This window comes from Octopus bimaculoides, chromosome 11 (genome assembly GCF_046866305.1).
Source record: "Octopus bimaculoides isolate indiv1 chromosome 11, ASM4686630v1, whole genome shotgun sequence".
In the NCBI taxonomy this organism is placed as follows: domain Eukaryota; kingdom Metazoa; phylum Mollusca; class Cephalopoda; order Octopoda; family Octopodidae; genus Octopus; species Octopus bimaculoides.
In genome coordinates this window covers 48,838,203-48,910,291 of record NC_142938.1, presented here as the reverse complement: position 1 = coordinate 48,910,291, position 72,089 = coordinate 48,838,203, and the positions used below count along the sequence as shown (strand labels likewise).

Here is a 72,089-nt window from a genome sequence, read left to right as displayed (position 1 = left end):
GACGGGCGGACTGATGTCCTAATCATGATGAGTGTCACTCTTCTGATAGGCTTGTTTGTTGCATTGCACTATTGCACTTGCATTAGTGCATAGTTATTGTACTGTTTATTGCCTGTTGGTGGTTCACTTGCTTTCTGTCGCATCTAGAGGTGATTTAGTTTCCATTGTTTATTGAAATAAGGCAGCAAACTGGCAGAACTGTTGGCGTGCCAGACAAAATGATTAGTGGCATTTCGTCCAACTTTGCATTCTGAGTTATAATTCCTTTTGGTGTTGATAAAATAAGTGTTAGGCGAGCAGGGGGGGGGGGGGGGGGGTCAGTGTAATTGGCTTATTCCCTCCCTCAAAATTTCAGGCCTTGTGCCCATTGCAGAAAGGACTATTTATTGACTTAAGTAAATGACTCTTGTATTACCGTAACTGTCTTTGGGGTGTTTGTGTTATGCATACTGGCTGTTTGAATTTGTAAGTGGAGTTGGATTGTAAACTTGAGTATAGAAATCAAAATTTGAGGAAGTATAGATCAATATTGATGGTGTGTGGTGGAGGTTTCTCCATATAAGGTGATATGATGAGACATGATCCGTTCACTGAATTAGACTGTGGATAAAATATCTTTTCTGATCACCCAAAGAGTCATGCAATTTTGGATATTGGTTATGATGTGTTAGTATTGTGTGCTGCATTTCAATAAATGAGGTGTATCTCAGGATATTTAAGGTTTAACCCTTTCAATAATATATCTCTGACCAAAATACACCCCGCATGAGTTTCAGTTCTAAAATAAGCATGAATTTGGACTAGTTTCATTAAAGAACTTTTCCTGCGAAAGACTATATAGGTAGGCCCTGTCTCCTCAGAAAATTTGTTAGTAAAAAGATTTTTAAAGTTTTTACTCCATTCTGGTAAAATCATCCTCTCTGTCGCTGCTTTCAGTTTCTTCAGAATCACTGCTTTCGGTTTCGGATACAGAAATACCCGATTCATTTTCATTCACTACATGCTTTTGTACCTCATTCATTCTTTTTCTCAATATCTCCATATCTTCTGTTGAAAAGCCTTCAAATTCAGAATCACTGCTTGATAGCATGAAACTCCCAAACAGTGTCGATACAATAACTCAACTATTTACAAAGTGAAGTCACGTATTTTCACGAATGTACTAACGGGATTTGTGTGCAAATTTACATTTAAATAACAATCGGTACTCGGCCAGGTTAGTATCAAAAGGGTTAAGGACATTGAAGGGAACTGGATTTCTGAACATGGTGGTCATGTATTTGAATGAGGTGCAGTGATCCACAAAATGATAAAAATTCAAGCCTAAAATTTCATTTTATGTTCCAAACCCCAGTTGAATAATGGTAAAATTACTTAACTAAATTCTTTTCAAAATGAATTGAATCAGAAAGGCAATAAATCTCACCAAAATTTTATTTATTTATTTTTACCCGTAAGTCATTTTAAGTTAATATGGACTTAATTAAATTATGCCTTATATGATGAATATGTAGTGACGGGCGGACTGATGTCCAAAATTTGAATGATAGTCACTTTTCTGATAGGCTTGTGTGATTGATAATTTAAATTTTACTTGAGCGTTTGGAAAAAGCTATAGGTGTACACTTTCTGTAGGCAATGTTTTAGAAATTATGCCTGCCTTCTCATTACATGCATGAATTAGATTGCTTGTTATTTTGAATACAATGACTTGCTGCAGATTTTAATATAATTAAAACAAAAGTTGTGTAAAATAAACTTTTTTTTATTTATCAGTATTAGGCTATTGACAATTTTGTGTTTCCTATTGAAATTTTATATAAATAGTAAGATAATCACTTGAATATAAGACTTGCTGGTTTGAGGTGTTTCGTAACAGTCAAGTTACATTATATAAATACTTTGTTAGACTCTTTTGCTAGCATACCTTTGTCATTATTAAACTGATCTTTGGAACATAAAAACATAAAGAAAAATTCAAATTAGATGAACGTAAACAAACAAACAAAGTTTGCTTTAGAAGCGTTGAGATGTCTTAGAAAGTTAAAGAAGTTATTTTAAATTCTCAAATGCAGGATAATGCTAATAATATGGCCTGAGCAGGATAAGCTACCCCTATTTTGCAGAAAAAAGTGTTGGCGGACAGCTGATGAAAAGCTTTTACTCTTTAACATTCAGGTTTCAAATCTACAGATTTTTTTGTATTGTGCTAAATTGATCCGGCATTATTTTGTATCTTTGAGATTTCAATGGTGTTGTAATATTTTTAGACTGACATTGTAGGGCGGGTGTAAGACGCTGTTTTGAATGTAAACTAAGGAGAATATTTGGGCATGGATTAAATGTTGAAGGTTGAATAAAATAGTTTAAAAACAATAAGTATCATAGAACCAGAGATGGTTTCAAGCAGGTCGGTATCAAAAGGGTTAATTAAATGAAATGTGTTGGCAGGCTTGTGTTTGGTTAGGTGTTTTCCACAGCAGGATGATATGATGAAAATTTGATCCGTTCACTGAATTGTTCTGTTGTCAAAATCTTTTCTGATCTCCAGATGGAAATCATTGAAATAATTTCACCACCTTGAACTGTTAGTTCTGACTGAAGTTTGACTTGAATTTTTGAATTTTTACAGGATTTTTTTTTTTTTATATATTGTAACCTAAGATGCATAATCTAAACACGAATGTAATGTAGGTAAGCCATTTGTGGTGTTAGAATGTTGTATAGTTACTCTGGGTTTCTGTAGTTCGTTTTACTATTATCTATTGTCCAACTAGATAATGCCTCTAGCCCATTCTGCTGCATTTATACATTAAAAATTTTCCTTCTCCAAACTGCATCTTTATTGATGTATTTGTGTTGTCAATTGTAAACACATGAAATATCACTAATATGGCTTTTTCGATACACATACATACTTCTTTTCTGTATGTTTGTGTGTGGAATGTAGATAACAAAAGCAATGTCGCATTTTAAACTTGAGAAAAGCCTTGCATATATGCAGCTAGGGTTCATTCTTACCTGCTTCATTTGTGGAGGTCAATTTCCAAGAAGAAAACTAGATCGACATCGAGAAAGCCATATTAGTGATAATATTTTGTGTATTTACAGTTGACAACATGTGTTGTCACACACACAAACTAAAAGACGAATCTTGAAGTCTGAGACTTTAAACAATTGAATGCCACTTAAGTTAATATGGACTTAATTAAATTATGCCTTATATGGTTTTTGCAGTTTTGAGTGAGAATAGCTTATATGATGAATATGTAGTGACGGGCGGACTGATGTCCAAAATTTGAATGATAGTCACTTTCCTGATAGGCTTCTGTGAATGATAATTTAAATTTTACTTGAGCATGGAGAAAAGCTATAGGTGTACACTTTCTGTAGGGAGTGTTTTAGAAATTATGCCTGCCTTCACATTTTTTCAAAACTTAGCTTATAAAATGAATTATTGGAGCAATAAACTCTTCATATTGATGAGATGCTTCTACGAAATTTGAAGCTGATGTTTGTTTTTGTATGGGTAAGAAAGCAAAATACTATTGGAAAAAATGGTAATATTCAGAGAACCAAGAATTCGTGTGTAATATAGAGTAAATGTTTTAATTTGATACAAAGATTTTTTTGTCTACATTTGGGGCTAAATATGGGTGGGTGTAATTAGATTATATTGATTAATGCTAGATGTGGTGTTTTCCTCTGCAAAGTGATATAACTCGATCCTTTCACTGAATTGCAGTGTTGTTAAAGGATTTTCTGATCCCCAGATGAAGATCACTTAAAACTTGATAGTTCAACTACTGTTGGTATTAAATTTGTGACCACTGTTTGGTTTAGTTTCACATTTTATTATTTGTAATAAGAGTTAACTTACTTGATAGTGCATTGGATATAATGCCTTGCATCTTTCATCTTCAGTGCAGGGAAAATCGAGGTTTGACATATGATGGTGCTAATGCTGTGGTTAGCAAAAATTGTACCGTAGATTGTATGTTATTTTATGGCTTGAAGGATTGCTAAACGATTATTTCTAGCATCTTCGTGGTTGTGATATTTGAAGTCTTCTTGGTTGGCCTTTCGCTCTTTATTTTAGATTGGTGCTTAGTTTATGATGTGGGTTATAAATTTTTTTGCTGTTTGTTGCTTTATGGATAAGCTTTTTTTTTTTTTTAATGGTAATTTTTTTAGGGTTTGTCAGTTGCTCATAAGTGGGTTGTGTTAGTATTAGTTGGAATGTAATGACAAGTTTTGATGGTTTTTGGTTGTGAAGTTTCTTGATCAGGCTTATGTGATGATTTAAGTGACGGGCGGACTGAAATCCTAAACATGAATGATTGTCACTTCACTGATATGCTTGTTTATTTCACCTGACTTCCTTTGAGATCATTCTTTGTGTGTTTTTACAATCAGCAATGATTTTAGTATGTAGTAAAGTTTTTATTTTATCATTCCATAAGACAGTTTAATTGCACAGGTTTTTGGCTTATAAAATGCAAGATACGGGCATAGCTGTATCGTCAAGAGTCTGCTTTGCAAACATATGGTTTTGAGTTTAGTCCCATTACACAGCATTTTTGGGGCAGGTGTCATCTGTAGCCTCAGGTAAACCAAAACTCAGATTTGATGGTTATATTCAAAGAGTATACTGAATATTAAGAGGTTAGAAAAGTGTTATAGAAGGGGCAGAAGCAGTTTGTTGTGGAGGTGGGAATAACTGGGCTTCAGTTGGTAAGAAAGATAAAAGATGGTAGGGACAGCTTGGGAAGGGTAGAGAGAGTAATGGCTGCTAGGGTGTTGGTGAAGAAAGGTAGGTGATGGTCAATGAGTTGTAGGGAGTGAATGAGGGGTGTCATTAGAAGTGAACAATCTATGTTGGGTTCATTTCAGTATGCCAGAGGATGAGCTCTAGCTTGTATAACCTGATTTTGCCACATACATGGAGGGTATACATTCTGGTTCTTGAGACTGATGGCATATCTTTAATGGGAAATTATGGCCTCTTTATATTCTTCTGTGGGGGGGGGGGGTCTGTTATTTGTCTGCAATTTGCTTGGAAACAGGTGGAGGTTGACTATAAGGGGAGCATCCAGCTTTAAAAAAATCTGCCTCAGCAAAATTATTCTGCCCCTTGTAAGCATAAAAAAGATGTGACAATGATGAAGGGCAAAATATGTGCTCTTGCACAAGTTATAGTTAGTGTGAGGTTTGTTTGATGGGTGTCCTATCTCAGTTGCAAAGTTATAAATGATTACTGAAATTTTAAGCTAAGTGATATTAAGCCTTTAGCATTAAATCTGGCCATATCCAGCCAAAGTCTTCAAACTGGTCAGACCTATACCCTACAGTCATTTTATAAATAAACTATCACATCATTGAAATCTCAAAGCTATGAAATACTGCATGATTAAATCAAAGTGACGTGAATATTTAAGCATTGCATTTGACAGTAATCAGAACGCTGAAGGGTTGAGCATTAACATTGGTTTATGACAGTTTTTGATGTATTTTTTTACAGGAATTTGTGGCTTGCTGGTATTTTACATAAGGTTTGCTTGGGTGGTTAACTTCTGATGACTGCTCTTTCAATGATCTTTTCTTCAATTTTCAGTTGAGCATGTGTCGTGTAAATACAGTTAAAGGCTTCTGTATAAGGAACTGCTTGTGTGGTGGTTCAGAATGATTTTCATAATAAACTAATTAATAGTCAACTTCATGTCTTATTACAATTCAAAAGTGCTTGAATTACAAAATGTGTTCAAAGCAGATGACGTTTGTATTTATATTATGAAAATCACAGATAATCACAATTGGTGATCACTTATTCTGATGGATTCTAACTTTTCAATAATTGTCTTTTATATTGGTTGATTATTATAGTTTATAATTTACTCTTGCGTACCTGATAGACATTAACACCTGGTGGATAACCTACTTGGCAGAGGGAAGTCTGTACATGATTTTATTGCTTTCAGCCTTTCAAAAGTTGTGTTGGTATTAATTACGATATGGACCTAAGATGTTCATTCTGTCTTCACTAGGCATTTGTGCTAAAAATGTTGTACATGTGAAGTTAATTTCATCTATATATATATATATATATATATATATCAAACTGAGAATGTCCGTATGTGCGTATCACTAAAACTTAAGGACTACCCAGCCAATTTCATTCAAATTTTATACATGCCTTACTTGGTCCATGCAATGTTATGGGCCAAAAAAATTTTCAACTTGCTTAATGCAAGCCTGGAGCAATCTCTTATTCCTTACACTATTTCAGTATTATGTATCAATAGTGAAACTATTAATACTTTTACTATGATATATTTATGTATGCGTGTATACACTCTCTGAGTGGTTGGCGTTAGGAAGGGCATCCAGCTGTAGAAACTCTGCCAAATCAGACTGGAGCCTGGTGTTGCCATCCGGTTTCACCAGTCCTCAGTCAAATCGTCCAACCCATGCTAGCATGGAAAGCGGACGTTAAACGATGATGATGATGATGATGTAACCACATTTCTGAAGATGGGCTTTGCTCGAAACGTTAAACCATCTTTCTTTCCTTTCCTGAGCATTTGCTAATACATTGCATGTACCACGTCCTCGCGTTGTAGTTTTTTCATGTTTGCTTTTCTTTTTTTAGATTTACTATGTATAAATATATATGTATATGCATACTGGCTGTTTGAATTTGTAAGTGGAGTTGGATTGTAAACTTGAGTATAGAAATCAAAATTTGAGGAAGTATAGGTCAATATTGATGGTGTGTGGTGGAGGCTTCTACATATAAGGTGATATGATGAGACATGATCCGTTCACTGAATTAGATTGTGGATAAAATATCTTTACTGATCACTTGTTTTCTCTCTCCTCTCCCCCATAACTTAGCGATTCGGCAGAAGATATTGGTAGAATGAGCACCAGGCTTGCAAAGAGTAAGTCCAGTTGTTGATTTCTTCAACTAAAAGGCAATACTCCAGCATGGCCACACTCAGGCAGCTGAAACAAGTAAGATATATATATATACACATATACGTACATACACACGTGTATAGATGTGCATATGTATGTACGTATGTATAGAGCAAGGTTTGTGGTGTGTTTGTACCCCCACCATTGCTTGACAATCGATGTTGCTGTGTTTATGTTCCCATAAATTAGCGGTTTAGCAAAAGGCACTGATAGAATAAGTACTAATATATCCTGTGGTCGATTTGTTTGGCCAACGGCTGTGCTCTGACATGGCCACAATCACATGGCTGAAACAAGTAAAACAATGAAAGAATCTATGCCATTTTAATCCCAAGCAAGGCCAGGTATCTCTGCTAGTAGTTATTAAAAGATAGTTACACTAAAAATGAAATTGAGTGGTTTGAAGCATCCTTGATGTTGATGCTATCATTTTGTGGTGTCTAACAGCTTCTGTTTTTTTTTAAGATCAAAACAAAAATATACTTTGGTCTGTGAGATATTTTATAGCTTTTGGGGCTGTTAGATGAAGCTTATATGATGAACTATAAGTGGCGGACTGAAAATCATAATTTGATGATCACTTACTCTGATGGCTTCTACCATTTCAATTATTGGTTTTCATAGGCACAGGAGTGGCTGTGTGGTAAGTAGCTTGCTTACCAACCACATGGTTCCAAGTTCATTCCCACTGCGTGGCACCTTGGGCAAGTGTCTAGCCTTGTGAGTGGATTTGGTAGACGGAAACTGAAAGAAGCCCGTCATATGTATGTGTTTGTCCCCCCACCATCGCTTGACAACCGATGGTGGTGTGTTTACGTCCCCGTAACTTAGCGGTTCGGCAAAAGAGACTCATAGAATAAGTACGAGGCATCCAAAGAAGAAGTCCTGAGGTCGATTTGCTCAACTAAAGGCGGTGCTCCAGCATGGCCACAGTCAAATGACTGAAACAAATAAGAGTATATGGTTTGCTTATTAAGCTTACTCTAGAGAATCTAATTTACCATCTGGATATTAGGCATTTTTTTTTCCTCTTTGACCTCTATCTCAGAGTAAGTCAAGGCTCTTTTGATGGGATATCAACTAAAGAGTGTTAACAATTGTTTTATTCACTTAGTTTTAGTAAAGTTTTTGAGGTATGGCAAATTTAATTTGGATTGTTACAATTATTTGCATCATTATTTATGTCCATTTTCCATGCTGGCATAGATTGTGTGATCTGACCAGCTGAAGGCTCCATGTCTGTTTTGGCATGGTTTCTACAACTGGATGCTCTTTGTAATGCCAGCCATTGTAGAGTGTACTGGGTGCTTTTTACGCAGCACCAGCACTTAGAGGCCAACAAGGTTAGGGATGCTCGGCTGGAGAGGGTTGCAAGAGCAACCAGGCTTTTACTTAGCATGAGGTTTACCAATTGTGATATGCTGGAAATTATGAGGCCAGGCTTATTATGATAAAATTATATCATAGTTATGTTTTACAGCTTGTGAAGCTTATATGATGAATGATAAGTGGCGGACTGAAAAATCAGTTTGATGATCACTTATTCTGTTCTAGCTTTTCAGTAATTATCTTTCATATAATTTGGTTTCTATAGTTTATTACCACTTATAAACTAAATATTGACTGTTGTAAACCTGAAAGACCATAACATTTTGTTGATAAACACTTGGCATAGGGAAGGTTACACATGGGTTTCTCCAATTACTTTTAGCCTTTCAAAAATTGTGTTTATCAGTATATGAATACAGGGATAGTGGCTGAGATACTGAAAATGTCCAATGAAGTTAGGTTCAATCGTTACACATCGTTTTGTTCAATGCAAAAAGTGAAGCAGACATCTTAAAGTGGTGGTGTTGGCATTTTGGTTGTAAATTCTTTGACAAGGTACTTTACTTTTACTTGTTTCAGTCATTTGAATGCGGTCATGCTGGAGCACTGCCTTTAGTCGAGTAAATCAACCACAGGAAGCCTAGTACTTCTAGCATTCTCTTTAGCCGAACTGCTAAGTTACGGGTGCGTAAACACACCACCATCTGTTATCAAGCAATGTTAGGGGGACAAACATACACACACATCTATATATATATATATATATATATATATATATATATATATATATATATATATATATACACGACGGGCTTCTTTCAGTTTCTGTCTACCAAATCCACTCACAAGGCTTTGGTCAGCCCGAAGCTATAGTAGAAGGTACTTGCCCAAGGTGCCACGCAGTGGGAATGAACCCGGAACCATGTGGTTGGTAAGCAAGCTACTTAGCACACACCCACTCTTGTGCCTACAGGAAAATTGTAAGGCATGGTATATTACAGCTGTGTTTCACAACTTGTGGGGTTGCTAGATGATGAGTGGCAGGCTGAAAATTATATTCTTATAAGGAGTCATGGTTTGTTAAAGCTGATGTTTCTCAATCCAAACTGCTTGGTTTGCGTAATATTTTTTAGCTTTTGGGGCTGTTAGATGAAGCTTATATTCAGTGGCGGACTGAAAATCATAATTTGATGATCACTTATTCTGATGGCTTCTACCATTTCAATAATTGGTCTTCATATGGTTTATTAAACTTTCTCTTGAATTTAATTTACCCTTTAGATATTAAGCATTTTTTCCTCTTCAAGTTCCATTTCAGAGTAAGTTATGGAGTTAATATGTAAAGTTAATTGTTTTGTTCACTTCGTTTTAGTAAAGTTTTAAGATATGGCAAACATTTTGAATTTTTATATTCATTTGCATGGGGTTTACAAATTGTGATATGCTGGAAAATTATTAGGCCAAAATTGTCCTTATATTTTCCAACTTGTGAACTTTATGCTGAAAGGTAAGTGGCGGGCTGAAAAATCAAAATTTGACAATCACTTAGACTGATGGCTTTGATAATTATCTTCTACATACTTTTTGTTTGTTTGAAATCATTATGGTCAATTTCTACAGCATACTCAGCTTTAACATTCAGATTATTGTGTCAAATCTAATGCTTATTTATTTGAATTAATCATGTAATGCCTCATAGCTTTGAGATTTTGATGATGTGATTGTCGCAGGTAAGTGTGAATGACTGGTTTGAATGTAAAACATGTATGGTGTTAAGGTACGATGTATTAAATTGCATGGCAACCAAATGTAGAGTGCAGGTGTTCTGGAAAATCATGTGTGCATGAAATATGAGGCACAGGTTATTTTCCAAATGAGTATGCAGAGTTAGCTATTAAAGTTGCATCCTGTAAGTAAATATTAATTGTAAAATAACTAATATAAGGTTTCACAAGGTGAGCATTTTGAAGTCCTCTCATGATTAGATATTAATGATCATTTGTCTTACTCAAGTTATTGTTATTAGAGGTTGCTAAATGAAGCTTATATGATGAACTATAAGTGGCGGACTGAGAATCATAATTTGATGATCACTTGTTCTGAAAGCTTCTACCATTTTAATAATTGTCTTGTTACAGTCTCTAAAATGTCATTAATTTCTATATCAAGCCAAAGACAGGCAGCATATTGTTGGGTGTACTCTTGTCCTGTTGGGTTTCAATTTACTCGTCTGCTTTCATCTGTAATCTTTTGCTATATTCAGTGCTGCCTTTGTATCTTCCCAAATCCATACATTTACCATCTTCCCTCCGGGTCACTCATTGAAGGCCTATCAAATACTGCTTTAAATTTTCCTTTTCCTGGCAGGCATGTAACTCTATCATCATACTCTCTATTCTTTCATCTCTCTGGTTCTTTCTCTTCTATATAGAGTCAAGTGGATCAGGGCAACTTTTTTTTCTTCTTCAGTGTTGGTTGCTTAAATTTGTTAATCGAATCTTTTGCCAGCAAATATTGAATTATTTGTCCTTATCTTTTCAGGAAAACGATGAAGTTTTGGTAGCTGGTTTTGGTCGAAAGGGTCATGCCGTTGGTGATATTCCTGGTGTCCGTTTTAAGATTGTGAAAGTAGCTAATGTATCATTATTGGCTCTTTTTAAAGGAAAGAAGGAGAGACCCAGATCATAGACAATTTTATTTCATAAATGAATAAACAAAAATTACTTTAAAAAAAAAACTTGTCTTATTTAATATTGAGTTCTGCTTCTTTGTTTTGCCATAAACCTTTTTGTAGCGTGTGCAAGATTAATTTAACAAAGCTTCCGTCTGATCAGGCAACCAACTAAAATCAGTTTGAGAATGGATGGATGGTGTGTTGGTTACAGAAAATATTGCAGGGAACTAGCTTGGTGGTTCCAGATGTATTGTGCATAAAGCTGACCAAGACTACCAGTGCTCTCCCTCTGCACCCTCCTAGATTGATGTCAAATCAATACCGGCACATAGTGGATACTTAAAGGTGGGAGACTGCAGACCAATGTATATGCATGTGTAGTTCTTTATTAGAAATGTGATGGTACCATCTGATGTTCTCAGGGCTCTGTTATTCTCTTTGAGAGGGGCCATGTTTCTGCTTCCTGGAGCTTTGTTGTAAGGAAGATGAAGCAAAGGGGGCTTCCATCTACTACTGACTATACTTTTGTCCTTTGTAAGATCTCTGTCAGAAAGATGCACAGATAATGTAAAAGCAGTCAGTATAATTTGGATTAGGTAACCTTTCTCTGCTTGTGCACTGCAACATAATTACCTTGGTACTTAATAATAAACATGGTTGTGAGGTTTCATTCTCATCTGGAAATTGGAGGTGGAGAGGATAATAACCAACATAGGTTTAGTTACTTTGATAGTCACACAGTGAGTTTTGTAAAGTGGGTGATGAAAAAGGGTGCATTTGAGATCTATATGGACAGAATCTGGTTTCAAAAGTATAACCAGCTGAAAGTAAGTGCAAATAGTGAAGTATCAGCCAGATATAGTGTAGAATAGCACAAGAGAGCCCAACAAAAAGACTGAGTTGTAGTGGACATAACTTGAAGAGTGTAAGGTAAATTTACCAGTGTTCTAGAGTCTAATGTTGGGAAAGATCAAGGTGTTTCAAATAACAGCATACTTACTCTCATCACCACTTGGAAATCTTATTGCAAAACACTGATTGTACAAAATGATCAATTCAGTTCTCAGAAAGAGCAACTTATTTGATACCAAGCTGCACTTCATCCTATGATACAAATTTTTGGCTTTAGAATAATCCAAGTTAAAATCTTCCAAAATTACAGGTTAATTTATGTTCTAAATAGTTTGATGATTACAGTCAAATGAGTAAATCTTTCATTATTTTAAAAATTAATTGAAACAGTATATTTTTACAGAAATATGGTAATGAAATTAATAGGTGGTCAGAAAAGAGATCCATTGGATATAGTCACTGAGTTGTTGAAAACTGGCAAAGTAAGGCTCAAGCTAGTCTGAAACCGAAGAAGTCTTATCTAATCACTGGCATAGAAGTGTAATTGTCAACTAGACAGGTGCTTTAGAAACAAGCAATCAGAGACATCAAATTGATGGACTAAGTTTGAAGCACAGGTGATCAGGTAGAGAATCAGCCGAGATGAAATACAATTTAAATCTATGCCAGTTAAGTCTTTATGTTCTTAGAGACTACTGCTAGAGAAATTTACAGTCAATAATTAATCCTCTTGATCTGGAGGCCTTTGCGAAGTTCCTTTTAAAGACTATTATACTATGTACTAGTATAATAGTCTTTAAAAGGAACTCATAGATGAATAACTTGAGAGCAATACAAGCTTTGTACAAGGATACTTTCAGTAAAGGAGTTCACTGAATGTGCAGTTTAGTGTTGAACAAGACTCAGTTCTCACCTCTATTGTTATTCAAGCTGTAACTGAGTTAAGACCTGATTCTTATAGCCGAGTATTAAGAGTTGGAGAGGAAATTTCAGATGTAGAAACAAGTTAGAATAAAGAGGTCTCAGAGTAAACTTGACGAAGACTCCAGTTTTAGTAACAGAACTTGGAAATACGTTGAAGTCCAATATGAAGAAAAGGAATAGGTGGCAACTACATACATTCACAGGAGATGTAGTGGGATTAAGACCATAATCAGTGATGGAGACATATCTACTGTGTGATTGAACAAGTGTTTCTGCCGATAATTAGTGTAAGCATCAACAGTTGGATACAGCCATCTTTAGCCAAAAATATTTGACACAAACTTTTTTGTGATTCTGAAATAATAAAATAGCACAATTTTAAGAAGATTGGATCTTAGCTTCAATATGGGTCTAATCTACTTCCCCAGATCAGATGGTTTTATTGTCTATAGACGGTAGTCAATCTTCCAATGAAACTAAGGATATCTGGTTTCCATTGGTTTTTGTTTCAAACTGCTGATTCTGTTGGTCACTTGCTTGACAGATGTATAATCATTTTTCAATGGTAGTGAGATTTGATTTTAAAATAGATGTTCCAGCTCTGAGTATTCTGAGATCAAATCCCAACTTGCTGCCCTGGACTGGTACTTTTTTTTTTTTTTTTATATTCAAGAGTGGAGAGTCAAAGCAAATTCTGTAGAACTTTGTCCAACACCTATGACACTGCAAATTTGCCATTTATAAGATATTTGGTATTCATTATTTGAAGAAAGAACTGAAAGTTTGACAATAAGTAAATTGTAATAATTAACCCTTTAGCATTTAAACTGGCCATATTAATCTACTTGTTTTATGCTCAAACCATCTGGCCTCTTAAACCTACAAGTACAATGCCATTATAAAGATAATCACATCAAAAATCTTGAAGCCACAAGATGGTTAATTCAAAATAATGTGAATAAATGAGCATTACATTTGATACAATAATCTGAATGCCAAAGGGTTAAACAGCAATACTACAAAAAGAGTAAGAAATTCTTCTGAATTACTGCAGCAGAAACACTTAAAACATTTTCATAAGAACTTTAATGAAAAACTTCCCTTATTTTTCTTTTAATGGTTAAAATGAAACTAACATATAAATAGCCAGCAAGAAGACAAAAGTTACACACAAGGCTGGTAGGGACTAGTTCAGAGGGTCTGATAAAACCAAAAATGATTTTACTTGGCAGTAAAATTACAGCAGATAGTAGTGACAAAACTGCTGAAATAAAAAAAAAAACAATCAAAAAGAAGAAAAAAAAAATCTTTTACTTTAAAACAGATTTACAAAGAGAAACATAGAATCTTGGTTTATACAAACCAACCAAGCAAAGAGATAAAAATGTGCATCATAATACTAAGAGAAAAACTGAAAATAAGGTTTTAGGAAAATAACAATGATAATTTATTTTCACCAGAGACAGGGCCAATTTCTGTTGTTTATTTTTAAAATTTTTATTTAAAGTTATAATCAATTCATTCAATCCCAGTATAAAACTGGTACTTGCTTTATCGACCCCGCTCCCCAGAGAGATGAAAGGTTAAGTCAACAGAAGAGATTCTAACTCTTGGTAGAGAGACGACTAAAAACATTAAGATATTTAGTCCAGCAAACTACCGTATCTGCCAACTCACCACCACAATAATAATAAAGAAATTATTTAATTTTTTTGAAAATCAGACTTTGGATAAGATATTTTTTGTTTGTTTAAATCAACAATTTTACCCAATTGCTGGAGAATAAACAAAGAGCAATGACTATGTACAGATTCAGCAGTGATATTTCTTTTCTTTCTTGGGGTTTTTCTGAGTGTTTATGCATTTTGTTTGAAATTTGGTTTTCTGAGGGGATTTTACTTTATTTTCTGGGGTTTTTCTTTTTTGTTAGTGGTTTTCAAAATTTTATTGGATTCAGTAAAATTTAAACGAAAACAGGAAAAAAATGCTAAAGAAAAAGAGAGAGAGAAAGCATGTATGTATGTGAATGTTGATAATTTTAAAACTGATCTAAAGGAAATTCATTAGATAAAATTAATCATGATCCATAATTAAGAAAACTTTTGATAAGGAGGAAAGAATTTAAAAAAGGAAAAGTTCGGCTAAATCACGTGCATAAGACTGTAATTTGCTTTCATTTTTAATGATGCAAAACAATGCTAATCCCTGTACAAACATCTAGCTTTGAATGACAAAGCTAGCCGTGAGTGGTTCTAAGATTTGAAAAATAAATGAATTTCACATTATATACTCATTCACCCACATGAACATACTTACATATACATTACATGTATATACAAATACAAATGCATGTACACATATGTACACACACACATATCATAAAAGGACAACTTTCAAGCATGTCAAATTGAAAACATGACCGTTTGAAATTAATCTCCTAAATTACAGATTGCTTTCCAATATTTCCTTATTAGTTCATATTTAGTTTGGAACATTAGGTTTCCTAAATCCATTAACACTGTAAGACTCTCAGCTTCAGAACGAAGAGATAGTAGTACTGACACGGTGTTGCTGACTTTATCAGTTACTACATCATTCCTATGATCCTTTTCTACAAACTAAAAATGAAAAATGGCAGCAACATGCCACTATTATCACTATTCGTTTAGATGAGGACATGAAGTAACTGAAGCATTAAGAAACTTAACGCCCTTATAGCAACTAATAGAGAAATAACAAAACATCTTTAGGAAAAAAAAAAAAAGATCAAACTCAAAGACAGGCATGTCTACAATATAACATACACATACACACATACACACACACAAAGGTAATATATACACACACTCACACATAACTATATTAAAATATTTTATTTTTAATGTTAAAAATAAAACTTTTTTTTGCAAGGAGAATTTAAATGACTCCATAAATGAATGAAATAGATTTCCGAAAAGTTTGCAAGATACTGCATATTCGCACCACTTCCCTTGCAATTTATGTTGCAGCATGTATTTGTGTGTGTATTTACATATTTGTATATCTGTGTGAGTGTGTGTGTGTGTATATATATATATATATATATATATATATATTATATATATCAACATATTTGTGTATATGTGTATTTGAGTGTACACCTAATATTTGAATATAAAGTACTTAAATATTAAATAGACATCAACCAATCCAGACCTTTCCAACTAAAATTTTAGATGTTAAATGTTTCCTGAATATGATTGTATGTATGTTAAGATCATCCAAACCTAGATTATAGATTTAACCAAAAAGTGTACAATGATAATCTTCCAATGAGTGGGTAGGAGAGAAGCAGTAGACATCATTAAGATTTTAAAATATAAGAAATGCCATGGAGCAAAGAATCGGAGATGTATTGTTAGATGTGTGTTAGCCATGCTAGGAGCTGTGAGAATTGTAATTTCACTTCTATATGATAATTTTATTTTAATAAAGTGTGAGGGATTAATGACGGGGTAAATCATGGGCTAAATCCCCACCCGAGTGCATGTTCCTGTATTCATCACACACACATATTCATGAGTGAGTGCGAATGGTATACTTGCATGTATGTGCATACATATTTATATATGTATATGTGTATATATCGTATCTATATATCTGTGGATATATATATATAAAAATATGGGTATGTGTGTAGACATATGAATATATACATATACACACACATATATACATGCATAAATATGTATATGAATTTATAAAATGTATACGTGTGCATGTGTATGAGTGTGTATGTATATATAAAAATGTTAAACTTTATAAATTTATATATACAGACACACACAAATGAATTTATAAAGTTTAACGTATATATATGCATACACACACACACACACACACACACACATATAATGAATCTATAAAGTTTATATATATATATATATATATATATATATATATATACACATACACACATATATATATATAATGAATCTATAAAGTTTATATATATATATATATATATATATATATATATATATATATATATATATATATATGTATATATATACATATTTATATATACACACACACACACACAAATTAGAGGATGATTGACTTAGCAGTTGATTACAAACAATGTCAAGCACAGTTTTCCGTGGAAGTAAATTCTATTTCATGAACATCTCTTCTTGCAACTTCGACAGACAACTACCATTCAGCATCTCCAACACCTTTTTGAAATACAGAGTCTTTTCCATTGAGATTCATAATTCCGTCTTTTAACTGGAACTTCCATTTATTCTTGTTTCGATGAATCTGAAAGAAGAGTATTGTTTGTGTTTTTCAATTAACAATACTTGGTTTTTTTGTTTGTTTGTTTGTTTAACCTTTTTAATATCATCAACCTGCTGTGATTGTCCCAGTTCTATGATGAAAATTCCATTTTTTTAATATAATAATTTAAATTAAAACCTACCATCAAAATTTAATGTTAATTTACATTCCAAACACCAGCTTGATAATAGAGTTATTATAATAAATTCTTTATTTTCAAAATCAATTGAAACAAAGACATTCATTATATCCATCCCTACATGCCTCTAACCTCCATCTATGTCACTGCATCTTTTGTATCACCTGCACTTCACATCATCTCCCTGTTTGTCATTTATTTAGTTTTATTATACTGTTGCTCTCAACCCCATTGTTTTTTAATGTATTACCACCTATCACCTCCTCCTCCTAGTACATTCACCATTTTCCAAGCCTCCATCCATATTCACCATTCACTACATTTGCTTTTATTCTCATCTGCCACAAACCTATCTCACTCTCACAAACCTTTCCACCCAGTCATCATCAATTCTCTGTCTCTATTCTCTCTTTATCCACCTTCTTGTACCTTGAAGGTATGCCGACACCTCATCTCCACTACCCTTTCTCCCTTTTCTGCTGGGGTAGCCATGTATCTCATCTACAACAAAACACCTGTTCCTATCCCTCTATCACACTTTAGCTTCAAAGCACTTGGCACTAAGTCACCTCCCTCAATACTGCACCCCAATTCAGTCAAAGAAGCAATATTTTATACATTGTTTTTATTTTTCCCCTTCTTTCAGATATATCTTATGACTGGAAAATTTGTTATGTACACTGTACCTTATTAAGACACAGCACCATTTTAATACTCATAAATACAGCCCAATCAAGGTCTAAGCTGAACCCTCTTGCTACTAAACTAAATTGCCTGAGAATGCCTTTGGTTCTATAATACAAACTTTCTGTTGTAAAATGATCTAAATTAAAATTTGCCATTAAAATTTCATGTCAGTTTATGTTCCAAACATCAGCTTGATGAGGACAAAGTTATTTTACTATATACTTCATTACTTTCAAAATGAACTGGAAAAAAAAAAGAGCGTAATTCAACAGATATATGGTAACAAAAGAATTAAATAATGTACATTAATATACATATCTTTCTGTAAATCTCACTGCACAATCAAAGGAATAGCATCTAGCCTTAAAGAAGTTGTTACATATTTACGCCTGAATTCGAAAATCTGCATCACCACCATAGATAAATATTTTAGCTCTGGAGAGTAGGATGCAAAGCACAGGTAAAATAATACTAACATACATGATGTGGTAAACTAAGACATTTGTATTAGTATTATATTCACTAATAAAAAAAAACATTGTTTATATTTTTGTAAAAAGAAGAAAAAAAAAGGTGGGGGGGGGGGAAACAATCTTGAAATTTTAATTAAATATGTAATGTTCTGAGGAGCAAGTTTGATGTTGACAGTAGAAAAAGTGAAGGTAAAAACAAATGTGAATACATTCATTTATGGAATAATCACTCGAGGTTACAATTTCTTTCTATATAAGAAAACTAAGGTGTGATTTTAAAGTTCTACTTATTACACGTAAATATGTACACATTCTCAAATTGTAAAAATCTGACAGTAATTAAAGAAAATGTGTTAAATAATAGCAATTATGAAGTGTCAATTAGGTGGCCAAACTTGTGTACAGTGACAATATTGAAGATAGGCCACCAGTAAAATCTCAGAAATATAACTGAATAAAGATAAAAACTCTACTCTGAAACAATGAACGGATGTCCTATGTTTAGAATCATCTCAATTACATTATACACAAGTGAGACATGGGCTTCTACAAAGAGGAAAGAATATTGACTGGCTATAATGCAAAAGGGCATGGAAAGATCCAGTTTAGGAATATCATTGTGAGAGCAAACCTAAAATGAAGTAATTTGAGTGAACAATGTGATCGCAGAGTACTGAAAACACAAGTTCCACTGGGTTGGACATGTTGCAAGGCTCACAAACAAAAGGTGAACCCTTACAGTTGCCAAGTGGTATCTAAGAGATCAGAAAAGACTGCGCATCAGGTCTCCACAACAATCATCATCATCATCATCAGCCTCTTTTAATGTCTGCTTTCTATGCTGACAAGCAGGAGAGCTGCACCAAGTTCCAGTCTAATCTGGCATGGTTTCTATGGCTGGATGTCCTTCCTAGCACCATCATACAGTGTGTGCTGGCTGCTTTTAATGTGGCACCAGCATCAGTGATTCTACATGGTGCTGGCATGAGTGCCCTTTATATGGCACCAGCACAGAGGGAAGACAATTCACTTAATTTGGAACAGGATGGAAAAGAAGGGCACAATCAAAAAAGGACGAGTGCATTGTGACCAGCGGTGTATAACATCCAATAGTTTGATAAATACAGGTGATATTAATATTTAAATAAAAACAAGACAGAATACAATGAAGAATATAGAGAATCAAATCGGAGTTGGTCTTACCTTTTCATACTGGCATACTACGACATTATCTGTGTCAAACAAATCAGTAACATCTCCATCACTAACATCATCTTCGGAATTCAAAGGTTCCTAAATTGGGATTAAAAAAAAAACTCAAATCATCATCATCATTATTGAACTCCTCCTCTCCGCCCCTCTCTCTCTGATACACATTTCACCAGGAAACAAGATGATATCACCATTGTCTAAGCAATGCCAATGCAAAAAAAAAAAAAGTCAAACATACACATGTAGTGGACTTCCATATAATAGATTCTGTCAAGAAAATTTCAAGAAGGCATTAGTCAACCTGGGGTGTCAGCGATGCATTAAGATCAAACCCAAAATTATGTCACTACAAAGCAAACTTCTTAACCATGCATATGGCTACATCATCTTTTACCACACTCTCGGAGTGGTTGGCGTTAGGAAGGGCATCCAGCTGTAGAAACTCTGCCACATCAGATTGGAGCCTGGTGTAGCCATCTGGTTCACCAGTCCTCAGTCAAATCGTCCAACCCATGCTAGCATGGAAAGCAGACGTTAAACGATGATGATGATGACCTTTCTATGCTTGTATAGGTTAAATAAAATTTGTTAAAGCAGATTTATATGATCAGATACCTTCCCTAAGACAAACCCTCATTTGTTTCCAAGATAAAGATATTTCCCTGTGGTTGGACCCATTTTTATTAAAAATTAGAAATGAATGATACCACTTGTATGACAGTGATGCTTGTTTGCAACCCTTGCATGATGTCACGACAAAGAGACACAAATATCCACCCATGCATGCACACATACATACATATATATATATATGAATACATGACAGGCTTCTTCTGATTTCCATTTACTAAATCCACTCACAAGGCTTTCGTTGACTTAGAGGGGGGCTATAGAAGATACCTGCCCAAGGTGCCATGCAGCAAAACTGAATCCAAAACTACCTGGTTGGGAAACAAACATCTTAACCACATAGCCATGCCCCCCCACCCCCCCACCCATTACCACCACGTCCCACATTTCATTATTTCGCTTAGGCACAGCAATACTAATGACCTGGTGTTTGGATTCAATATACATATGCTTCAGAACAAAGCATCAGTTGAGTAGAGCAGTAATAAGAAATTACATAAATAACAAAGGAATAAGAAATTATGTCATGTACCTTCATTAGCTTACAGCTGTTTCTGCTATAAGATGCAATGCACTCACAGTTGAGTTATTGTGTATTGCCCTGTAGTTTCATCAGTGCTTCAAATGAAGTTCAAGAAGTAATTTCTTATTTCCTTGTCATTTATTTAATATATATGGCCTAGTGGTTAGGGTGTTGCACTCACAATCTCGAGATTGTGGTTTCAATTTCTAGACCAGTTGGTGCATTGTATTTCTTGAGCAAAACACTACATCTCCCATTGTTTTACGATCACTTAGCCTGAACAGGTGCATCACACGTCAGGTGTCAAACAATTTGATGAATTCAGGAGACTCAAAAAAAGAAAACACTTTGCTTGTGGTAGAAGACATTGAGCTTAACCTTTCTGAGCTGTCTTAAATATGTAAAGTTGTCAGGTAACAGAATTAATGCAGTCCCAATATTCATATAATAAAATGCAAATACTGTTCTTCATTTTTTTCATTGTCACCACTTATCACTATTCCATGCTTGCATGGTTCAGACAGATTTTATTAAGGCAGATGTTCTTCAACCAGGTACCCTTCCTGTTGCCAACCCTCACCTGTTTCCAAGCAAGATAATATTTCCCCATGGCCAGACATGTTTTTGCAGAACATTGAAAACGAATGACACTGCTTGTATGACATTCGTTTTGGACTATCATACAATGTTAAGACAATGACACACACACACACACACAACGGGATTCTTTCAGTTTCTGTTTACCAAATCTACTTATAAGTCTTTTATTTGCCCAATGTGCTGCCCATTGAGTCTGAACTTGAAGTCATGTAATTGGGAAGCAAACTTCTTAAATCACACAACCTTGCCTGTAAAATAATAATGATAATAATGAGTCATTATCATAATGACTCATTAATTGACAGCATTCTTCCTCACCCTTCCTACCGGAGCATTCATAAGTCCATGCTGCTAACATTAACCAAGAACTTTTAAGGTAACTATGTATCAATTACCTCTTCAACACCTCCAGTTTCGACTTCTTCTTCATTTGCAGCCTCATCCTCCTCATCTTCATTCTCATCGTTTTCGTAATCATCTTCATCTTCAGAACTTGTGTCAGCTGCCCCATCAAACTGAATTATGCTAGTTGGCTGTCAAAAGAAATTTAACAATATATTTTTCAGATACAAATATACATTTATCTTTTATCATTTATTTTAATTCCATTTTATTTAATTCCATCAAAACTGACACTAACTTCAATGACATTCTTTTAAAAATATATAGCTTTAAATAGATAGCTGTTGAGTGGCTAACAAGAGTCCTACTGAGTGATGCAAGACACATTAAGCCTTTTTGACAGATCAATGTTGACAATAATACCTAGGTTGCATTCACCAGCAGATTTTTCAAGATTGGTAAGTAGGTAAATTGCAGACTATTCCTCCCAAAATGTATGGAGGTACACTTGTCTGCTGCCAACTTGAGTTACCAGTCAGGAATCTCGTGCTGCATTATGTTCAGGTCAGATTGCAAGATAGATCTATAATGTATAGGATCCTTCCTTTTTATCTCAAGGTACAGTTTAATGTCACCTCCATATCTAAACACAGTAACATGTACAAGTTAGCATCTATTTCATTAATGTATGCAACAAACAAGAGGACTGAGAACAGATTCCTGCAGGACACCAGACATCATTGCATATGTATCTTCAAGGATTTTTTGTTTATTGTCCCTCTTATATCACATATACACAAATAAATAACCACACACACACAAAACTTTATCCCATGGAATGATGTATATGAAATAGAACAAACAAATGGAAGATATTTGGAAGAATTCAGCCATCAAAGATCAACATCAACCTAAAAGAGAAAACTTGTGGTACTCACCGTTGAAGCATTTACTGTGGGGTGCAGGACTTGGGTGGATGGAGCAGAAACAGTAGCAGTGGTGTGTACTTGATTATGAACGAGTGTGTTTGCATTGGGAACTGTGATGGTTGCCGTGGCAACTTGTGGTGATGACTGAACAGCTTGTTGTGGAATGTTAGTTACTGTGATAAAATGATTATTAGCTGCCACAGAGAAAAAAAAGAGAAAATTAGAAAGAAATTAGCAACAAAAAGAATTAAAAAAAAAAACTTTTTTATCAAGACATTCTGATGCATTTTATCAATTTAATATCAACCTTCCCATGCTTGTATGGGTGAGACTGAACTCATTGAGGCAGTTTTTCTATGTGCAGATGCCCTTCTTGTTGGCAGCTTTCACCTGATGCCAAGTAAGGCAATATTTTCCCTTGATGTTTTTCACATTAAACTGAAAATTAACAATATCACTTATATGACAGTGATGCTCATTTACAACCATAATGTGATGAAAAGACAAGAGTACACACATACACACACACACATATATATATATCACAAGACAGTTACCTATAGTGTCATGCAGTGGGATGGAACAACAGACCACATGGTTGGCAAGCAAGCTTCCCAACCATGAAGTCATTCGACTAATTGACAAAGATCCACACTTGAAAAAGACTTCAACCCCAAACTCACAATGATGTGTCCCCTCTGTGCATCTTCTCCCACTACTACTGCAGCCCCTGCTCTCCTCAAACAATTATATAACTAATCCTTCTTCTCAGACATAACTGTATTCTCATCCCCTTTTTATGTCACACACACCCAGATCCAAAATCCTGAACACTTTTCCATCAGTGGTTCTCAACTGGGGTCGGTCCATGCACATAGTAAAGTAGGCATCCACAATAGTATTTTAAGGCTCTATGAAAAATTTTGCTTTAGATTTATTTATTACAAGAAACAACTAGATTTCTATCTCTAACGTTTTACATAGTACAACATAGACAAGTTAATGTGTAAAAAACAAAATAGAAACTTTGAAAGATGTATCTATAAAACTAATTTTTAAATGCTAAATGGTTATGGGGTCCTCTTCCTCACCAGAACTGTATCACCTAAATGACTGAAATAAATACATAATCAATCAATCAATCATTTCTTTTAACGTCAACTTTTCCATGCTAATATAGGTCAAGCCATATATACGGCATTTGACAATTATACAAATACTTCTATATACATATCTAAGCACAAATCCTATAAATTATTGATGAGAAATGCATGTTCCAGCTTTTGTTCATATGCACATTAATATTTGTGAGTGTGTTGAGTGTATGCAGACATGCATATGTGTGTGCATACAAATGAGTATGCATCCATGCAACAGTGTTTAGGAGTGAATGTGTGTTTTTGTGTCTGTGTGTGTGTATGTATGCTGACAAAAATATCAAAGTTCTTACCAGATGGTTGCAGAGAAATACCTGCAGCTAATTGTTGCTGGAACAATCCAGTTGTGAGAGCCATAGCAGCTGTCTGAGCAGGGGTACTCTACAATATATAATAATAATAATAATAATAACAATAATAACAATAATAATAATAACAATCATCCTCATTTAGTGTCTGTTTCTATGCTAGCATGGGTTAGATGGTTTGATTGGAGCTGGTAAGCTAGAGACCTGTACCAGGCTCCAGTCTGGTTTTGGGTTGATTTCTACAGCTGGATGCCCTTCCTGATGCCAACCACTGTAATGAGTGTAGTGGATGCCTTTTACAGGTCACTGGCACTGTCCACAACTATGGTTTCACTTGGCCTGGCAAACCTCCAAAGGTTTCAATCATTTGTCATCACCTCCATAAGACCCAACATCTGAAGATCATGCTTCACCACCTTGTGCCATGTCCTCCTAATAATAACAACAATGGTTTCAAATTTTGGCACAAGACCAGCAAGTTCAGAGGAAAGGGTAAGTCATTTACATTGACCCCCAGTGCTCAACTGGTGCTTATTTTATCGACCTCAAAAGGATGAAAGGTAAAGGTGACCTCGATGGATTTGAACTCAGAACATAAGGACAGATGAAATGCTGCTAAACATTCTACACAGCTTGCTAACACTTCTGCCAACTTGCTGCCTTAATATCACTGTAATATTGACAAGTTGTTTGTTATCTAGCTGTACCAAGTTCAAATTCTGTGAGCCTGGAGGAGACAGAGAAACACATTTTGGTGTAACCCTCACTGGAATCACAACATTACTCACTGAGGAGCACATGTTATGAGTTGGGATACGTTTTGAGTAGTATACATCATAAGGTGGGTTACACAGTGACGAGTGTATACTATAACTATAAAGCAAACACGGAATATAAAGCAAAGAAGAAAAAAAAGAAAAAGACCTACCAATTCTGTAGTACCGGCAGGACGAGTTATTTGAATTGGGACTGATATTGCTTGAGTTAACTGATTTGACATTACTGCAATGACAAAAATATTTAAAATCATTTTGGGGTAGGTTTGATTACACAATAAATATTTGTTGCATAATTGCATAACCAAAGTGAATTAATGATTTGAGAGGGTAAAAAATGACAATAGGTACTTTAAATCACGACCATTCATATACCATCACACACACACACACACACACATATATACATATTTTCACTTTTTCAATGTCCACTTCTCCATGGGTTGGATGAGCTTATTGAGGCAGATTTTTTTAAGGCCAGATACTCTTCTTGTCACCAATTCACACCCATTTTCAAACAAGTTAATATTTCCTGTAACCAGACATTTTTGCAGAATACTGGAAATGAACAACACTTTTATGACAAGGATGCTCATTTACAACTATAGCACTATGTCAAGACAGGGAGACACCAGCACACACACGATGGACTTCTTTCAGTTTCCATCTACCAATTCTACTCAAAAGGCTTTCCTCAGCCTTGGACTATAGCAGAAGACACTTGTACAAGGTTCATGCAATGGGGCAACTAAACCCAAAACCATGAAGTTGGGGAGTAAATTTCTCATTCACCATGCTTGCATCTTATATATCAGCAGCAGCAGAAGCCTCTAACAGCCATGTCTCATGCTGGATGGTTCGACAGGATTCGATGAGTCCAAGGACCTGCATTATGTTCCGTTGTTGCTTTGGCAGGGTTTGTATGGCTGTATGCCCTTCCTAACACCAACCGCTCTACAGTGTGCACTGGGTGCTTATCTCATGTCATTGGCACTAGTAAGGTTACACACATACATAATGGTATATATTAAAGGTATATCAGTACTTCAATAAACAATGTCATTATTTATATTCTGGCACCATTCCCTTAGAGCAGTTTCTGGAACTTAAAGGTACAGCAGAAATCTTCTTCCTGAAGCTCATTTAATAGCCCCTGTGATTCTATAGGAATTTCATTTGCTCCCACAAACTTCACTCCTTCAGCTTTAATTTCATTTTGTGCTCAAGGCATACTTCAAAATGTCACTCATTATAACTGAATGTCAAGAGCCAAAGACAAAATTCACAAGAATCCCCAAATAGACTTCATGACTTAGTGAACTGATGGATTGTTCAGTCATTGTCCTCATAAATGAATTCACAAATTTTTTCCATATTTTGGGAGGTTTTGTTAGAAACTGGTAACCCTGAACTGACACCTGATCAGCTTAAAAATACATGTGCAACTCAAAAGCCTGACCAATTATTTTCAGGGTTTTGAGTTTCATACAAAATTTGATGTTGGCATGTTAATCAAATTTGTCAGCAACTGGAAAATCAGAGCTGCTGCAACACGAGGCTACAAAACCTTGTGTAATAATTGAACAACTAGAATAGCATGAAGTGTATTATTTATGGGTGACTCTGTAGGTTGGTTATCTATGATCACTGGCTGCACATGCATTGTTGTTGAATAGTGCAATCATAGTACATGCAATCCAGAATGTTTCAATTACATGATTATATATAAGAGAGAGAGAGAGGAGAGCCCTGTTATTGTGTCTTAAGACAAGGATGACCTGCTAGAAACAGCAATCAAATCTCCCACATGTCATACTACCAACTTAAAAATAGGACAGATTGAGTAATGTAATTCAAGATACAAAATATTTGAGAAAGTGGTCAGGGATCAAAACACTTTTGATCATAAGTCTGCTCAATCAAGGTTAATTAACCTTGGGCTACACAACTAATACATGTACAGATAGATATAGACAGATAGATAACAAACATGGCTGAAGTAATGTGTAATGTATTAACCTTCTCATTACCAAATTTCTACTAATATACACTACCTTTGTTTCAATGAATTTTGAAAATAATGAAAAATTCAATAAAATAAAATGACATTGTTAAGCAGTTGTTTGGAACATGATTTAACTCAAAATTTTGATGGAAGGTTTTAATTCAAAACACTTTAAAACAGGAAATTTGTATTATAAACCAAGCAGCAGTCTCAGGTGGATTGGTAGGAGTGGCTGTGTGGTAAGTAGCTTGCTTACCAACCACATGGTTCCGGGTTCAGTCCCACTGCATGGCACCTTGGGCAAGTGTCTTTTACTATAGCCTCGGGCCGACCAAAGCCTTGTGAGTGGATTTGGTAGACGGAAACTGAAAGAAGCCCGTCGTATATATATATATATATATATATATATATATATATATATATACATATGTATGTGTGTATATGTTGTGTATCTGTGTTTGTCCCCCCCAACATCACTTGACAACCGATGCTGGCGTGTCTAGGTCCCCGTAACTTAGCGGTTCGGCAAAAAGAGACCGATAGAGTAAGTACTAGGCTTACAAAGAATAGGTCCTGGGGTCGATTTGATTCGACTAAAGGCGGTGCTCCAGCATGGCCGCAGTCAAATGACTGAAACAAGTAAATGAATAAAAAGAAAAGAAAGAATAATGTGTAAATTACCTTTACAAGGCAGAAAAAAATTGTCAACAATTTATGGATAACTTTTACTGCCTTGTGAGGGTAATTTGCCTATTATTGGTGCTGTTCTAATGGCAATGTTAAGTTTAAAAAAATATCACCATCTTGTTTGTATTGTACAACCTTAAAACAGTTGTTGCTGGCATTATTATTGTAACCAACCATAGCTCTACACTGATTAAGTAAGGTGCAACAAGTATATATTAATATTACAATCAAACAAATCTTCTGCTACCCTACCAACCATGGAATGTCACAGTCTTATAATTCATAGTTGTATACTTCTTTTTAGACAAAAAAAAACATTATTTTGATTAAAACAAATGTTAATGGAGACAGTTTGCTTTTTTAATAACAGAAATCATCATCATTATCATTTTAATGTCCAAATTTCCATGCTTGCATGGGTTGGACATAATTACACAGACTTTCAATGACTGGATGCTTTTCCTGTTGCCAACTCTCACTCATTTCCAAGTTAAGTACTATTTCCTCATAACCAGATAGGTTTCACAGAATATTGAAGACGAATGACTTGTCAAGACAAGTGAAATCGTAGTCGTGGTGATTAGCGGTGTCATGTAAGTGGCACCCGTGCTGGTGGCACATAAAAAGTACTCATTACACTCTCGGAGTGGTTGGCATTAGAAAGAGCATCCAGTCAAACCATCTAACCCATGCCAGCATGGAAAATAGACACAAAGTGATGATAATGATAATGATGTAATGTCAAGACAAGGAGACACCAACATACACACACACACAGATGAAGCCTCCTTTCAGTTTCTGTCTACCAAATCTACTCACAAGGCTTTGGACAGTTTGGGAGCTATAGTAGGAGATACATGCTCAAGTGTGACAGTGGAGTTGAACCCAAAACCATGTGGTTGGAAAACAAACATCTAAAACACACAGCCACTCCTGCACTTGTGTGGTTAATATGACTCAAACTGGTAAGTCAAGCAGCAAATGCATTCCATTGTTAATTCATTGTTCCTTCAACAGTCTTCAGCAGGATGTATATAATAAAATCATAGCTTTTAATTATATCTTCCATCAACACTAAGTGATATTTCTTAATTCCTGATCTGCAGCTTGTAGTTATGGAAACATTCTAGTTCCATTCAGTAATTAAATACAAGATTTATTGTTAAATGTCACTACCAGATAATAACAGATCAAACCTATTGCAATTCTTTGTAAAAGAACTTCACCTGATAACTCAGTTCTGTAATTATTTAAACCTACTTGAAACATTTCATTAATAATAATGGACACACAGGCATGATTATGCCTGTTATAATGTTCACTTCAGAACCATCTGGTTTTAGTTTCAATCTCACACAGCATAATGCTTTAGGCAAATGTTTTCTACAACAACTGCAAATTGACCAAAGTCTTGTGGATGAAGTTTTGAAGGCAGAAGCTCATCAAAGAATGACCTGTGCCAGTGGCACGTAAAAAGTATCCAGCACACTCCGTTAAGTAGTTGGCATTAAGAAGGGCATCCAGCTGTAGAAACCATGCCACAACAGACAATTGGAGTCTGGACAGCTCCCTGCTAGCCAGCTCCATGTCAAACCGTCCAACCCATGCCAGCATGGAAAGCAGATGTTAAATGAAGATGGTGTATTTAGTTAAATGAAGATGATGTATTTAGTTAAATGAAGATGATGTATTTAGTTAAATGAAGATGATGTATTTAGTTAAATGAAGATGATGTATTTAGTTAAATGAAGATGATGTATTTAGTTAAATGAAGATGATGTATTTAGTTAAATAATATAATTGATTAAACGCTTAAAGACAAGAGTCACAGCATGGCTGCAATCCAAAAAGTGAAACCAATAAAAGAATTGTTTTTGAAATATATTGACTTAACGTTAGAGATTTTCCCTGGTGGTTGACTGTTTGACCTTACCTCCATCCTGCTGGAAAGAATTGCTTAGGAATGAATAATTTCATTTTCCAACCACTCTTTTTTTTTTTCTTTTCTTTTCAACAAGTTAATGCCAGCATGGAAAACGGATGTTATAGGATGATGAAGTCACCATCAAGCTTCAGAATTGCATAGTAAAATACATTACTAATACAATATCAATTTTCAATATTTTTAAGAGGTCCAATAGCTGTGATGTTCAACCATTTTGTTACTATATTTCTATTTAAATGCACTGCCTTTGTTTCAATTCATTTTGGAAATAATGAGGAATTTAGTAAATTAGTTTTGTCATGATTAAGCTACTGTTTGGAACATAAATTAACATGAAATTTTGATGAAAGGTTTTAATTAAGATCAGTTTAAAACAGAAAGTTTGTTCTCAGGGGCAATCTCAGGTTGGGGTTAATAGCAAAAGGCTTAAGGTCATTAATTTAATTTAAATCTTAATGCATTTACTGTGTTGTGTTGCTGGGCAAAGTATATCACTCCATGTACCTCAGATTCCTGGCTGACCACATTAGCAAGATGATCTATGGGTACAAACCATTCTTTTCTTTCTTTTTTCTTGTTTCAGTCATTTGACTGCGGCCATGCTGGAGCACCGCCTTTAATCGAATCAAATCGACCCCAGGACTTATTCTTTGTAAGCCTAGTACTTATTCTATCGGTCTCTTTTTGCCGAACCGCTAAGTTACGGGGACGTAAACACACCAGCATTGGTTGTCAAGCGATGTTGGGGGGACAAACACAGATACACAACATATACACACATACATATATATATATATATATACATATATACGACGGGCTTCTTTCAGTTTCCGTTTACCAAATCCACTCACAAGGCTTTGGTCGGCCCGAGGCTATAGTAGAAGACACTTGCCCAAGGTGCCATGCCGTGGGACTGAACCCGGAACCATGTGGTTGGTAAGCAAGCTACTTACCACACAGCCACTCCTGCGCCTATATTCATTCATACATACACACAAACATTGTCAAAATGACCATATCAAAGTTAAACGCAATGGGAACAACATGATTGATACAATAAAAGTTATTTTATACATTGCCTCATCTTGAAATAATCAAGGCTTACGATAGAAGAAGAAAAAAAAAAGAAAAATGAAAACTTAGTATATTTAGAAAGGGAAACAAGGAAAATAAAGATACCTTTCTGTTTTCCAGCAATTGTCTGTGATTGTGTTGCCACAGCGTAAGGACCGGAGAAAACGTGTTCTTCTGTTACTGAACCAACAGCTTTTGATTGGATCATTTTATTTTCCCAGGACTTGAAATAAATAAATTAGAATTCTAACATGTCTCTACAGGCTTAAAATGAAACAAACATTCTAAACAAAAATCTGTACAAAATGATGGAAGGCAATTGGAACACAAATTGATTATCCTCATCCACAGACTACCATACTATAACTTGTTTAACATAACAATGTATATAGTCCAACCTATGTCAGCATGGACAACGGACATTAAATGATGATAACAGGTCGTCAAAGACAGCTTTTCTTTCTGTTAGGTGTAACTTCAACTCTTTTCTTGTTAGTGACTAGCTCATTCCAAAAAAAATCAGGTGTGACAATAAGGATAGCTACCCAGACATCACTCAAGTGATGTGTATCAAATGTCAGCTCCCTAACTAGAATGCTTTTGGTACTCAACCATTAGAATAGGTAGCACTATGATAAAGGCACATTCTTGTGATTACCATGGAAACAAGCTGGATATGCCAGTCAGCAATACATAAAACATGGTTGTTACAGACTTTCAAAAATAAATTGCAAATACAGGTGGAATAATCGAATATTTTCTGGACAAACACTTCTGGTGCGTAACTAATATAAAGGACTACAGCGTTATTTACCAAATATTTTGTGCTTCATCACCGAAAGCTGGTCCTTCCAGTTGAACCTACAGTAAGGTCAAACTTTGTTTGAAGCCAGTCCACATTGCATTAGTTAAAAATGGTATGCACATGTGTATGTGTGTGTGTCTGTGTGAGGTCAGTATAATATTTGCTTTCATGTCTTCTCATGCAGATCTGTCTTTGGTTGCAGACAATGTCAACCCTCTCAACCAAAATGTGAATAAAAGTGATAAGGAATAGAAGGTAGAATAACAGTGATAGTGTTGTGTCAACACCACCAGGCGAAGAAGTAGGATCTCCCAAGACATATAAATAGAGGTAGTCTGGCCGTGGTAGGTGTGTTGAGTAGCAGTCAAGCAGCTGTTGTGTAGCGGTTGAGTAGAGGTCATCCGAAGGTGCTAGATAGCAGTAGCGTTGAGACATAACAGATAGGGATGAAGACTTCTGAAGAATACAGACGCAAGCATGGTTATGTGGTTAATAAATGTGCTTCATAACCACTTGGTTTCGGGCTCAGTCTCCCTTTGAGGAACCTTGGACAAATGTCTTTTACTCTTGCCCTGGGCAACCAATACCTTGCGAGTGTATTAGAAAGATGGAAACTGTGAGAAGCTAGTTATGCATGTGGGCATGCAAATGCACATGAATGTTGATATTTTTTGCATGTCACTGTTTAAGCAAATAACAGAGATGTTTATATTCCTTGTTGATATTATGACCAATTACTCTACACTTTTGAAAGCCTGTAGAATGAAGAAAAATTATTAACTTGAAAATAGGTGAGAGTCAGCAACAGGAAGAGCCTTTAGTTGTAAAATCCTGCCTGGAACCAATTCCTTTCTCAATCAAATTAGCATGGGAAAATGGACATTAAATAAACAAATAACTTACATGGATTGTAGTGAATTCTGAGTGCAGGATAACAGTGACTTCTTGACATATCAGAACAATATTTTTGTTGTTGTTATTATTATTATTATGACTTAATGAGAGGAAGAAGGGCAATAAGTATGACCTTTACAGATTCTTCTGGATTGGTGCAGGGGTGGGGGAGAGAGAGAGAAAGAAACAACAACTCATGGGTTGCTGTAACAGGAAACAGCATATTATCAAATTATCTATGCTCAGATGGGAGATGATGCAAAAGTTTTCAATAGAAGATCATGTGTTCTTTTTTCAAGATTATGAACAAAATTAAGGGAAGTAAATGACTTTCTTCCATTTTATAACTTTTTTTTATCAGTTTCAGTTACTGGACAATGGCCATGCTGGGGTACTACCTTCTAAGGTACAGTTGATTGCATTGGGAAGATGATACAGAATGTAACTAAATACAACAATGTATTTTGTTGGATGCTCTACTGTTTCTGCCATGTACCCACCATAAAAGATACTGAAATAATTTATGGGATAAATAAAGATTAAAAAAAAAACTCTTAAAATGTGATTAATACCTGTCGTAATTCTTGCAAAATCTGTTCATCGACACCTTCATCCAAAAAGGCTTCCCGTACACTGGTTATTACATCGTCCACAACTGTCTTATAAAGTTTAGGCTGCAAAAGAAAGATGTTAAATTACTGAGCAAACACTTCTCATTTCATCAAAAATACTAGAAATAATTCTTTTATGGTTAACATATTGGACAAGTAATAACATGGTCACAAGTTCAAACTTCTACAGCCATCAGGATGTCTGTTTAAAACACAACTCTATCTGCCTTAGCATATCTTACTAACAAATTGATTTCCTATTTATGTAGTTGGATGATCAACAGTTACTAGGACATCCACCTGCAAAACAATTGTGCTTACAATATACAATACCTACATTTTCAAACATTATCCTGTCTTTTTCATCAAACATTTAAGAACAAATATGAAAGAATAATTCAGATTTCTTGGAATGACAATCAAGTCCAAAGATTTATTTAGAAGAATAGTATAGCAAATCAGTCAACTCTGTATCTGGCTAGTATTTTATCAACCTGAAAGAATGAAGACAAAATCAACTTCAGCAAGATTTGAACTCAGAACATAGAGAACTGGAAATACTTTAGGTACTTAGCTTGACAATACATTGTCTACCACTCCACCAATATAATAATAATCCTTTCTACTAAAAGCAGAAAGGCCTGAAATTTTGGAGAGAGAACTAGTCGATTACATTGGCCCCAGTGTTTTCCTAGAACACAATTTATCGACCTCGAAAGGATGGAAGGTGAAGTTGAGCTTGGCAGAATTTGAACTCAGAAAATAAGGATATCCAAAATGCCACTAAGTATTTTGCTTGGCATACTAACAATTCTGCCGGCTTGCTGCCTTGACAATAGTAATAATAATAATTATTATTTCTACTATAGGTACAAGGCCTGAAATTGGGAGAGGGTTAGTTGATTACACTGACCCCAGTGTTCCACTGGTACATAATTTAATTTATCAACTCCAAAAGGCTGTAAGGCAAAGTTGACCTCAACAGAATTTGAACTCAGGACATAAAGACACAAAATACTACTAAGCATTTTGTTCAGTATGATTCTGCTAGCTTATCATCATCACAATAATAATAATCCTTTCTACTATAGGCACAAGGCCAGAAATTTGGTGGGAGAGCATTAGTTGATTACATCAACCCCAGTGCTCAATCCCAAAAGGTCAAGTGTAACTGACCGAAATGGTCGTGACTTCTGGGACTTAACTGAAGAAAGAAGGCTACGAATGACCCGTCTTTTTTTACCTGTCCTAATTGTTGTTTCTCTTGTCTGCCTTGTATCATCTATCTGTCCAAATGTTATATTGTACTCTTTTGTGTTTTTGTTCCATTTATATATATATATATATATATATATATATATAGTAAGGCGTGACTGTGTGACAAGAAGCTTGCTTCCCAACCACATGGTTCTAGATTCAGTCCCACTGCATGGCACTTTGGGTAAGTGTCTTCTACTATAGCCTTGGGCTGACAAAAACCATATGAGTGAATTCGAAAGATGGAAACTGAAAGAAACCCATCATATATATATATATATATATATATATACACACACACACACACGTTTGTATATGTGTGTCTTTGCGTCTGTATTTGCCCCCACCATCATTGCTTGACAACCATTGTTAGTGTGTTTACGTCCCCATAACTTAGTGGTTTAGCAAAGAGACCAACAGAATAAGTACTTGGCTTAAAAATAAGTCTTGGGGGTCAAATTGTTCGACAAAAGCAATTCAAGGCAGTGCTCCACCATGGCTGCAATCAGATGACAAACAAGTAAAAGAATATATAAAATACAGAACTTGCTATAGTTTCTATCTTCCAATTTCACTCACAGATAGCCAATTTGAGGTAATACAAAACAACTGCCTGGAATACTATACACAGGGTATGAACTTGAAACCACGCAAGGCAAACTACTTAACAAGACATCATGCCTGCAGTTATATCAAAATATCTTTTTATGAAATTCATCCATCAATCTGCCAATAAAAATATGTGTATCTAATATATCAATTTGTCTATGAAAATCTATCTAAAGTAAATAGTGAAGAAGAAAAATATAATCCCATCCTCAGTGCAATGTTTCTCTTATTGGATTGGACAAAACAAATGCTAACAATGCATGCACAGATCACAAACACAAATGATGTCCTCAGTCACTCACAAGCAGAAATCAATGTGGAAAGCTACACAGAGCTAATTACTGTTGGATAACCCTGGTCAACATTGACTGAACGCATGGCAATCAATCAAAAGATTAAGAATGAAGAGCAACCATATGAGTAATACATTGTGATTTCGTCTGACCTGGGATTAATTTCCATATTGTACTAACATGTGATTGATTGGGTAGGACAATGACGAAGATGCCATATAACAGTGAATATAGATTACTATCATATTGCAAACCACATCTTGTTTAGCAGCCATCTTTTTAGATGGCCAGGTAGAACTTAAAAGTAACAAACTTGCTTTTATTTCTCTAACCCCCTATACAACTCTTTCTTTCCAAAAGTTTCACACAAAAAATTAACCATACATGCTTTTTCTCCAAAATAGCATTATCCTTCTAGAAACAAATCTGTAGCAATTTTAAAACAATGTCACTTGATAACTTTACCCAGATGGCTCAAAGAATCTAACAATATATTGAACATTGTCCCCTCTGTCTCAGAAAACTAGAAATAACAATTTCACAAACTCATTTAATTCCACATGTTAAAATTAAATAAAACAAAGTCAACATATATAATAAAGTCAATGGTTAAAAAAAAACCTTTAGTAGGAAAGTCTACATGAGCTTAACAAGTATATAGAAACAACAAAGTCACCAAATATATTCAATTCTTGAAAATGAAACTGAAATTCTGGAGATATCAATTATGAATTTAGGAATTTATTGTTCCAAAACCAACTGTAAAAAGCTAAAACAATATGAAAAATTAACATGTAGCTATTAAACATAAAAACCTAACTACTACAAACAAATCAACATGCATATAACTGCTGATGTATGGAGTTAATGGTAGGGGGAAAAAAAACCTTGGGTTGTAAAGTCTACATAAATTCAAACAGGGTACAATAAACAACACACAGCCCAAACATATACAATTCTCGAAAATGAGACTTTCATGGCCTGGAAATGTTTTTATTCTTTTATTCGTTTCAGTCATTTTGACTGTGGCCATGCTGGAGTACTGCCTTTAGTCGAGCAAACTGACACAAGGACTTATTCTTTGTAAGCCTAGTACTTATTCTATCAGTCTCTTATGCCGAGCCGCTAAGTTACGGGGACGTAAACACACCAGCATCAGTTGTCAAGTGATGTTGGGACACTGAACTATATATATATATATATATATATATATAACGGGTTTCTTTCAGTTTCCATCTACCAAATCCACTCACAAGGATTTGGTCGGCCTGAGGCTATAGTACAAGACACTTGCTCAAGGTGCCACGCAGTGCGACTGAACCTGGAACCATGCAGTTGGTTAGCAAGCTACTTACCACACAGCCACTCCTGCGCCTATGAATATGAATTTTGTAACTTTATCACTCCAAATCAGCTGTAAAACAAACTAATTAGAAAATACATAAAAATCTAAAATAAAAAGGATAAAACATGAACAGATTTTGTGTATTCAATGAAATATACACACACGCATATATATATGGATGAGACACAAGCTCAATGTCAACACCTCTGATAATCCTTAAAAAAAGAAACACCCACTGAAAACGAATCGATACTACAAAGAATTAGTATATAATACGTATCATGCGACAGCTAATTAATATTTCATAGACATTGTTCAATGAGATTTTAGACTACTACTGCAGCAATTTGTTTAATAACATATGAATATATATTATAAGTTACATTAGTGGATAGAGAAAATTCAGACTTTCAACTATTTTTCAATAAATTCACCAATTCTTCTGTCACCATTTCAGCATGGGTCTCTCTTAATTATAGGTTACTTATTAAATTACAATTAAGACAACTAAATGAAAACACCTCCCATTGGTTTAAATGCCTTTATGCATATTCTTAACCATTTTATTATTTCACAAATACAATTTTAGACAATACAAGGAAGTTAAGTAAGTAAAACAAGTAAATGAATATTTTTAAAACCTTGATAACATCTTATTCATGAGTTTGGTGTATTTTTAAAGTTTATTTTACTGCTTTTGTAGCATTGACAAAATAAAAATAAATTTTAAAAAACTGGGGAAGTTGTTTGAAGTCTGGCAGTGGGCAGAAGACATTAACACAAGAAAATGGTAAAGTTTTAAGAGAGAAGAAAAAGAAAAAATCAACACAGTAGCAAAGCTATCCCACAATAGAATTAAGTTGTCATAGATAAAAAAAAAACCACATAAGAGGAACTAAGGAAGACTAAAGCAGCAGCAAATATAAAGCTAACAGAAAACTCAGTGACAGACTTTAGCTCAAAGCCTACTATTGGTGATATGAGTTTAGTTCTTTTGATACTAACCTGTCTGGGACCATCACTAGTTCTATTATAGAAGCCTCATGTTTTTAAAGTGATCTAAATTCAAACCATCAAAATTTCATGTTTATGCTCCAAACACCAGATCAATTATGACAAAGTTAATTCACTAAAATACAGTATAATTTTCAAAATTATTGGAATAGAGGTAGTATAATTCTACAGAAATATAGTAACAAAACGGTTAAACATTTAGGAACAGTTAAAGATTCTTAAAAGTTCATGCAAACTGTTTCACAGGACTACTGTAGTGTTTAAGAACAATGAAATCCTGCATAAGAAACAAAAGATCATAGAGTGGTCAAAATAATGACAAGAATAATAGCACAGAAAACAAAGTGAAACCAAGAGACAGTTATTAGTTTAACTTTTTTGATACCCACCCTACAATACAAACTTCTTGTTTTAGAGTGACCTAAATTAAAACCTTCCATAACAACTAAGTTCCAACACCATCTTAAGGACAAAGTTATTTTATTAAATTCTTCATTGTTTTCAAAATTTATTGAAACAGCGGCAGCATATTTCAGCAGAAACATGGTAACAAGAGTGTTGGAGGTCAATGCAATAAATTCTTTTGAAACTAACCCTCATATAAAAATAAACTGTCCATTATATAATTGTTCATTTAAAAACTGTTTATTTTCCAAATATCAATTTCACAATGAAAAAGTTATTCAACTAAATCTCTCCCAATTCTTGATTAGCTGGAAGACATAGTATATGCCTCAAGAAATATGGCAAGAAAGGGGTTAAGAAAAGCCTGAAATGTCAAAGACATTTTAAGCTTAAGTTATGTGTTTCAGAAAGTTAGGTAGAAGAAAGAAAATGGAAGTAATGAATACATGTTCAATGTGAAGCCAAGTTGAAAAAAAACACACATATCACACTGCCAAACTTTTGGTTTTTGTTTGTTTATGTGGGACAAATAATGCCACTGATGTGTGGAGAAAACAGGTTTCAGGAGTGAAATTGGGTAGATGGATAATCTTTATGGAGGTTTGTCATATATGCAAGTGTGTGTGTGTGTGTGTGTGAGAGAGAGTGAGAGAGAGAGAGAGAGGGGGGGAGAGAGAGAGAGGGAGAGAGAGAGAGAGAGAGAGAGACAAACCTCCCCCATTCAGTTATCCAACTACCCAATTTCACTCCCAAAACATAACCCCAAAATCTAATCAATTAAAATTTTTCCAAGACACCTTTCCATAACAACCAATCATGAAAAACCTAATTACCACCCCACACAAGCTCACACACCTACAGATGGTTTCAACTCAACAGAGACTATATAAAGACAAGACTAATGTATTGCAGTCTGACAATGGCTTAGCAGGCTGAAACTTTGAAGTTACTGTCAACAACATTCTTGTTTAAGAATAATAAATTTGTACTCTACAAAAGTATAGGGTAACCTATCAGATTAATGTAAAATTGTTTTTATTATAACTGAACATAAAAACAAACACATATATATATATATATATGTATATATATATATATATATATATATATATATATGACAAGCTTTTATACAGTTATCCATCTATCCAGTTTGCCTTTTTAAGACATTGATCAACCCAAGGCTATAGAAGATGCTTTTACCAGTGGAATAAGTGTTTTGTACTATAGCAACAAGCTAATCAATGTCTTGTAAATGACATACTAACAGTGGTACAGGGACATGTATTTTGGGAGAGGCTATCATCGGTTAAATCAACTTCAGTACTTGATTAGTACTTTATTTTTCTGATTCTGGAAAGATTAAAAGGCAAACTTGACTTCAAGAGGATTTGAACTTAAGAGTATAAAGTTCTGCAACCAAATACTGCAAGGTATTTTCTCAGATACTAACAATACATTAATCAGCTCACGAAAGCTCCAGTTTATGTTTAAAAGATGTCTATGAGATTATCATTGACACATTAATGACGAATTTCTAACCCACTTTTATGAAACCACTAGTGCAAGCATTGTTGTATGGTTAAGAAGTCTTGTTTTGCTATCCTGTTGTTCCAGGTTCGAGCCTATTGTGCTCTAACTTAGGAAAATGCCTTGTATCACAGCCTAGAGTCAACCAAACTTTGCAAGTGAATTTTGGGTAACTAGAAACTGTGTGGAAGCTCATTGGAATGTACATGTCATTGAGTTATAGACACAATCTGTTACCTATTTTAACACTGCCACCCCGATCCAAGAGTACCTTTAAGATTGCCACCTAATCCAAGGGTACATTTAACACTGCTGCCTATTTCAAGGATACCTTTAACACTACCACCTGATCAAAGAGTACCTTTAACACTGCCACCTTATCCAAGGGTACTTTGAAGTGGAATTCACTTTTCTGCCATCATTTGTATAGGAACTTCGGCCTGAGAATAATTCAATATCTTGATATACTATTTTTTTTTTTACTGTAGCAACTCATAAATTGTACTTTCTTCCTGTCTCTCCACTCCACCAGTCACAAGGTAGCTTTGTATTCTGATATAAAACCATTCTACCTCTTCAAAGCAGGAATCTACAAAAGTTAAGCTATACACTACTTTGAGGGCACCAAATTAAATGGCTTACAGTTTCAACCCAATAAACTCTGATTGGCTTGAGGCTATAGAAGATAATTGCCCAAGGTGCAGTGCAGTGAGATTGAACCCAAGACTACACACACACATATAATATACAAGGAAATGCTAAAAAGTTCCTGGCTTTGGATAAAAGAAAACACGGGAGGATCAATTAATTACGACTTCATTCAACCTATTCCCCCCTCAGATTCACCCACTTATTGCAGTGGTCCTTCAGTTTTTCTAAGCCCTGTAAAAGGACTTGGAAGGTTGAGCCTCCAACCAGGCTATTTGCAATGCCCTTAAAGCCAGAAACTTTACAGCACTCCCTTGTATGTGTGTTTAATGTCCACTTTTCTAATTTGTATAGGTCAGACAGAATTCGTTGAAGCAGATTTTCTGTGACCTGATACCTTTCCTGTCAACAACCATTACCTGTTTCCAAGCTAGAAAATATTTCCTGCTGGAAGATTGGGCATGAACAACATAATTTGTATGACAGCGATGCTCTTTAAAAAAAAAAAAAAAAAAAAAATCACCACATCATGTCAAGACAAATGCACACACACACACACACACACAGGGCAGGTTTCTTTCAGTTCCCACCTACCAAATCCACTCACAAAGCTTTGGTTAGTCTGGGGCTGTAGAAGACACTTGCCAAAAGTGCCTTGTGGCAGAACTGAACCTGAGACCACATGGTGGAAAGCAAGCTTCTTAACCACACAATGGTGTCTGTATGTATGTATATATACAGGCTACAATGAATAAACTGTCATCTCATTTTAACAGATATATTTACCAAAATTACATGAAAATATCTTGAAATACTAAAGAGTAAATTTATCCAATAAAATTGCCATTGGCTTCAACCACAGCCTCCAGAATCTCCTGTAACTCTTCTGGACAGTCTCCTTGTTTAAGTTGGTGAATTCTGCCATAATCCTTGCCTTCAGTTCATCTTTGATGTTACAAGGAGTTTTGTTGGTCTCTCGCTCAACTGTGCCCCACACATACTAATCAAGTAGGTTGCAGTCTGGGGAGTTAGGTGGCCAGATGTTGATGGTTGTTAGGTGGTTGATGTGGCTGCAGAAATTGTCTGATAGCCATGACTGGGTTCTCCTGCTTGTGTGGCATGGTGCAGAGTCCTGTTGCCAAACATAGCGTCTTCCAGCAGCCACCCTCTTGACCCAGAGCAGCACTACCTCTTCCAGGCACTTGAAGTAGGCCTCTATGTTGAGTCTGAGGCTGTGTGGGAAGATGAATGGAAGCATAACGTTATCATCACTAGTGATCACTCCAAACACCATGATGTGGAGTGGAAGTTTGATCTTTATCACTCTTGGTATGTGTCCTCAGATTGACATCTTTAACACTCTGAAATGTTCATATTAGAGCTTCCAGCACAAATGCCAAGCAGTACAGCATGTTGTTTCCCAATTCCTGGCAGAGTGAATTGCATCATGGTGCTGTTTTTCTCACAGACAGTGCCCGACTGACCCTACTATACTATGTAGTTGACAAAGTCAAAAACAAACAATGCGCATGTGATAATTTACCCATCGCACTTTGTATATATCTTGTTGTCTCTCAAATATTTAAAATCTACAATTAAGAGCCCTCTCTACTCGCTGGCGGTACCTACCCACCACCACTACCCATTTTCCTTTATTCAAAAATTCTTATCGCTCCTTAAAATTATGGCTTTTAAGTGTTGATTTCTCAGCCCAAGAATTACAGCGTGATGTGCTGCTTGACTGGTCCCCCCCTCTCTCTCTCTCTCTCTCTCTCTTTATATATATATATATGATGATGATGATGATGATCTTTTCTCCCGCCATGCCTCTGTCTACCCCTCCATCCTCTCTCTCTCCCCTTCGTAGTTTTTCCTTTAAGGTCTTCAGGTTCTGGCTATATATAAATGAGAAACCCATTCTAAATTATCTCGCTGACGTACTACGACGAAATACCCAAGATGCAGATAAGATAGAGATTTTTTATTTATTTACGGCCTCAAACATCTCAATACCTTGCGCTTTAGTTTTTTGTCCCTTATTATTTATCTTGTTTCTCTCCATGAAATTCAATTGAATTCAGTTGTTGTCTTAAATTCATGCTTATTCATTTTCTAAGCTTCCTAAATTCATGCTACGTTATATTCTAATCACCCAGAATTCATTGCTCTTTTAAAAAATTACGATTTATGCATTGTTGTCTCTCAAATATTTAAAATCTACAATTAAGAGCCCTCTCTACTCGCTGGCGGTAACCCGCCCTCCCACCCCCTCCACCGGAAGTTCATTCCTCTGTCATCCCACCCCCTCCCACCGGAAGTTCATTCCTCTGCCATCCCACCCCCTCCACCGGAAGTTCATTCCTCTGTCATCCCACCCCCTCCACCGGAAGTTCATTCCTCTGTCATCCCACCCCCTCCACCGGAAGTTCATTCCTCTGCCATCCCACCCCCTCCACCGGAAGTTCATTCCTCTGTCATCCCACCCCCTCCACCGGAAGTTCATTCCTCTGTCATCCCACCCCTCCACCGGAAGTTCATTCCTCTGTCATCCCACCCCCTCCACCGGAAGTTCATTCCTCTGTCATCCCACCCCCTCCACCGGAAGTTCATTCCTCTGTCATCCCACCCCCTCCACCGGAAGTTCATTTCTCTGTCATCCCGCCCCCTCCACCGGAAGTTCATTCCTCTGTCATCCCTCCACCGGAAGTTCATTCCTCTGTCATCCCACCCCTCCACCGGAAGTTCATCCCTTTGTCATCCTGTCAACCTCGGCTGTCTCCCGGAACCCATCTAGTGGCCTTGGCCATCCTCTCCCCTACCTTTGGGTAGCGCATTAAGGTTGAGAAATGTTTGCAGGTTGTAGGTAATGTTTTGCTTATGAATTCTTCCAATTGCAAGTTTTCTTTTCAGGTACACGACACTGCTTTTCCTCTTCCCAGGCTACAGGCCCACACCCCCAACACCCATACTGTTAGGATTGGCACTCTCAACGTCGGCACGCTGAAAGGTAGATCTGGTGAAATTGTTGAGATGCTTGAACGGAGATGCGTAGATATGTGCTGCATCCAGGAAGTAAGATGGAGAGGAGGTTCTGCAAGGTTCCTCACAGGCAAAGAACACAGGTACAAGATTTTCTGGGCAGGGAACACTGACGGGGTCGGGGGCGTAGGAATACTTCTAGCGGAGAAATGGGTGGATAAGGTAATCGAGGTCGTTAGAGTAAGTGACAGAGTACTTAAGATCAGACTAGTGCTTCATCATAGATTAGCTACTGTCATCTCAGCCTATGCACCTCAACCTGGGCTACCAGATGGTCTGAAAGACCAATTCTATGACACCCTCTTGCAAACTACCTCGTCGACGAGTGACAGGGACCTTCTCTTTGTGGCTGGAGACTTCAACGGTCATGTCGGACGTCGTGCTGGGGGCTTCCATGGCATACATGGAGGCTATGGCTTCGGTTCCCGCAATGAGGAGGGAACCAGACTGCTGGAGTTCTGTGATGCAACCAATCTTATGGTCTGCAATACCAACTTCAGGAAACCTGCCAGTCACCTAGTCACCTACCGCTCCGGCAGACACTCTAGCCAAATCGACTACATCCTCGCCAGAAATAGGGAAAGAGGGCGGCTTATAAATGCCAAAACCTACCCTGGCGAAGAATGTACCCCACAACATAGATTAGTAGTTAGCGACTTTGGGATCAAGGCAAAATGGGTGCCCAGAATTAGACAGGCTTGGAGAAGAAGGGTGTGGAAGCTTAAAGACCCTGCAAACGGACAGAGACTTAGAGACAAGTTACTTGAAGCATTTAACGAAATAGAAGGGGATATAGCATCATACAACGTGGAAGACAATTGGAGATTTCTGCGGGACAACCTGTTGAAAGCCACCGACCAGATTTGTGGGTGGTGTAAGGTCCCCTCCCAACCCAGAGTAACGTGGTGGTGGAACAAGGAGGTAGACAGGGCTATTAGACAAAAGAAACAAGCTTGGAAGGACTGGAAGAACGGTGGTAGCAGGGAATTGTACCAATGTGCCAGAAGGGAGGCTAGGCGACAGGTTTATTTAGCCAGAGGGGAAGCAGATAAGGAAAGATTTGCCAATGTTCTGCGCCGTGAGGACCAAAGACTCGAGGTATTTCGGGTTGCAAGACAGTGTAGGAGAGAGAATAGTGATGTTGTAGGAGAGAAATGTGTTCGCATGGATGATGGTACGCTTGCATTAAATGAGGATGCAAAGAAAGAGGTCTGGAGATGCCACTACGATAGATTGCTTAATAAAGAGAATGAATGGGAGAAAGAGAGCCTGCCTTATGTCGACCCAATAGAGGGACCAGCTATCCGAGTTGATAGTACCAGGGTAGATAAAGCAATTAAGAGTATGAAGACCGGGAAAGCCCCCGGCCCATCAGGAATCACTGCAGAGATGCTCAAAATATCTGGCAGTGTTGGCTATAGCCTAGTCACCCGTATTACGAACCAGGTGATACACGAAGGAGTCATACCCTATGACTGGTGTAGCAGCATCATAGTCAACTGCTACAAAGGTAAAGGGGACGCTTTAGATACAAATAATTACAGAGGCATCAAGCTGTTAGATCAGGTTATGAAAGTTACAGAGAGGGTCATAGCCCAACTAATTAGGGAGCGAATCAATTTAGATGAGATGCAGTTTGGGTTCGTGCCAGGTAAAAGCACTACTGATGCCTTATTTCTAGTGAGACAGTTGCAAGAGAAATACCTAGCCAAGGATAAACCTCTGTACCTGGCTTTCGTTGACATGGAGAAAGCCTTTGACAGGGTCCCCCGATCCCTTATCTGGTGGTCAATGAGGAAACTTGGGATAGAAGAATGGCTAGTGAGAGCTGTGCGAGCCATGTACAGAGATGCGGCCAGTAAGGTGAGGGTTGGAAATGAGTACAGCAATGAATTCCGGGTAGAGGTAGGGGTCCACCAAGGTTCCGTCCTCAGCCCCCTATTATTTACCATAGTCCTCCAGGCAATCACAGAGGAGTTCAAGACAGGTTGCCCCTGGGAGCTCCTCTATGCTGATGACCTTGCCCTAATTGCGGAGTCACTATCAGAACTAGAGGAGAAGTTTCAGGTGTGGAAGCAAGGTCTAGAATTGAAGGGCCTTAGAGTCAACCTAGCTAAAACCAAAATCCTAATAAGTAGGAAGGTAGATAAAACACAAACCCCTTCAGGTAGATGGCCCTGCTCAGTATGTAGAAAAGGAGTAGGTAGTAACTCTATAAGATGTACCCGGTGCAAGCTATGGACACATAAGAGGTGCAGCAACATCAAAGGCAGGTTAACTAGCAAGTCAGTTTTTGTTTGTGGCAGATGTTCAGGTGCAATAAAGACTGCAAACAAACAGGAAACAACTTCTATCTCATTCCAGGGTGAAAAACTAGAGGTAGTCGATAGCTTCCGCTATCTGGGCGACCAAGTTAGTAGTGGGGGTGGGTGCGCTGAAAGTGTAGCTGCTAGAATAAGAATAGCCTGGGCAAAGTTTAGAGAGCTCTTACCCCTGCTGGCGACAAAGGGACTCTCACTCAGAGTAAAAGGCAGACTGTATGACGCATGCGTACGAACAACCATGCTACATGGCAGTGAAACATGGGCTGTAACTGCTGAGGACATACGTAAGCTCGCAAGGAATGAAGCCAGTATGCTCCGTTGGATGTGTAATGTCAATGTGAATACCCGTCAGAGTGTAAGTATCTTGAGAGAAAAGCTGAACATTAGAAGCATCAGTTGTGGCGTGCAAGAGAGACGATTGCGCTGGTATGGACATGTGGTGAGAATGGAGGAGGATAGCTGCGTGAAAAAGTGCCACACCCTAACAGTTGAGGGAACCCGTGGAAGAGGTAGGCCCAGGAAGACCTGGGCTGAGGTGGTGAGGCAAGACCTTCGTACATTGGGCCTCACCGAGGCGATGACTACGGACCGAGACCTTTGGAAATGGGCTGTGCGTGAGAAGACCCGGCAAACCAAGTAAGATCGTTGCCAGTGCCCCTGGACTGGTTCTTGTGCGGGTGGCACATGAGATGCACCATTTTGAGCGTGGCCGTTGCCAGTACCGCCTGACTGGCTCCTGTAGGATTTTCGAGCGAGATCGTTGCCAGTGCCCCTGGACTGGCTTGTGCGGGTGGCACATAAAAGACACCATTTCGAGCGTGGCCGTTTTCGTGCGGGTGACACGTAAAAGCACCCACTACACTCTCTGAGTGGTTGGCGTTAGGAAGGGCATCCAGCTGTAGAAACTCTGCCAAATCAGACTGGAGCCTGGTGTTGCCATCCGGTTTCACCAGTCCTCAGTCAAATCGTCCAACCCATGCTAGCATGGAAAGCGGACGTTAAACGATGATGATGATGATGATGATAGCTATAACACATGTCCAACAATACATAGCTGCCTATGCAGAAATATCACAGCCACTTATCACATCAAATTTAATAAACAATTACAAGAACATACTAAACCAAAGTACACAACAACTTTTCAATTAGAATTTCTGATCAAAATCATATTAGCCAATCTATTCATGGCACTTAGTGTATTCAGCTGGAATTTCACTTCAGCTCCAACAGTCTCATCTATATTTAAACAAACAACACTAAGATAAAAACAACTTGACTTCAAATCTTACTCCCTTCCCATCTAAAGCTCATTATACTCAGTCAGTTGTCATGACAACTTATATTCAGTACATTGTTTGTTCAAGCTCAGTACAACTTATTAAAGAATATTTAAAATTAGTCACACTGGTTGAAGAGGTACAGTGGTGGTTGGTTACTGACTGCAAGGTCAGAAGTTCAAACCTTGCAGCTTGATAGATTTACAGACTGTAAATCAACAGGCCAAGCAACTTTCTTTTGTGACACAGACCAACAAGGAAATGACGGAATGCCTATGCGGCTGCTTGAGTTGCCAGAAATAGCAGCTAAAGCTCCTTCATATTACATCCTACAGCCTTAAAAAAAAAGTGGAAAACATTGGATAAAAGAACTGGAGCATTTTGGCTCGATCGGAACTGATTTGGAAGGGTGATAAACAGCAACAGCTTACAAAGATGATTTTAGTTTGGCCGACAGTTACTAATAGGTAATCCACTTAGTGTACTGGAACTAGTTTTATATTTCTCAAGCCTTAGATAGTTTGAGAGACTTATCCATCTGAATAAAAAAGTGATTACCAAAGATTTTGTCTTTGGCAGGAATGTTAATTATGTAAGAGCCCATATTACATAAAGCATTGAACATTACTCTCCCAAGCTAGATGGTTTTGACAACTAAGAATTAAGATTCTTCACTAGAGACACTGTCCAGAGATAAGATATGAATTTCAAAGGGCCTGCAAATCTAAGACGCTATTACATTTCTTTCAATAAACCATAAAAAAAAAAATCAATCTCTCAGTGGATGAGCTAGAAAGCATTGCTGATCAGGCCAGATCTTTTCAATTTGGCTGCACGGAAATTTTAAAGTTTACAGGAAATTTATAATTTGGTGTATTAATGTAATTTTCCATTCACACTGTATCTCAGAGGCTCATTCACTTTTTCCCTGAAAATTTTTTTATAAAAGTTACAGAGGTTTAAAGTTTGATCATTTTTACCAAGCCAGAAAACAGGATTTGGAAAACGTCATTTTGTGCATGACTGCACGTGTTGTCAATTGTGAACAAATGAAATATTGATGAAATTCTGCTCTACACACACCATATAACCCCTTGTAACTTTTTAAGTTTTTTAGAATTTTCAGAAAATGTTTGCAAATTTGTATTCTATAGACAGGAATTCATACTATTATGCAAAAACAAACAAAAAACTTTGGTTTGTGACTTAAGGCCTATTTAGCTATTATTTTTAGCATGTCTCACGATCACCTCATACTTAGTGTGTTTTAAGCATTTAATAAGTGCAAAATGACTGTGTGGGTAAGCAGCTTGGTAAAAGCTTGGTTTGTTACTATGGAAACAGGCACCTATATGTCTGTGGCTTTCAAGTGGCTAAAATTACCCCAAATTTGCAAACTTTAAAAGCCATTAACTCTTTATTTATTGATTTATGGCAAAAATGAATTTCCTATCAATGATTACCATACAAAACTACATCAATACATCAAATATATTAGTTGGAAGAAAAATGAAGAAATTGAAAAGTGACAACCAAATAGAAAAGATCCATCAGGCCTGCTTCAAGCTCTTGTTCAATTAATATAAAAAGAAAAAAAGTAAGTAGCCAGCTGGAAGTTGAAAGCATATGATATATAAAGACCTCAACTATTGCCACTAGTTTATTATATGGAAGACAATCAACTAGCATGTCACACTTTCAAGGTTAGTGGAATATTTATCTACATAAAGCCAAGAATGAAAAAAAAAAAAAAAAAAAAAAAAAAAAAGAGTAAACAGCAAATCAAATGAAAAAAATATGAGATGATAGACAAGTAACATCTAACTTGGTTGCAACTAGCTGCAAAGATTATTAAAATGGGAAAATAGAAATTGTAAAGTCAATACAGAATCAAATTAATTTTGGATTCAAACAGTATTCAAAATGAATGGTAGTTATTTTACTAACTCTATATAATAATAGCTGATATGTTTGTTTGTTTGTTGGTTGGTTGGTTTGATTTGATTGATTGATTGATTTCTCCACTCATGCTTTATCATAAAGAGAAATGAAGGAGAGAGAGAGAGAGGGGGGGTAAAAGAGATACAGAGTGTTGAAGTGAAGGACAAGTGCACATACCAGGCTTGGTGGCATGCAATGAGTAAAAGAATGCTACAAACACAATGAGAGAGAAAGAATCATAGAGATGGAGGAGAGGAAGTAAATGACAGGTAGTTACGGGAGGTTATACAAACGAGAAATAAGTTGTTCTCCATTGACAAAATACAACAGCAATTAACATATTCATATTTGAATCTGCCAGAATATCAAGAATGATAATGTACATTTGGGGGGGGGGGGCTTTATTCAGTTTATTTTAAAGTAACATATTTTTCTGGTGTTTGCATTTTATCATTTTGCATAAGCACTAAGAAATTAATAAAAGTTAAGTTAAAATTATTGCAGGCACAGGAGTGGCTGTGTGGTAAGTAGCTTGCTTACCAACCACATGGTTCCGGGTTCAGTCCCACTGCTTGGCACCTTGGGCAAGTGTCTTCTACTATAGCCTCAGGCCGACCAAAGCCTTGTGAGTGGATTTGGTAGATGGAAACTGAAAGAAGCTCGTCGTATATATGTATGTGTGTTTGTGTGTCTGTGTTTGTCCCTCCCCACCATCGTTTGACAACCGATGCTGGTGTGTTTACATCCCCGTAACTTAGCGGTTCGGCAAAAAGAGAGATAGAATAAGTACTAGGCTTACAAAGAATAAGTCCTGGGGTCAATTTGCTTGACTAAAGGCAGTGCTCCAGCATGGCCGCAGTCAAATGACTGAAACAAGTAAAAGAGTAAAGAGTATGTATACCATATTTTCTGATATTATCACTGGTGGTAAAAGCATACTTCCAAAGTAAGCAGTTCTATGAAGTGTAAAACTCAAGTATTTCTATATTTGCTAAGTAGGATATATATTTACAAGAATCTTAGTTATGCAGATCCATCAATGATGTAATGCCCCAGTATCACTGCAAACAATCAGACAGGGTGGTTAAAACAGAAGTACAATAATGTAGATGACTAAAGGATTAAGATATTTGAGGTAATACAGCGACAAATTAATCACTTACTCGTCAATATCCTAACAGCCTTTCTACTCAGCTACTGTTTTATACATCATGTACCACTTCACATTTCCAGTGCACTTACATGGGTGAAATGTTTGTTAAACAAGTATTTTTTGCAATTAAGTTATCTTACTGCCAGTAAAAGATAATTAAAAGACAACTACAAGATTTTATAATCAGTTTAAACTTAATTTCTTTACTTGTTTTCTGCTTCGTCCTCATTGACATCGCTAAAGCTAGATGCTCCTACCAAAGTCAGAGGTAACATATTTTAACATGGGTTCGTTAAAAAGCTAACAGAATAAAATAGTAATTTCTAACACAGCCACAAGTCCTTAACTAGAAAAAAATAATGCTGTGAGGAAAAGAAAACGAAAAAAAAAAAAAAAAAAGGAAAAGTCACCATCATTTTAATGTCCACTTCCCCATGCTTGTATGTGTTCAGGCAAATTTTCTACAGCTGACTACCCCTCCTGTTGCCAACCCTCATGTTTCCAAGCACGGTAATATTCCCCCATGGTCAGAATATTGGAAATGAATGGTACAGCCTGTATGACAGGGCAACTCATTTACAACCATTACACAATAACAAGACAAGACACAAATATAAATGCGCTGGCATTTTAATGAACTTAAGTATGTTAGACACAGCTGTGGCTGTGTGGTAAGTTTGCTTCCTAGCCACATGGTTCCAGGTTCAACCTCACTGCGTGGCACCTTGGGCAAGTGTCTTCTAATATAGCCTTGGGCCAACTAAAGCCTTGTGAGTGGATTTGTTAGATGGAAACTGAAAGAAGCCCATCGTATAAATATATATATATATATATATATATATATATATATATATATTTGCAAATATGTGAGTGCCTGTGTTTGTATCACCTGCCATCACTTGACAACCGATGTTGGTGTGTTTACATCCTCATAATTGAGCAGTTCGGCAAAAGACCAACAGACTAACTACTAAGTTTACAAAGAATAAGTCTTGGGGGGCAATTTCTTCAACTAAAAAACCTTCCATGAAAACATGTCTGCTGAGGGAGAAATATTACCTTACACGGAAAAAGATGAAGGTTAGCAACAGGAAGGGCATCCAGCCATAGAATATCAACTTCAACAAATTCCATCTGACATACGCAAGCATGAAAAAGTCAACAGCAAAATAATGGTGATGATTTTTAGGAACAAAAAGTGAGGTTTGCATTATATTTCAGTTTGTATTGTACAGCATACATACATTACATTGCACTACATTCAAATGTAAAAAAAAAAGTTAAGATGAGGTGAAATTTTGAAATAGCTCTATATTGAATGGGGTTTCTCTATTGAAACCCCATTCTCCAGAGAAAAAAAAAATATGCAAGTGGAGAAGGGGTATGTGAAAATTGAAATTTTTAGAAAAAATAAAGATTTCAGAACAATTTCCATTGTAAGACACACAAAAATACAAAAATTAAAAGCAACTACCCTTTTCATTTCTAATGTGATATAGAAGTTCAAGGGGCAAGTATTCCAAAAGTCTGCTAAAGATAAAATTTACTTCTAAGTATAGAAGGTGGAGTGGTACATTATAATTGCGATTACACACTGCACTGATTGGTCAATATAGGAATATAAAACTGCTTAAAAACTAAATAAAACTATCCTTGTACAAAAATGAGTGCATTCAAGCATTAAATATATTAATCCTTTTGAGAAACAAGGTGTTTTGGTATGTGTTGCCAAAAAGACCAAAACTTTTTTCTTTTGAGATTGAAATTGATGGGTGCATGTAAAAAATGAAGGATTAAGTGCCTAAAGCTACTTCATTAGTATTTAAAACTATATAGATATTATGAAAGTTTATAAACCGTACAATATATCTATCACAATAAAAAAACCTAAAACAACACAATACATGTAAATAAATAAAATAATAAACATAAATGTTTGTGAAAAGACAAAAAAAATGTACTGAAATACAATCTCTGATTGGCTATTACACTTCAGAACCAACCTTTCATCTTTGTTTCATCAGGCCAATGAATCAGCCTTGAATTCTTTTCAGCTTGTATAACTTGGGCCAATCAATTGGCCTGGGTGTCTCAAGAGGGTTAACAAAAGTTAATTATTGTTTTTCCAATTGTTAACTGATGCATAGAGCATGAATCCTTTTGATATCAACCCGTCTGAGATGGCCCTGTAAGTGCTATGATACAAATTTCTTGGTTATAAGAGATCTAAATTAAAATTTTTCCACAAAAATTTCATATTATTTTTATGTTTTAAACACCAGGTTTATCACCTTTTCGTTTTTACTTGTTTTAGACATGGGACAACAGTCATGCTGTGGCACTGCCATGAAGATTTCAGTCAAACAAATTAATGCCACAGTTCTATATTTAAGAGGTGGAGGCGCAATGGCCCAGTGGTTAGGGCAGCGGACTCGCGGTTTCGATTCCCAAATCGGGCGTTGAGTGTTTATTGAGCAAAAACACCTAAAGCTCCACGAGGCTCCGGCAGGGGATGGTGGCGAACCCTGCTGTACTCTTCCACCACAACTTTCTCTCACTCTTTCTTCCTGTTTTTGTTGTACCTGTATTTCAAAGGGCCAGATTTGTCACACTGTATCACTCTGAATATCCCGAGAACTACATTAAGGGTACACGTGTCTGTGGAGTGCTCAGCCACTTGCACGTTAATTTCACGAGCAGGCTGTTCCGTTGATCGGATCAGCTGGAACCCTCGACATCGTAAGTGACGGAGTGCCAACAACAAATATTTAAGAAATGAGGAATTATGTACATTATTTACATTTGCCGAAATGTTGTGTTAACAACAAACAAGATGAGGACAAATATCCGTCAAATGTAAATTAATTCCAGTACTTATTTTTTAAAGTCTGGTACTAATTCTATCAGTCTCTTTTGGTGAACTAAGTTACAGGGATGTAAACAAATCAACACATTATCAAGCAGGGAAGTGCAGGACACAAACACACACACAAGATATTGGATGACCCAGGGCTATAGTGGAAGGTGCCATACAGTAAAACTGAACCTGAAACCATGTGGTTGCAAAGAGATTTTCCCAGTCATGCCAGCACATTTCATTATATTCATTATTTTAAAAATGAATTGAAACAAAGACTATATTTCCACAGAAATACACATGGTTCAATACTCTGTTCTTTTAACTTTTATATTCTTTTTATGCGGATGACGTAAACTGACACTTCTGTATTGTTTCAACAAAATGAAATTGCACCTATATGGTCACTATTGCAGAATTCAAAATTATTTGTGCATTGTCATTAGCAGCATCAACATAAACATCCAGTGGTTAACACAAGTGAGGAATTAAAAAAAAAATAAATAAATAAAGTTTTAATATCACCAGTCTTTTGCAGTTTAAGAAAAATTGCCAATATTTGGCTTCGGGTCATGCACAATGTGACCTCAGAGGTAATATCATTCACATCCCGTTACCATTTTTTTAACAACCCATTATCTTTGCAAACATAATTGCAATAAGTGAGTATTGTATACAAAAATGTTTTTATAACTAGATGACCTTCACTGACACAACAAACCAGTTATGTTAATTGTCACATTAATTACAATTTTTAACGAACAATAACTACATATACACATTAGTTTGGTCTACATTAGTTTTCCATGAAAGCACTTTTTAGGTGAATGCATAGCACTGCTTTTCAGCCGGATGCCCTTCCAGTCACTAACCCATATCAGTTTTATTCCACTCATCTTTGAAGGACAATTTGTTGTCAGGAAGTGTCAACAACCATCATTGTTAGCAGCTCAATGCTTTTCATGCAAAGCACAGAATGTAAACATTAACATAGACATACATAAACACACATGATACCGACATTTCTGGTGGTTCTGAGCTTTTGAAGTCCTTTGGAATAGAGAATATCTTATTTAAAATCAAAATAAGATTGGCAACAGAAAGTACATTTGGCCATAAAAATCCTGACCTTATTTCCTTTCTGAAGTGTCCTTGAGAAAGATAATTCATTTCATAATTTTCCAATCCACTCAGCTGAAGACTGGTAGAACCCCCTTCCCTCCTCCCCGTCACATCTTGGATGTTCTGCTGGATTATGGGTAGGAGAACATAGGGTGTATGTTATCTTGCAACTACAAAGTCACTTAAAACAATTAGCAAAAGCAGGCTAAAGAGTCATATTCACTTGCAAGTGACAGCTGTAGTTGGTCAACATTTCATTTTGCATATTTATTTCTAAGTTTTTCAATGTTCCTTGCATTAAATATATTAACACTAACTCATCTATTCTTTTTTCATTTAGTCAGAAGTCATATCTAAGTATATGCATAGAAGTAATGATCTAACAATTATAGAACTTCAAATCTAAGCCAACTAAAACCAGTATAACTTTTGCAACTATTAATCACACCTGCAAATGCATATATTGAAAAATGCAACATCTTTAAAAGATAAGGTTTATAGTATAAAATCCATAACATAACCATTCAAAAAACAACCCTTCACTTTATGTTATAATATAAGAGATCTAAATCAGAGATGTATAACAATTTACAAACACTTCACAAATATACTTAACCAATATGTTGGTAAAAACATGACGTAGATGAAAGTTGGGCAAAAAGGGTATCAAATATTACAAGTAGAAGGAATGTGCAGAAGAGGAGGACTGTAGAAGTCACAGGAAAAAATGGCGAAGCCTAACTTCAGGATGTTGTTACCACACCATAATGGAAAAGCAAATGTACAATAATAGGCTAATTACAAGTTTTACTGGACAACAATGAAGATGAAAACTATAGGTAGGCAAATGAATTTACAGAATTTGTCAAAACATTTCTATCATATTCAATCTTTATTTCTTAACTAGGCACAAGGTCAGACTTTGAGAGAGGAAATAGTTCCATTATAACAATCTCAATACTTGACTGGTACTTTATTTCATTGGCTTCAGAGTGATAATAGGGAGGCTTGATCACAAGATCTGAACTCGGAATATAAAAGGTCAGAACAAATACTGCATGGGATTTGTTGCAATACCCTAATGATTCAGCTAACTCACAACCCCAATTTTCATCAACATCATTGTCGTTTAACGTCCGCTTTCCATACTGGCATGGGTTGGACAGTTTGACAAGAAGCTGTCCAGACCCCCAACTGTCCGTTGTGGCAGTTTCTGCAGCTGCATGCCCTTCATAATGGCAACCACTTAACAGAGCATGTTGGGTGCTTTTTACATGCCACTGGCACAAGTGGTTTTTAAGCGGCACCAGCACCTGAAAAAACAAGCCTGTATGTGTGGAAGACAGTGACTTAACCTAGCCTGACGTGGCTGATCAAGTATAGCAAATCACCACATCTCCTGGTCCTTTGTCATTTCCTCAGTGAGGCACAGCATCCAAAGATCCTTTCTCACTAATTTCTCCTATGTCTTCCTGGGTCTAAAACCAAATCAACGATTTTGATCAGAAAGCTGTTGTTTAGCTCATCATCAACCAGATTCAAGATTGACATTCCACACCTGACCATTCCATTTTCTGTCCAGGCAGTGTATATAGGCCACGTAAAACCAAGACCTCACTTTTTTAAGATGGTAGGTTGTAATGTGAGGGAGAATTTGTTATTTCGAGCACATCTACCAATCACATAAACTAGGAACTAGCAACTTTTTTCAAGAAACGAACCACACAAGATATGGCTCACCAAGTGGGCTGCACTGCAAAAGAATTAAAGGTTATTTTCTGTTTAGGCATAAAATCCCACAGGTCACAGTTTGCCAATAACTGACACAGACACTACCTTGTTGGTTCTGGCAAGTAGTTAATAAAATCAGTGGCTGTTTTTAAACCCCAGTCAGCTCTAAATGTGCAGATTTATGACTAAAGGCATTCCAGCTATAACCATCCAGTCTCTTTCCGAGATACAATGCACCAAGTCCAAATTATCAACTGTGTTTCTTCATCATTAAGTTAACAAAGTATGACTTTAGGAGGAGGACAGTTTTGGTTACAATTCTTGTTTAGCTTGTCATTCCTTTTTTAGTTTGTTACTTTCTGAGCTTGAAGAAGGGACAGTGAACATAGCCTTAGCAGGCCCCTTTAGCTTCCTATTCCTCTTGAACTTTTGTAAGTCAAACACCCATGGGGAAAATGAGAGCAGGGTGAGAATTCCAGAGGGTCACCATCCTTTCACGGAAGAACTGAGTGTAGTGATCAGTTCGGTGCCTGGAGCGTTGGACACAACAACAGTGATGAGGAGGAGAGGAAAAACCAAGTGAGACAGGAATGCCAAAGTGAAAATGGCATGAGCCCAGTCAGCTCCGAGGAGTAAAGGCCATTATAGTAGCAGTAAAGTAGAGAGAGGAAATAGCATGCCTGTGAATCAGCAGCTGGAGAGCACTTATGACATTATGCCAATCAATGAGGTGACTCTTTACCGCATAGTTAAGGTAAAGTTACCTTCTCGAGTCATACCGACTCATAAGGGCCAGTTTCCTGGTCTCATGGGGTAAAAATTCTTCACCTAGATGGGATACCAGTTCATCACAGGATTACTCATTTTTGCCAGCTCAGTAAATTGGAGTAATGTGAAATGAGGTATTTTGCTCAAGAACACAGTGCATCACCTGGTCCAGAAATTGAAACAACCATCTTATGATCACTAGTCCAATACCCTAACCACTAAACCATGCACCTCCACTATTTACTGCATGCAATCTAGGATTATTTGTGTTTGCAGCAGCACCAACCCAGATGCAAGAAATAGAGTCCACTATGAGCCACACTTGAAGTTTGGTGAGTATCAATAACTGATTGGGGTTGGGTGGGAGGCTAAAGTATCTTCTTGTGCAGAAGAGATGGGCCAATTCATTGGAATGTGGTCCTAGCTATGTTAAAAGTGCACTTTTACTGGGAGAAATCCTTGATAATAATGAGACCCAACAATTGGAGCTATTTTCAGGGCATTAGTTGAATGCTGCTCATGATTAACTCTTTCATCATCATTGTTTAACATCCGCTTTCCATGCTAGCATGGGTTGGACGATTTGACTGAGGACTGGTGAAACCGGATGGCAACACCAGGCTCCAATCTGATTTGGCAGAGTTTCTATAGCTGGATGCCCTTCCTAACGCCAACCACTCAGAGAGTGTAGTGGGTGCTTTTACGCGTCACCCGCATGAAGGCCAATTTATTCATATTATTTTGAATTACTCAGGCATTGTCTTGTACGTGTAAGATTTCACTGATGTGATTGTATATTTTTAGAATGACATTGTAGGGTAGGTATGCAATACCAGATCTGGCCAGCTTAACCATAGAACAGGTATAATATTTGGGCCAGATATGGCCAGTTTAAATGCTAAAACGTTAATGTGTGTATGAGAGTACAATGATGCTTTTACGATATAAGTAGCATTCGTGTTTTTGTGCTGTTAAAAGAAACAAAAATAGTATATTCCGATTGAAAGGTGCTTTAGAGATCTTTGTTCATGGAGTTAGTGAGCATTTAGCATGTGATATCTAAGATAGAAGTGCTGCATGGTTGGAGAATCTTAGGGAAAAATGAAGAGTAGTGTCAGCTGCATAAAAGTGGGTACTGTTGGATCTTACAGCAACTCTTTAGTTAAGAGGAGGAAGAAGGGAAATACCCATGACTTTACAGTCTTGCACACTCTGAAAATGGTCATTGACACTACCTACCATTCAGGAAATGGAAGTTATCCTCAGAACAGAGACCTAGTGCAAATGCTTGCAAAAAAAGCCAGGTTCGAAACTAGGCAATAATAGATTAAGTCTACTACTAAAAAAAGAAACAATCCTAACTGGTTTTCACAGTTTCCATGTACCAAATTCCATTCACATGGGTGTAGTTGACACAATGGGATCAAACCTGAAACCATTCAGTTGTGAAGCAAACTTCTTTATGAGGCAGATTATGTGTGCACCCTTGTATGAAATGAAAAACATTTGTTTCATAATTAGGACTTGTGACAGACAATATTTTAATATCCAGCCTTATCCCTTTAGCATTCAGATTATTCTATCAAATGTAATGCCTATTTATTCACATTGTTTTGAATTAAGAATGCATTATCTTGTAGCTTCAAAATTTCAATGATGAGATTATTTATTTTTAGAATAACATTGTAGGGTAGGTGTTAGAGGCCAGATCTAGCCTGTTTGAACATAAAGCAGGCTAAATATTTTGGCCAGATTAAATGTTAAAGGGTTACACAACACTGTGGTAGTTCTTACCACTAGTTTTACTTATATTTAAAGATATTTTGTCTTCTAGTCCTTTATTTTTACTTATTCCACTCACTAGATTGTGATCATGCTGGGGTGTCAACTTCATGGGAACTGAGTACTTTCACTACTTTTATTCAAATAGATTTTACCCCACAAGTAGATCCTTGGCTTTTGGAAGGTTTGCCTAATGCTAGTGTCAGGGTGAAAAAAAGCATCCCGTACACTCTGTAAAGTGGTTGACATTAGGAAGGGAATCCACCTATAGAAACCATGCTAAAACAGACATTTGTAGTTCACTGCAATCCTCTAGCACATTGGGTCTATCAAACAAGATATTAAATGATGATGTTTACACAATCAGTTCTACATGAACCCTCAGGTGTCTGCAGAACCCCAAGTTAGGAACCACTAGTATAGTTGATTATATCGACTAGTTCTTAACTAATACTTATGTTGTTTCTATGACTGTTGTTTCGTCTCTGATTAGCCCATATCAAGCAAATTTATGACGGAAGTCATTCAAGCTGTAACCCTCTTCATTTTTTCGGGGGTATCTAGGATTAAATGTCCAATGTATCCTCGATTTAAAAAAAAAATGCAAAGTGTACTTTGAGAAAAATTTGGCTGCTATTTCTGGCTGGTCGAGTGACCTCGGAGATGCTCGCTTGTTTGTTATATAAAACAATTAACAATAATATTAAAATGAAAGTATAGTGTTGTCTCACTTCTTTAGAAATCAAAGGCAAATATCACATCTAAAGTTTACAAACTTTACACCTTTTCTTTTCTTTTTTAATACTAAACACATTAAAATCAGAGAGTAACATACAACACCATTCTGCGATTTTTACAAACTACAGCTAAGAAATTCATGCTTATCAAGGTTTTGCTTGAATTAATCAGAAGAATATCACGCTCACTAAAAAACTTTGAGATGCTCTCAATACAAAATCAATCATAGATGCTTCTTCTGAAACAGCACTCAAGAATGCATGAAAGATTAAGCTTACAAAAGAGTAAACACTGTTGATCCTTTCATGGTAAGTGTTTACCGAACGAGCTAAAAGTATTTTGAGGGTGTCCTTGATAAAAATAGGCCAACTGTAATCTCAAAATCCTAAACAGTATCCAAGCTTTCGGAAGTTTCTAATGAAGACCAATTTCCAGTGCCAATAAAAGCCAGTAGCTTACAACTTACAACATTTAGTCTCGATACTGCAAAACCTCCGAAAGAATTTAAAAAAAAAAAAAAAAAAAAAAAAAAGAGAAATAAGGAAACTACTTCAGAAGATTTTCTTAAATATAATTAAAAGCAAACGAAGCTGCTCAAAGATAATTATCCAATTTGATTTCCACAATATCATAGCTTTAATGTGGTGTGGAAAAAAAAATAACGATTGTAACGAAATACACATTTGTAATTAGAGTAATTTAAACTGACATGTTTTAATAACTACTTTATTATTATTTAACTGCTAATTGAAAAAACAAGCCTCTTGAGATCTGTCCAAAACCCAAATCGCACCTGAGAAAGTTGGCAACATGTCCACGAGAACAGAAGTAGAAATATTCTAAAACAGGATATACACAGAACTATGGCAAATATTTTAATTATCACTGTTTTGGCTTTCCTTCCTTTAAATTTAACATTGATTTTCAAAGGCACTAAATCAGTTTTATAGAGGAAAGAATTCATGTTTTGACATTCATACTTTCCTAAGTTAAGGTGATGGTATTGAAAACGATAGGTAAAAGCTTTCGCCAAGTATGAATATTGATATAAAACATTGAAACTTTTAATTACACAGGTGGTTGTCAAGAGTCCTAACAGGAATATTTGTGGCTGGAGGGGGGGGGGGAGAATTTGTTAGCACATAATTAAAGACCTTAACACGTGTGTGTATATTGTATGTGTGACTAGCAACTGGAATGAAGGTTGATCTAACAACGAGTGAGAGAGATAGGGAGAGAGAGAAAAGAGGGGAAAACGACATGTTTACTGACAATTAGAGAGATAGGATATGTGAGAGAGGAAGCAAAGCTGGATATGTACTAGTAAGAAGAGAGAGAAAGGATAGATCTGAGTGAGGGAGAGATATAATGGGACAAAGAGTGGGGGGAGAGAGAGAGAGCGATAATCACAAGTAAAGAAACGGAGAGTGTGTCAGGGAAAGGGAGAAGTAATTGTGACGGAGAGAAAGAGAGAGAGAGTAATAGCATTGAGAGTGCTCTAAGAATAATAACTGTTAACGTCTACAATTAGAAATAAAATATACTAAATTTCTATGAAGACATCGTAAAAGATAAATAATTCTACTATTACACTACGACCCATATTTTTGGAAATTTGGTCTCAACATATTTCGATATATTACTTACTTTTTATTCTTCAAAAGAAAAAATAATCAGAAAAAAAAGTGTGCTTACTGGAGTATATTAAACATGAAATGTCTGGTACTTTCTCATCTAAGATTAGAAATGGAAATTAAACGGTGGAAGAAGAAAAAGGTTGGGCCAAATAAATTCTGGAGAGATGGAGAAATTCTCTCACTCTTCGAGGTTTTTTTTTTTTGGTGTTTTTTAAAGAAAAAAACCATAATCTCCATCTCTCTCATCTTAATCATAATTATTAAGACTATACTTTTTTCTAAGTTTAGACACATACTTAATGTGTGTATATATATATATATATATATATATATATATACATACATACATACATACATACACACACACACACACATATATATATATATAACTGTATAGTGGGTATATAATATATATATATACACACACAAACACAGAAAAGGGTATATATATATATAAATATATACAGACACGTACAGAATTGCCACATACTTATATAGATACAAATACAAGTCCATAATTGCCACATACTTATATATACATACACACTCAGACAAATCACGCACTCCGAAGATCAAAACTAAGTGAATACGACAGGGGTTAGCCATGTTTGAGGACAACACGTTATTTCAAATAGAAAAAAAAACTGCTACTTCGTAGCTTATTGAATTCTCAATTATTAAGTAAAAAGCCTGGTAGATGGCTTCACAGAAAATATATATATGTGTGTATATATCACTGACTATTTGCTTGTTATATTACATAATTAACTACTTACGACTTGATTGGGTGCAGCCATGATTTAATATATATTATAATCTGTGTACATGTATTTTCTAACAGACAATCGTTATGAGCGAAGTGGCGTGCTGGCTTCTTGGAAGCCACAGATGTTTGCAGCTCGTCTTGCTTATATAGGCGATAATAACCCAGCGTCCTGTAGGGGGGTAGCTGCAACTGACAATTCTCGCGAGACTTGCCTTTTCAATGACAATAATAGAACGAGATTTCAATGGGAATAGCTACCATAGACTTGGTTCCCTGCCTCTAAAAGCTACTACTACTTTCTTCTGACGCAAACATAATTACTTTTCGAAAAAAGTTTTTGTTTATGTTTTTAATATCTATTATTCATTTACTTTAAAATGCTTCATTTCAGTGTTAGTTTTTTTTAATTCAATTTTCGTAATTATCTTATTGCTCAAAACATTACTGTCATTTTTACTACTTCCCTGTGCGCTGCTATATACACACATACAGGCACCCCGCGTGATGGCCACCACAGTTTAAAGGATTTCGGGATACGGTCTGTAATTTCACTCTTACGGAAAGTTGTATTGCGTAGTTTTAAATTGTAAACAATTTAAAACTACACTTCTTAGTTGCGTTTTATTTAAGATCAAAGTACATTGTTAACGATTTGAATAACTGTCATCACGCTACACCTATACATGCACATACATACATGTATATATAATGCCTTAGCGGACTTTCGGAATAGCACACCCATATAAATTGCAATTTATCCGTTTTGACGGGTAGTTTTCAGGAGTTTTTTTCCACCACACCCTTGCAAATGATAGGAGGGAGGGTAGCTTTTTTATTAAAAAAAATTTTTGAAAATTTATGAAGCGCAGGCGTGGCTGTGTGGTAAGCTTGCTTCCTAACTACATGGTTCTTGGTTCGGTCCCACTGCATGGCACTTTGGGCAAGTGTCTTCTACTATAGCCTCGGGCCGACCAAAGTCTCTTGAGTGGATTTGGTAGACGGAAACTGAAAGAAGCCAGTCGTACATATATATACATATTTATTTATGTGTGTATGTGTGTGTCTTTGTCCCCCCCCCCACCACCATCACCACCGCCATCACTTGAGAACCGATGCTAGTGTGTTTACGTCCTCTTTAGCGATTCGGTAAAAGAAACTGATAGAATAAGTAACAGGCTTACAAAGTATAAGTCCTGGGGTTGATTTCTTCGAAATTTTACAAGAGCACCTCCACACAGTTCACAAAAAAAAAATCCGGATTTTTTGCGTGGAATCAACTACCCTGGCCTCCTAATGTTCCGCAAACCCTGGCATTGTTGTCAAGCTCGATCATATGGGATCATGTGATTGTTCATGAATATCTGTTGAAAGTTTTATTCCATTACTCTTCTTTGGAAGGCGACATTTGCTTTGAAGGGAGAGCAGAAAGTGAAAGATGGACGTGTGTATGTGTGAGAGAGTGAGTGAGTAAAGATATGTAGTCATGTATGGATTTTTTTGCATGTATGTATCAGAGGCACTCTCTCTCTCTCTCTCACTTTCTCTCTCTCTCTTTCTCTCTCTCTCGTGCACACACATACATTGAAAAAAGATGTATGCATGTACGTGTATATGAAAGATGTGTGTGTGATAGAGAGAGAGAGTGCCACTTACACATACATGCAAAAAAATACATACACGACAACACACGCCTTCACTCACTCACTCACTCTCTCTCTCTCTCTCTCTCTCTCTCTCTCTCACACACACACCCACACACCCACACACACACACTTTCATTTCATATACACTTGCATACATATTTCACTTTCTCCTTTCACTTTCTGCTCTCACTTCAAAGTAAATGTCGCCTTCTAAAGAAGAGTAAAAAAATAAAATTTTACGGAAATTCACGACAATCATATGATCCCATATGATCGAATTTGACAACAATGCTATTTCAAACGTAAGAAAAGGAAGGAGGATCGGACCCCGCCCTTCCCGGAATTATTTGAAAATGTTTTTTTCGTTGAATGAATTACGGTGACCTCCTAATATACCACAAAACACTTGTTTTTGTCTGGAAAATGGCGGGTGGGGGGAACCCTCGGAAATATTGGAAAATGCTTTTTTTTTTTTCTTTGAATAAATTACGGTGACCTAATATGCCACCAAATATGTTTTCTGTGTTCAGAAAATGGCAGTGGGGGTGGAACCTCAGAAATTTCACACACACACACACACACACACACACACACACACACACACACACACACACACACACACACACACACACACACACACACACACACTCACACACCAATTTCACAAGGAAAATGTTTTTGCTGTTTCTTTATTTACCCATATTTTTAGATAACATTTTGCAGAGATACATTTTCAAGAGTGTGGATTACATAAAATTGAAAATTCAAACAAGTTTGAAAAGAATAAGTGAAAATGCTAAAGTTATAGAAATTAGCGGTAACGAGAGATAAAGAATGACACAAAATTCTTCCAAAAAGATGTTAGTGTTTGTGCGCGTGTGAAATGAATAAAAGTATAATATTAAAACAAAATATCTTTTTCATATCTCTTATAATCGCTGAATATATTAATCCCAGATTGCAGAATAGATTGAAATGGTATTGAGTATTTTATTTTTTAAAAAATCACTTTCCCTTTGCAGGTTTTCCAAAACTCTAATCAGGTGCAACTTTATCTCTAGCCACAATTTACGATCATTTTTTACTTTTCATTTGAAAAGGAAAGTGTGGCTGGAGAAGCGATGTCTGTCGGAGTGTACGTTCCAAAAGAGATGGAAGCATGTTGCACGAGTGTTGTGCGTGAAAGAAACCGTGTGAATAGACGGGGTAAAAAGAACAAAAAAAAGGTACCAGCGATAGATCGGGGCTTGTGTGGTCGGAGCGTGGCCTGATCGTCGCTTCATTTGTATTGTTCCTGTATTGTTAATTTCATTCAATTTTTTTATATATTTTATTTAATTTTTAAAAGGCACATTTTATGTAAAATCATACCGATTTACTGATACTAGGCTTACAAAGAATAAGTCCTGGGCTTGATTTGTTTGACTAAAGGTGGTGCCCCAGCATGGCCACAGTCAAATCACTGAAACAAATAAAAGAAAGAAGAATATATTATATATATATGTGTGTGTATATATACACACACACACACACACACACACACACACACACACACATATATATATATATATATATATATTAAACATTATATAGAATTCACTTAGAGGTTATGTTAGCCTCAGGAGAGGATGGTCTCTCGCAAGGAAATACTGGTTCAAGAGCCAGTATTGCTCTTTCACACAACCAATAGAGACTGTGATAATTTTTCGACTAATGGAGGATCTCCTCTTTGAAGAAATTATGTCAAGAAATATGATGTAATAAAATGAGATAACAATTGTACATTAATAATGAAATCAATAAAAAAGGTAAATAATATGAATATCTTGGCAAATTTTAAGAATTGTCAGTAAAAAAAGAACATTAATTAATATCAATAGTTTAAAAAGATGAAAAACATTCAGCGGATTAATTCCGCTGGATGTACGGAAGACAATCAATATCTGAAAGTTACTTCGCAAAGAGTTACCTCCCTTGTCTACGTATCCCAGGGAATGGTATTTTTTGCTCCCAGAGGGCCTATTCATCATTATGTGAAAATTTTTAAGAGTCTAAAACCATCTCTGTAACATCAGTAATGTATGCTACCAGTTTGGAGAAAATCAGTTGTGAACTTCAGAAGTTATGTGGGTTTGCACACACACACACAAGCTCGTCTGTGTATATATGTATATGTGTGTGTATATATATATATATATATAATTTCAACAAAGGATAAAAAAATGAACTTTCCAAATTATAGGAGGATTAACTTTACAATTTATTTAAAGGACAGTATACACTTTAATACTTTTAATTTTTTAATATTTTTAATATTTTTTAATTAATATTACATATACCATTAGTTCTTAATTCATCTCCGAAGAGCGGAATTACTGATAATATGCTGATCTTTTGATCACATTGTGATTATATTAATATGCGCGAAACGATCGTCAGATGTTTAATTTTTTAAATTTTAGGGTTTTTTAAAATTTTAGACTTTATAATATTCATGCTTAATTACGCATAATTTTTGCACGCATTTATATTCACATGTATCTTTATCTACATTCATATTTTTATATATATTTATATTTATATTTCGTATATTCTAAATATTAAATTTATTATATTACCATGTCATATTGAATATATATCTTTCGAAATATTAAATATTGATTTCCTGAGAATATTATTGATAATTTTATGAATTTATTAATAATATAAAAACACATATATACAAATATATTTATTTGCTCAAAATAATAGAGCACTCAATATAAGTTCAGTTACATATTCTTTTAGAATATTCCTTATAAAAGTTATATATATATATATGTATATATATATATATATATATGTGTGTGTGTGTGTATTCTTGATATTCTTTCAGAGCAAGTTGTTTTACATCTATTACACCATTTTTCCTTTGTTTCTTGGCTCCGGTGAGGCGTCTCGGAACATTCACATCGTGAATGTTCCTAGTCCTCTCCTCACCCCACCCCGGTTCGCGAGCGCGCATTTTTTTCTTCATATTCGTTCCCAGCAAGTTGTTTTACACCTATTAGACTATTTTTTTTAAAAATTTTGTCACCGGGTCAAACACAATAATTCAGAGGCCATGGAATGACGATATGTGACGATGTGAATGTTCCGAGTCCTCTCCTCACCCCGCCTTTCGCGAGAGCGTATTTTTTTTTTTTTTTTTTCATATTCGTTCAGAGCAAGTCGTTTTACATCTATTACACTATTTTTCTTTTGTTTCTTGGCTCCGGTGAGGCCCTCTTCCCACCCCCCGTTCGCGAGCGCGCATGTTCTTCTTCATATTCGTTCCCAGCAAATTGTTTTACACCTATTAGACTAATTTTTATTCCTTTTTGTCACCAGGTCAAACGCTTTAGTTTGACCGTGGTAGTAGCAGACCGTACAGCCAACACACTCCTTGCCGTTATCCAAGATTATATCTTACCCGGAACTACAATCATTTGAGACCTTTGGCGTGCATATGATACAATAAATCAACTTGGTTGTGAACATTTAAGGATCAATCATTCTGTTAATTTTGTTGATCCTGTGACATTGGCTACAATTAATCACATTGAATGTTTGTGTAAGCATGCAAAAAAAAACAAGAAAAAATGGAACAGCTCAATGCTTATTGGATCCACACCTCATTGAATTTATGTGACGCTATGAATTCAAAGATGAAGCAATTTACACATTACTGTTTTGAGTTGTTTTATGAAAAGATTAAAAATGTGCATCAAATTGTCTTTTCATAACATACAATAATATTTATTCGAGTCATTTCACATCTCCACATAATAAAAAAGTTGTACTATTTTAGACGCCTCCCCAATTAAATGCAAATAAATATTAATGTGAATCGTGATTATTTCACTTTTATTCTTTCTCTTTTGACACGTTATATTTACTTTCACTATTGACACGTAATACCGAACCTGTGCCCAAATCATTCCTGAGCCAAGTTTTCCTTCTTTCTTCTTTTTTTGTTACATATTTGTTGTGAGTAACTAATCGCCGCTACTATTGGATTTGCCTTCAGTTTAAGATGTCTGGAAAGAAGCTATCAAGTACACTGAAAGCAACAGTGCGAAAAGGAACAGCAAAGCGATTACACTGGATACTAAATTTGATGTTTTAAAAGGATTTGATGTGGAAGTAAAACTAAATTTGCCAAAACATTAAATCTTGCAACGTCTGCAGTGGAAACAATACATGCTCAAGAACTGTCCGGACCTTATTTTTCCATAGATCTAATGTAATGCTTAAAATGGAGCAACTTTTTTGGTGAATAGGTCAAGGATCAGAATCGGCGTAAAGTGCCGATAAACACGATAGTAATTCAAAAAAGAGCCAAAGGCTTATATGACGATTAGTCGAAAAGGGAAGATAAAACTTCTCATGAAAAACATTTAGCGAAAGAATGTGTGGTTGTTATACATAATGCGGTTTAAGGTCTGATGATATTATGCCTTCTGCAAAATGAAGTCAGGATAGATATCAATATATAAATGCAAAGACAAGTTATAATTGACCGCACTGAAACATTTATTACCGTCGCTAAAATCAGATACAGCAAAACTGGTATGACATTAATAATTGTCAATACATTGTATAGATTAAAATTCTCGTAAAAATGAAGACAAAAGGTTAGAAAAACCTGAAGCATAACATCAAAGATTCTGGTTACAGTTCTGTTTAGAATGTTGTTAAGACGCGAAGCATAGCGTCAAGGATTCCGGTTACAATTCTGTTCAAGCTGAAGCTGAAAAATTGTATCAAACTGCTTTCACATCAAAGATCCAAGACCGCTCGTAGCAAAAACTCACCTCCCTTAGGAATTAACTAGCAAAATCTTCCCATTTCATAGTCGATGTACAGACGCTAGGCTAGTCCATCACGTTAAGGGATGGACGGTCCAAGTAAAGCAAAATAGACCTGACCATCACGTGGTGAACCAAAATAAGTAGCTAAAAGTAAAACGTCATAATGTAGGTAGCTAAAATTCAAGAGCAACCATGCTTCTGCAACAAACCCTTTTTTTGGCTAGTAAAAGTTGATTTGAAAGGTTTAAGAAGCGCGTGAATTTGTACATCGTAAAAATGTCTGGTGAAACTGCGAGTGCTGACACAGAGGCTACTACTAATTTTCCTGTACAGTTAAAGAAAATGATTGCTGAAGGGAATTACATACCAGTACAAGTATATGTTTATGAGGCTGCACTTTTCTGAAAGTGCATACCTGGCTAGAACTTTTATTTCTCGAGAAGAAAAGTCAACACTAAGACTGAAAGCTTCCCCAAATCATCTGACTATTCATTAGGGAGGAAATGTCTCTGGTGATATGAAATTAAAGTACCTATATGTATATCACTCTGAAAATATAAACGCTTTCAAGGGTTACACAAAGTTTAATCTGCCTTTGATTTGATATCCAAATAAGGCATAGATGACCAAGAGTCTTTTCAAAGAATGGTTTACAAACGTTTTTTTGTCCTGGAGTACAGTGCCAGACATAATATTTCCAACAAAGCAATGCACCGAACCACCCAGCGAACTTAGATGACCAGGACCGGCCTTAAGAGGTGCGGCACCCAATTAGGAACAGTTTTGGAAGGCCCCAGATTCCCAGTCAACTTGCACCAAGGTCTATAGAATCGTGAAAATATAAAAATGTCTATTATGCCAAACCATGCCAAACTAGACAGATGCCAGACGTAGCCCGTGGCTTGTTGGCCCTTGTCAAACCGTCCAACCCATGTCAGCATGGAAAAGGGACGTTAAATAATGATGATATGCATGTATATAGATACACGTTTTATGTTTATATTTATGTGTGCGCGCGCGTATATATATATATATATATATACTACATAAGTGGGAAATTCTGTCTGTGGGCGTGTTTGTAGAGTTGTTAGCTAACTCCTCCTACATCGTTTTATCGATTTTGATGAAACTTGACAAGTGAGTATAACTTATGTCTGGAAACCTCATGACATGCTAAGACTGTTGAAAAAAAATCGATAATAGGGCCCCTGGAAGGGATTCTTATATATATCTAATATATTTCATTTTATCAGCTAAGGGAAATAACCCATTCGTCCAGATTTTAACAGCCAAGGGAAATAACCCATTCATTTTCAACAGCAGTTTTCTCACGGTAAAACAATAGGTTTTCTGTGAGTGTCAGCAGTTACATTTACCCTTAAGGCGTACGCTACACATAAAATACTCTTTATTGAAATAAAAAAAGTTTCCCCCAAAATTAAACATATTCATAGAAACTCACACACACAAACATACGCACACATATACACATACAATTCATCCACATTCATACTCTCACAGACACAAGCATTTTATCCAAACATCCCCATAGACACTCCCAAACATTCACATACAAACGCACATATTGACCCTTACACTAAAAATACAATAAATTTCTTCAGATTCAGCGGTTGACCCGAGCAGTTTTGGAAGGATGGGTTTATCTTTTGATATCTTGTGTAGAAAGTATGATTTTGTCTTCTTTTTTTTTTTTTTTTGAAAGACCGTGTAGATTATTTTGAAAGACTTCAGGGAGACTGCCTTTATGAAATGTAGCAGTATAGGATGTGGTCTCTTGAATGCGGGGCCCGATTGGAAGCAATCGGTCCAATCGGCTTAAGGCCGGCCCTGTAGATGACCTTTCTGTTTATGTGAGAGTAGAATATGTCTACAAGAATATAACTACGTTCCAACCAATAGATCAAGGTGTAGTAGTTAACTTCAAGATATATTATATGAGAAGAACTTTCAAACAACTTATGAAAGCAACTGACAGGGAGAATAAAGATTACAGTTAAAGATTTCTGGAAGAAATTCAACATAACAAAGACTGTGGATGATATAGCTGAGTCATGGAATGTAATGAAACCTAAACTACGAATAGCGTTTTGAAAAATATATGGACAGACTGCATCCGTGATATTACAAGTTTTCCCCAAGCAGAAAGTCTATACCAAATTCAGAAAGATATTGTAATACTTTCAAAGAATGTAGGATTTGAAGAAGTCATAGAGGATGATGTGATAGAGTTGCTAGTGTTCAAGAGAGAAAGTTTATCTAATGAAGAGCTGATGTTTTAAAATATAAAGAACAAGCTGAGAATTCAGACGCGACAACGGAAGTTCTACCTACACCACATAAACTGACTGCAAATATTATTGTTCAAGGATGGCACATATAGAGGATGATCTGCAAGTTTTGATTGTGAACGTAACATAAAAATTACAAGTGGAGTTTACAATGAATTCCTACACTGAGCTGTACTAAAAGATGATGTATCATAAACAACAATCAACTTTGGATAAGTTCTTCATCCCACAAACTAATGTTCAACGGGCCTAATGAACTATAAAGATAGTAAACATTGTCCCCTCATCCTCCTTGTAACGCTCATTCCATCACCATCCCTCACACAATAGTCGACATCTTTAATGGTAAGAACGTACTTTTACGATATTACCATTCTTATTTATTCCCTAACTTATTCCTCTTGAAATGCTTTTTTTTATGTATCTATACAGTAGTGTGTATGTTTAGAAAGTTATTTTCATGTATAAAGGTGATCATGTTACTTGTTCTCTGTCGTTTTCTTGTACTTCTATTTCTTTTTCTTTCGAAAAAGTCTGTAGGAATGCAGTGTCACTTGATAATATGAAAATCACAAGGAAAATTAACGCGCACGCATATACACACGAGTTATTGAAAGTCCTTGAAATTAATACTATTCATGACGTACATAGAATAGACAGAGCGAGAGAGAAGTAAACACGCCAGTTCCCTATTTGCCGTGCCGATCGTAACTGTTTCAATTCCATGTTGAAGACTCTCCGTCTTCAGCTACATCGCTAACGAGTCACCGAAGAACATGATTTGAATGAATACCAGAAATTTTCTTTCTACATTTTGATTCTTTTACCCGCACGATTTTCACTGGAAAGGAAAAAAAAAACTCGGATTTTTTTTTGCGTGGAATCAAGTACCCTGACCTAATATTCTGCAAGCTCCTTATTTTTGTTCGGAAAATGGGGTGGGGGTGGGGGGTGGGGGAATCCCCACCCTCATATCCCGGAATCATTGGAAATATTTTTCTTTTCGTTGAATGAATTCCGGTGACCTAATATGCTACAAAACCCTTTTGGTGGGGGCCCAGAAAACAGGATGAGGTGAAATGGAAGTCCTGGAAATTTCACCACCACCACCCGCACGATTTTCACTTACGAAAAAAAAAAACTCGGATTTTTTGCATGGAATCAAGTACCCTGACCTAATATACTGCAAACCCTTATTTTTGTTCGGAAAAAAGGAGGTGGGAAACCGGATCCCCCCATATCCCGGAATCATTGGAATTTTTTTTTTTTTCATTGAATGAATTCTGGTGACCTAATATGCTACAAAACCCTTTTTGGGTCCAGAAAACGGAGTGGGGTGGGGTAGGACCGTCGGAAATTTCATTCCGACCTCTATTTTCAAATATTTTTTTGTTATTTCTTTCTTTACCCATAATTTTAAGATAACATTTCGCAGAAATACGTTTTCGAGAAAGTGTGGATTACATTAGATTGAAAATTCAAAGAATTTGAAATGAATAAGTGAAAATACAAAGGTTATAGAAGTTAGTGGTAACGAAATGTGTGGGGAGATAACAAACGTTAAATTCATCTAAAAAAACAACATGTTAGAGATTTTGCATGTATGTGTGAAACGAAGTAAAAGTATAATATTAAAGCAAAATATTTTTTCCCTACCTCATAAAATCACTGGATATAATATATATAATAATCCCGAATAGATTTAAAAGCACTAAAGCATTTTCCCTTTGCAATTTTTGGCACCGAAATGAGTTTCATTTGGGGGGGGGGGAATGAGAAGGGAAGCAAAAACCAAACCCCAGGACTTGACTAGTGCTGTATTTATCATCCCAGAAAGTTGAAAGGTAAAGTTAGCCTCAGTGGGTTTTGAACTCATAGATTGGAGAGTCAGAACAAATACAGGAAGGAATTCTATGCGAAGCTCTGATAACTTTGAAATTCACTGCCTTATATTCCTCCTCCTCCTCCTCATCATCATCATCATCATATAACGTCCACTTTCCGTGCTGGCATGGGTTGGACGGTTTGACAGAAACTGGCTAAGCAAAAGACTAGTTTTATACAGTTGGATACCCTTCCTAACACTAACCACCCCAGAGTGGACTGAGTGCTTTTTATGTGGCACCAGCACAGGCAAGGTCAGTTTAGGCATAGTTTTTGCAGCTGGATATCCTTCCAAATGCCATCCACTTTACAGT

The 72,089-nt window shown here is 36.1% G+C and overlaps 2 protein-coding genes across 2 annotated transcripts in view; one reads left to right on the top strand and one right to left on the bottom strand.

Annotated features, from left to right (window-relative positions):
- Positions 1–11,044, top strand: part of LOC106870837 (small ribosomal subunit protein uS12) — a 15,895-nt gene extending 4,851 nt beyond the window's left edge. Inside the window, exon 4 of the mRNA XM_014917067.3 lies at positions 10,849–11,044. Coding sequence (XP_014772553.1) covers positions 10,849–10,995 — 147 coding nt within the window. The 3' untranslated portion in view covers positions 10,996–11,044. The remainder of the gene's footprint in view (positions 1–10,848) is intronic.
- A 5,772-nt stretch (positions 11,045–16,816) lies between these two features.
- On the bottom strand, positions 16,817–61,305 carry LOC106870844 (transcription initiation factor IIA subunit 1). The gene is made up of 9 exons (XM_014917076.3): positions 61,118–61,305; positions 32,833–32,934; positions 30,667–30,784; positions 25,003–25,076; positions 24,060–24,147; positions 22,619–22,803; positions 21,734–21,871; positions 19,577–19,666; positions 16,817–17,056 (listed from the first exon to the last, which is right to left on the bottom strand). Exons 1-9 carry the CDS (start codon positions 61,136–61,138, stop codon positions 16,949–16,951), a joined length of 924 nt encoding a protein of 307 aa, XP_014772562.1. The 5' UTR covers positions 61,139–61,305; the 3' UTR covers positions 16,817–16,948.
- Positions 61,306–72,089: the final 10,784 nt, after the last annotated feature.

What these genes read in the sequence shown, in the direction of transcription:
- LOC106870844 (XM_014917076.3), bottom strand. Translation starts at nt 61,138, where the DNA reads ATGGCTGCACCCAATCAAGTC. An exon ending in AATTGCTGGAAAACAGAAAG is followed by an intron (nt 25,077 to 30,666) that starts GTATCTTTATTT and finishes TTGTCATTGCAG; the next exon opens with TAATGTCAAATCAGTTAACT. An exon ending in TAGTATGCCAGTATGAAAAG is followed by an intron (nt 17,057 to 19,576) that starts GTAAGACCAACT and finishes CTCTTCTTTCAG; the next exon opens with ATTCATCGAAACAAGAATAA.